Source organism: Geotrypetes seraphini, chromosome 11 (genome assembly GCF_902459505.1).
Source record: "Geotrypetes seraphini chromosome 11, aGeoSer1.1, whole genome shotgun sequence".
In the NCBI taxonomy this organism is placed as follows: Eukaryota; Metazoa; Chordata; class Amphibia; order Gymnophiona; family Dermophiidae; genus Geotrypetes; species Geotrypetes seraphini.
Window position 1 is genome coordinate 73,534,573 of NC_047094.1, and position 72,089 is coordinate 73,606,661.

General features: G+C 44.2%; 1 protein-coding gene across 4 annotated transcripts; it reads right to left on the minus strand.

Annotated features, from left to right (window-relative positions):
• Positions 1 to 3,777: 3,777 nt before the first annotated feature.
• On the minus strand, positions 3,778 to 60,109 carry LOC117368829 (phospholipase A2 inhibitor and Ly6/PLAUR domain-containing protein-like). Of its 4 annotated transcripts, none has more exons than XM_033962564.1 (5): positions 59,611 to 60,109; positions 21,665 to 21,784; positions 6,563 to 6,709; positions 5,247 to 5,381; positions 3,778 to 4,829 (listed from the first exon to the last, which is right to left on the minus strand). In XM_033962564.1, exons 1-5 carry the CDS (start codon positions 59,660 to 59,662, stop codon positions 4,648 to 4,650), a joined length of 636 nt encoding a protein of 211 aa, XP_033818455.1. In that variant the 5' UTR covers positions 59,663 to 60,109; the 3' UTR covers positions 3,778 to 4,647. The 4 variants fall into 4 exon arrangements, with proteins under 4 accessions (XP_033818455.1, XP_033818457.1, XP_033818454.1 ...); XM_033962566.1 differs by having other exon boundaries at positions 5,247 to 5,390; positions 21,731 to 21,784; positions 59,611 to 60,108; XM_033962563.1 differs by having other exon boundaries at positions 5,247 to 5,390; positions 59,611 to 60,105.
• Between the last annotated feature and the right edge of the window lie 11,980 nt (positions 60,110 to 72,089).

The following is a 72,089-nucleotide window of genomic DNA, read 5'->3' on the forward strand; positions in this document are numbered from 1 at the left end:
ATAAGTAGGGAAAATATGCAGAGTATGGCTCAGGAATTCTTTCTAACTTCCCTCAAAGTGTGTGTCTGTGATGTATCTGAAGAAATGCTCACAAAGTAAGGTCCCTTTTATCAAGCTGCACTACACGTTTCTAGCACAGGCTGGCGAGGTAAGTGCTCCAATGCTCATAGGAATTCTATGAGCATCAGAGCATTTACCGTGCCGCCTCATGGTATAAAACTCTAGCGCAGCTTGCTAAAAGGGGCGCTAAGGTAACAGAAAATTTTTGCTCATGTCAACTTGGCCCTAAGGATTATTTTTATGTGCGCAATGCAGAACCCAGGCCAGCATGCCTCACAAGTTTACTTTTGTCGATATTCTTTCAATCGATATAGAAGTTAGAAAAAACACACTTAACACACTTAGACCTAAATGTTTATTTGCATTACCTTAAACATTGCATTTGCATACAACCATCTTTCTGTTTTGAGTGGGGAGATGCTAGGAAGAAAATTAAGACTGTGGGAACAGTGAGGGGATGGGAATGAAAAATGCGGAAACGGTGAGGGGACGGGGTTACAGAGTGTGCTTCACTGTGGGGATGGGGTCAGAATGGGGGAAAAAAAATCTTTGGTTGCAGAGAGGGAATGGGAATGAATCCTTGTCCCCATATCACTCTCTATGAGAGTTTGTTGGGAATACATAGCTTCAAAGCATGATGACTGCTGGATATGAGCACTAGGTTGTGTTTATATGTTACTTGTGTTTTCCAAGTCCAAGCAATAGGCAAGTTACATTCAGGTACATAAATTATTTCCCTATCCAAGTGAACTCACAATCTAATTTGTACCTGAAGTAATGGAGGATGAAACTGGAGCAGAATTTGAATTCCAGCTTCCCTTGTTTGCAATCTGGTTCTCTAACTACCACTAAACTACTCCTCCGCTCCAGCTTGGCTCTCTTGGGTTCCACTTCCCATCATAATGTTTTACAGCAGTAGTCTCAAACTCGCGATCTGGGGCCACATGCGGCCCACCAGGTACTATTTTGAGGCCCTCGGTATATTTCTGTGTTATTGTTCTCTTTTTTTATTTTTTATTTAATTTAATTCTTATATACCGCTAATAATCATGAGGTTTCTAAGCGGTTTACAAAAATGATGCATTAAAAAGATACAATAGATAAAAATAAATAAGATAGGTACTTGGAAATTTCCCTAACTGTCCCAAAGGCTCACAATCTAACTAAAGTACCTGAAGAAACAATTAATGAAAAGTAAAGATAAAAATATAAAGAGAGAGGTAGAGATAGAGATAAATATGAATATTCCAACAAGTAATATATAAATAACTATTTTACATCTTACAATTGAAATTATTCTAACATCAGTGAAATATCATGATACAATTATGAAGAAGGAATTTTTAGCAGACAGGGAATGTGGATACCTAGTGTGAGGAAGAAATTCAGGATAAGGTGTTGAAGTTATGTTCGTGGGAGAGTGTCTGGCTAGGACAAGAATTTCTTAAACAAAGTGGTCTTTAGTTCTTTCCGGAAGATGCTGTAGGTCAACCTAGCGGTATCGATGAGATAGCCTAGCCATGATTGTTGTCTACCAGCTTGAAACTTGAAAGTTCTGTCTAGGAAGGTTCGATATCTGCAGCCAACGATTTTTAGGTATGCAAAATTCTAATAAAAATATTTGAAATCATAATCACAAAAGTAAAATAAAACAGTTTCTTGATCATATGTCTCTTTAGCTATAAATGTCATTATTATTATTAAGACTTAGCCAAAAGGAAAGATTTATAAACTATAAAGAGTTTTACCTCATGCAAAATTGTCATTTCTTTAATAAGACATTAACTATTTTGGCCCTCCAAGTACCTACTAATCCAAAATGTGGCCCTGCATGGGGTTTGAGTTTGAGACCACTGTTTTACAGTGTAGGATGACTAGCATATAGTATTTGGAAGTAAAGTTACCAGATTTTCAGGTACTGTCCCTAATTTCAGATCTTTGCCCCTTAATTCTATTTAACAACTGGCTGTATTCAGTTTCAAGACTGACAGAGGTGTAAGACTTATCTGCCCCACCACCAGGTGCAGTGCAATAGAATGTTGCTGGCCAGAAATCTAAGCTGACTTGACCATTGGACTAAGTGAGCATTGGCTCAGGGTGCCAGCAATTAAAGGGCATCAAAATCCTCATCCTTTGAAGTCACCACCAGTGCCTCCTCTGGTCCAATGTTGAGCATTCTCTTACCTCACTCTCAGAGGGCCAACAACTCTCCCTTCCTCCTTCCCTCAGAGTATCCCTCCCCTTCTCTCTGCTCCCCCCCAGCCCAGTCTCTCTTCTCACGCACCCTGTGGGTCAAGTCTTGCTTCCTCTTCTCTCTACCTCCCTTCCTCCACTCCCCCATGGTCTTGTACATTTTATATCAGTTGCCTGCAGCAGCAGCAAGAAGACAGACTGGGCCACACCTGGGCCTTTCTTCTGCTGTGTCCTGCCTAAAGGAAATTGCTCAGATGAGGCAAGATGCAGCAAATGGAAGACCAGGGGTTGGCCAAAGGCAGTCTGTCTTCAAGCGGCTGCTGCTGGCAATTCACATAAAGTTTACAGGATCATGGGTGGGGGAGAGGAGAGGTAGTGATGCCGAACTCAGGGGGATGGAGGAAAGGGAAGGGAGAGAGATATACTGAATTGTGAAAGGGAGGGAGCATGATGATGCAGGTGGAAGGGGGCTTGCCAATGCAGGGGATGGGATGGGGGGCTGAAGCAAATTGACTCAGGACTCCAAAATCCTTTGACCCATGCTAGTCATGTCCTATCATTTCTTTCCTCTCCTTATTCTGGCTGCTGTCCTGTCCTCTTAAGCATTGTTCCTACTACTTGCTTGGAGTAAGGATAAAGAGGACAGGAGGACAACATCCAGAACAAGGAGGGAAAAGATTGATAGGACATTACAGGTGGGGCTGGTTCAAGGGACTTTGGATCCCTTAGTCAACTTGCTTCGGTGCCCCTCACTCCCACCCAGTACATTAGCTCTTTGTATAATGAGTGACCAGTCTCACCAGACTGGTCCCACATGGCACAGGAAACTGACATGTCATTAAGAACTGTTTCTGCAGCCACTATGGAGGAAGGATGAGATTCTCTTGTGTTTATGCCAGGCTTAGCTGATAAAGAACAACTTCTTTCATTTCGCTATCCCCGCAAGCCATCCTGGCTGACAGAAGATCAGAACAGATGCTGAACCTGTTCCTCTTGTAACTGGCTCCTCTCCCTCCTTCATGGTTCAGATCAGCCATTGGACTTAGGAAGGGAGAAAATGAAGTAGGAGAAGCAAACTGAGGCACAGGTAGAGAATCAAGTAGGAGAAGCAAATTGAGGCACCTAACTTCTATCAGTGCTGGGGAGAGAGAGAGGTAAAAGGAAGAGGTCTGAAGGCCAAGCAGAAGGAGGAGGAACAGCAATAGCCACGAGAAATGAAAGATCCAAGGGGGGTAGGAGAGAGAGTGGGAACTTGTGGTGAAATCAGTTAGCTTGGTGAGGTTTAAAAAAAGGTTTGGATAAATTCCTAAAAGGGAAGTCCATAGGCCATTACTGAGATGACTTGGGAAAATCCTCTGCTTTTTAGGATAAGCAGTATAAAATCTGTTTAATTACTTGGGAACTAGCTAGGTACTTGAGATCTAGGTTAGCCACTGTTGGAAACAGGATACTGGGCTTGAAGAACCTTCAGTCTGTCCTAGTATGACAATTCTTATGTTCTATGAGAGACGGTGAATAGAAGGGTCTGGTAAAAGAGTGAGAGTTTATTTAAAGATTTGCTATACAACTCTTAATACTTCAAAGCAAAGAACTTTACAATCATTTAAAAAAGGAGGATACAAGTAAGCAAAAAAGAAAAAAGAAAAAGATAATGAACTCTTTCCTTCCTTGATAATACTACTGGTGTCCATGTCTCTCTATCTTCCCAGTTCCCCTGCTACTGACCCCCAGAGAATGAAGGGAACAAAGGGAATAATAAGGAAGAATTTGAAAGATGAGAAAAACAGAAAGGTGAAGAATGAAAGAACATTGGTTTCAGAAGAGGAAAGCAACATTTATCCATTAGGTAAAGAAAGAAGAAACAATTGGAAAATAGAAAGGAAGAATAGACAGCAATGAGACAGAAAAAAAGGGCAGGCATAAAGAAGGGAAAACAGGGCAGAATATAAAGCAAGAGACAGCAAAGGTTAGACAAATATTTCATTTACTGAACAAGAATATTAGCTAAAATAAAACATCTTGAAACCCGATTCAAAAATACTGCCTGCATGTATGGCTACCAACTACAAATGGACAGCATACTTCTGCCCATCTTATGGCACAGATTGCTATCCCTGACTGTTGCCCTGAAATTGGGCCTGGATAGATTTGATTGTCTGCAGTTCCAATGAGTCTGCCTGCTTACTCCATTCCTGCTCCCATCCAATACAATTCCTGGTTGGGAAAATCTTCAAGTGCCCCAGATTAGGCCATCAACATTCCGGTAACCTTAGCTTGAAGCAATAGACCACTAGGAGAAAAACCTTTGCCAGAAAAAGCTTACTAAGAGCTGGAAGAAAGTGATCTTTAAAATGCTTTTCAGTGGGAGATCCCAGAGACAACTGGAAGAGGCCATTAGAAGAAAAGCTTCAGTAGGAGGAACCCAATAGCTGGAAGGAAAAGACTGCATTGAAGTCTGATGCTGCTGTTGCTTTTTGAGAAATTGATCACATGAACTGATTTCTCAGGGAAAGCAGCTTTTCCCCTAGAATTGCTCATTTGTTCTGTAGCACAGCCACGCAGTTCAGTCAGAAATCCTGCACAAGAAATGATATGCATATTGTCAGTTTCACTGAGAAATAACTAACCATTTTGTTAGTTTCGCCACCAGCATATTATCAGTATCTCCATGAACAAGTTATTCACATTTCACATCTCTGCAATCTGAGCTTATGCTACCTACTTTCCAGTAAACGGTCAAATGGGAATTTGAAGTTCTGCTAATACTCAATAGGGTTTAATTTTTAGGGGCTTCATTTAGAAAAATTGACATCCCAGCTCATGAACAACACTGATTCATAGGATTGGGCACAAACTAGAAGTGAGGAGTAAACCTTTCGGCATTTTACTGCTACTATTTATCACTTACACTGAAAGGTTACTCCTGTGTTTTAAGTAAACTCCAATGCCCAATAAGCAATTGCATGGTTGGAAGTGCACTTGTGGCCTCGTACCTTTCTTTACGACAGCAAACTGGACACACTCGGTTTCCAACCCGCTGCAGCTTATTGTTTCCTCGTCGTCACATGGGTCAGAATTCACTGAATAAAAGCAGGATGGACAGGTTTGCCCATTCAAAGTACTATTTACTGAAAGCCCTAGAAAGGGTAAAACCAGAATCAGATTTCTGCCTCAGGGCTTTCAGACAACATTAGGTCATCAGGGACAAGCTGAACAAAACCTCTCCCCCCCCTTCCTCCCTCTGTTTCAATATAGTCATTTTGCTTAGGAAATCAGAGCTATAAATCCAGAAATGCAGTGAAGAAAGGACAACAAATACTGTTACTGCAACCTGCTGGACTAGTTAAAAAAATAGAAGAAGCCTGTGTTATCTGCTCTCTACAGCCCAGAGTCAGATGATCAATGTGATAAAACATGAGAAAACCTTGCTTTGGACTCCTGATATAGCAACTCAATAAGGAAATAACATGCAAAGAGTTAAACATAACATGCAAAGAGTTAAAAGCATAGTAATGTGAAGCTCCATTTTGGACAGACCATAGAAATGTCAGGGTACAGGAGATATGCAATTCTGAAAGTATTTTAGAACAAAATCTGCCAACCTATTGCCTAATCTACAATACGTTCAGGAATGGACATGTATGTGGTAGAATGGGTTCAGTACTCACAAGAGTTTAACCAGGCAGAAGCCAATTCTGGTTATTTAGACTAGAGACACTTCTATTAGTGCCACTGAACACAGTAACATTGTAACATAGTGGATATATGGTCCATTCAGCTTAAGGTACAATGGGATACCACATATGTGTACTTGACCTTGATTTGTCTATGCCATTTTCAGGGCACACACACACCATAGAAGCCTGTCCAGCAATGGCCTTGATTTTCTGGAAGAGTTGTGCCTATATAATTCTGCTTATTTAATGAGTGGAAAGTAACTTTCCTGTCCTGATAAGGTGTATCTACCAGAGCTTTTCTGAACTTTTTAGTCCAATGCTTTTCAGCCCAGTGGAGTGACTTTTGTGACTAGAGTAACTGTTTTGTTTTAATTTTTTAAATCAATTCCAGAAGCTACAGGAAAGATGTGTTCCTGTGAGGAAATATAGGCTGGAACATTTTAAGGAAAACAAAGAAAAGTATCCACATGGGGGGAAAAAAGGAAATGGGTAAATTCCATCCTACCAAAGTCATTAAATTAGAAACAATTTTGGCTTGACGCAAAGGTAACCTAAGGAAGCAAGAGCAATCCACCAAGATATTTTAAACTAACATATAAGCTGTCGCCCATTATACTGCTCCTGATACATACACTTTGGTTTCCCGTTGTTACAAAGATCAGAAGTACAGCAGAGGGTGTTCACGCTCACTCGGAACTTTCCAGCAGTCATACTCGAGTTGTTCCAGCAGTCCTCTGTTGTTCCACAAGCCTTCTCAAAGATCTGTCTTTTATGATTTTCTGTTGAGGTGTGGCATAGTGTTAGAGAGATAGAGAGATGGATGAACCTCCTGAAATACACTTCATATCGAAGTCCAATCCTATAAATATTTTGACTCAAATTGATTCAGAAAAGTACTTTTTACTCCCAGCATGAATCTGACTGGCCACTAATGTCATTCATGACATGTATGTTCTGCATCCTGGATTTGATTTGCTGGGAAGCAGGTGTTAATCCCTAAGAAATGTTTCCCTTTCTATGTAAGGAGACCTATGGGTCTCAGTCCAGTGTATTTTTGTGCCCTATATGTAGAAAAGGAGAACTTGCTACTCATGGGAGAATTCTAAGGGAGTGATTTAAATTTGAGGTAGGTGCTGTCCATTCTCAAAAGTGGAGAACAGTATTATGAAAGAGGGGTAGAGTCAGTTTAACCATTGGACCAGATAAGGCACTGGATCAGAGTGTCAGGTGATAAAGGACACCAAAATCACCAGCCTCTGACATCACCACAAATGCCTCACCTGGTCTAAAGGTTAAGCCTTCTCTTTGCCCCTCCCTGTGGATCTAGCATCCTTCCTCTCTCTCTTTCCCTTTCTTGATCCAGCATCTCTCCTCTTCTTTCCCCACACTGGCATTGCTCCCTCCTTCCTTTCCTCCTCCACTGTGGTCCTGTAAACTTTACCTTGATTTCCTCCAGCAGCATGAACAATAAGTGGTTTTCAGCCTGCTTTTGTGTCTTCACTCTTCTGAATCCCGCTGATAGAAAATGGCATCAGAGGAGGCAGAATATGATAGAGAGAAAGCACAGGGGCAGGCCGAAAGCCAACTGTTGTTCATGCTGCTGCTGGCAACTAGGATAAAGTATATAGGACTACAGTGGAGGAGAGAGCGAGACAGAGACTGGACCAGGGGGGTAGGGAGAGAAGGGGAGAGACACTATACTAGGCAAGTGAGGGAAGAAACCTGGACCTGTGTAGGGTGCCAGGGACAGAAGCAATGTGGAAAGTGGGGGTGATGGTGGTGGTGGGGGGGGGGGGTGATGACACTGGAGCAAGTTTGTTCAGGGCACCATAATCCTTTGAGCTGGCCCTGAAGAGGGGGGCTTGCTTTTATTTTTGCTTAATGGAGCAATTTTCTTAGTATTATAGTTATAACTTTTATGTTTTCACACTCAGCAATGACACATTGATAAAAAGACATTTTATGTTGTCTGTTTTATTGAAAAAGAACAATAAATCAGTACAGAAATAACACTACAGAGGCTGCGTGAGGCCTTGTTGCAAGGAATCGAACAGAACTGCAGGCTTTATCCTGACTATCTCAAGACAACATTGAATGCTTGAGTGGAACGCCATTGGTAGGTGACTACACCAAAGTGTACTTGTTTAGCTATTAGTGAAATAGGTGAAATTTCTTTTATTTTTCACAATAAGGTGCAGATATTAAGGCCCGGATTCTATAAACGGCGTCCCAATTGTAGGCGGCCAACTGCTGTCTAACCAGCCAATCTGAACGCATGTTTTCTACAAAAAACCTCCCGAGGCATGCCGCCTATATTGGAGGCAGCTCCAAGAGCATAGGGAGGTGCGCAAGCCCACCTAAGCTTACTTAAGGCTAGGCGTGGCTTGGACCAGAAGTAGCATTAGGCAGACCTAGGTGGACGTAAGCGTCTGTAACATGGATGTTAGTTAGAGAATTAGCATCTGTAACATGGACATTGGTTAGAGAATTGGGTTATTAGGCGGGCTTAGGCGCAATTATATATAGGACACCGAGATGTGTGATTCTCAAAATCCACTTAGGCGGCTTCTGAGACCACACATCCTATACAGAATCCGGGCCTAAAGGTTCATTTAATACAATACTGCTAGATTTTTTGCATTAAATTTTTTAAAAATCATTATTTATGACAGGAGACTGTTTTCCTACTCTTTTGTGGTTGTAACACTGTATTACAGTACTCCCCCAAAATTTGCAGGGGTTTTATTCCAGGAACTCCTGCGAATTTAAAAAAAAATGCAAATGTGGTTTTTCACCTGTCAAAAGGCAGGGGAGGAAGGAGAGGGCAGCTGGAGCACCGGCAGGTGAAGAAAATCACTTGCGGTCTGCTCCGACTACCTCTTCCTGTAGTAAAGTCTGGCTACATCAGTCAGGAGCTGCTTAGACATGCAGCTCCTGATTGGTGTAGCCCGACATTACAACAGGAACAGGCGGTTGGAGCAGACCACAAATGAGCAATTCTGCAATTCTCAAACTGCAAATTCGCGGGGATACACTGTAATGGGGTTCTAAGGAATCCGACCCTACTTGTTTAATAAACATATTGGAGACTCTAGTGTTATTTCTGAATTGACTTATTGTTCTTTTTCTATTAAACAGACTTGACATAAAATGTATTTTTATCAATGTAAAAACATAAAAGCTGAGTGTAAAAACATAAAAGTTATAGCTATAATGCCAAGAAATTTGCTTCTTTAAGCAAAAATAATAGCAAATTTTAAGAAAAACGGAGCTTTATGTAATCAGTGGCTTTGAGGGACTTCAGGATGGGCTATAAAATTTTAAAAAAATTATTTTCTGATCAAGCACAATCAAATTTATGGAAAACTTCAATTCACACAGTCTTTCCAACTTTAGGTTTTTCTGGACAGCCCTACTGGGCATCTTTTCTACTTCTGTAGATGTGAATCACTGAAGCCTCAAAATTTTGGACTCATATTCAGTTTTGTTTCTGTTTAGTCCTCACCTGTTTCTCTATGTGCTATTGTCTGCTTTTTGATTCATGAGTACACTTCCCTGACTTGGAACAATCACTGGATTGTGGACTAACTCCCCCTCCCCCTTTTTATCAAGCCACATGTCATCATGTGATCAGGCTAAGCAGTATTACCCGTTACATATCCACCCCCAGGCACCTTGGTTCTCTATTAAAACAACAACATAAACAGGGTTAGACAGGTACACCATACATTCTCTTAAAATTCTCAACCAAGTCTTCTCAACTCTTCCTGGTACTCTCTGAGTCCTCCCTGGACTCTGTCCTCCAGGTCTTCCCTGAGTCCTCTCTGATCCTTGATTGGCTTTCCTCATCTTTGACAGCTTCCAGTGCCATTTACCGGTCACTCTTCCAGTTGTCACCATCCCAACAGGTCCCTCCACCGGATGCTCCTTAGATCTTGGCCATGCTTCCTGAAGAGTATTTGAACAGTTTTCGGTTCCAGCACCGGTCTCTACTGGTTGCCACTGGCCCTGCCGGTCCTACTGCTGATCAGCTGTCTGACCCCCTCAGCCTTGGACTATGTCAGCTCTTCTAGCTGTCTCTTGTGGGGCTACTGCCAGTCCCTTACTCCCTGGCTTCTTGTGTCCCCACCACCTGGATCTGTCTTCACCAGTCTCATTGCTGGTCATCAAGCCTTAGCCTCCTCCTCAATTTAAGGCTCTACCAGGCCCTCTGGCTATTTTTCTCTGCCAGTGTATAGGTCCCCATTCTCTGCTGCACCAGTCCCCTCTATCAGGACTGTTCAGTCGGACCACTCCTCTTCACTGCATTAGACCCCCCCTATCAGTGCCAGTCAGCAACGGCCTTCTGGACTTACCTGGAGTTAGGCTAGAGGCCAGCATTCCTCCTCCCAAAGGAGCTTCTTCCCTTCTGAGCACTCTGTGCTGGGAGCTGTTTGTATGAGTGGATAGCTCCCAGCAACACTTGCAAATCGGCTCTCCTTTCAGGTTCAATGAGCTCCATTGCTTGGGCTCCCTCCATTGGCCAGTGACAGCTATCTCAACCCCATCACATCGCATTAGGTTTTTTAAATTGCTGGACGCTGTGGTAAAAATTCTAATGCCATAGAATTCCTATGAGCTTTGGAGCTTTTACTGCAGCAACTGGCGATAAAAAAAATCCCTAACACAGCTTGATAAAAGGGAGATAATTTTGTAGGCGTAAATAATCCCCTAGGTGTAAAGCTTCCCAGCTATTTCAGGTTCCATCTTAAAAACGTATTTATAGGCATTGTTTTCCTAGATTTTTGCTGCAATCCCCAATAAAAAGTAATTACAGCATTACTGAGATAAGACCATACTGGGTTAGACCAATGACTCATCTAGCCTAGTATCCTACTTCCAACAGTGTACAATCCAGGTTACCAAAGGCTGAATCCCAAGGAGTAGCAAGATTCCATGCTACCGATTCCAGTGATAAGTAGTGGCTTGGAAGGATTATTTTTTTTTTTGTAAATATAGCATTTGAAGAAACCCACATGACAGCCTGAGCCAGTTAAAGTTAGTGAAGTGAGCCAAGTAGTTAATCCAAGCCTAAGCAAAATTATAGGCTAGAGTTTTCCATATCGTGTGCCATGGGCACGATGGAGTTCCATAAATTGCTTTTGCTGTAGGTAATTAGGGAAGACAGATGGTCATAGTGTTTGCTTGCCAAAAATGGCAAAAAAACAGTGATTATAGATGATAGAGAGAGGTGGGGAGCAATAACTTGCAACCTCCTACAAAATTGTTTTATTTATGTGAATTTTATTTGATGGAAAGCATATAGTGAAACATTTTTTGAAGAATCATTTAAAAAAAGCTAATGTTTACTTCTAACAGACTATCAGATACATTCCTTCTCTTCCGTTGTGGTAATGCTTTTGGCAGTTCCTCCTTTAAAATTCCTTCAGTTTAAATACTAGGAATAGAACATTTTTGGCATGGCACCTCACATCTTATGCAATTTACTTCCTTTGGAACTAAAAATTATGTGAGAATTATTCTCAGTTCCACAGTAAACTGATGACATACGCTGACTTTTACAAAGCCATGGTAGCGGTTTCTACTGTGGGCCGGCGAGATATATGCTCTGACACTCATAGGAATTCTATGAGTGTTGGAGCACTTACCTTACTGGCCTGCGGTAGAAACCTCTACCACTGCTTTGTAAAAGGAGGTTTTTTTTTCTAGAATGATACAATTTGGTCTAGTACAGGGGTAGGTAATTCTGGTCCTCGAGAGCCGGAGCCAGGTCATGTTTTCAGGATATCCACAATGAATATGTATGAGATGGATTTGCATGCATTGCCTCCTTGAGATGCAAATCTATCTCATGCATATTTATTATGGATATCCTGAAAACCTGACCTAGCTCCGGCTCTCGAGGACCAGAATTGCCTACCCCTGGTCTAGTAGGATTCACTCAGAATTTCTAGCTTCTGGCTAATATTAGGGGTCTTTCACTAAGGTGTGCTAGCTGATTTAGAGCGTGCTAAATGCTAATGCATCCATAGAATATAATGGACGCGTTAGCATTTAGTGCCTTAGTAAAAGATATTAATAATAATAATAACAGTTTATATACCGCAATACCGTTAAGTTCTATGCGGTTTACAAAAGATTAGTGGAGTACAAGTTGAGTTGACGTACAAGTTGAATTAACTTAAGGTTTGTGGGGAACAATGGGGAGAAAGGGCAAGGGAGGGGAAAGAGGGAAGTGGGTCAACTGTCTAGGTATTTCAGGAATAGGTGGGTTTTGAGGCGTTTCCTGAATACCTCATAAGTGGTGGGCAATAGGAGTTGTTCTAGGTCTTTACCCCATAGAGCAGCCTGATGTTTTTTAATGGAAATTCTTGCTAGAAGAATAAGTATGATATTTGTACTGTGCTATGGACTGCATAATTATATCATATGATTTACTGATTTGTTTCTCTTTTTTCTAGGGGAATACAATGGAAAAGTATTATGTTGTTTCTGCTATTTCCCATTTGTTTTGTTTGGTTGTGAAATGTCTTTTGTGTTATCAACAGCACAGACTTTTTTTCAATAGAATAAAATCATGAATGCGGTGGAATATAAATGAGTAAATGTGAACCAGTCATTTACTCTTTCTAAAAGATCTAATTTTATTTTCCTATTCTAGCCCAGCTTTCTCTACTTATTTTCCCATGTTTGTCGCTCTTTTCCATGACATCAATGCAGCCCCAAGCTCGGAGAAGGAGATGTTTATGTAGGGCAGGGCCAGGTGTCCTCTTTTTTTTAAAGAGACAATCTGGTAACCCTAATCCCGCCCCTTCTAAACTTCCTGCTCAAGGCCCCATGCTGGCCACAATGAATATTATAACATATTCTGAATGCTGTATAAGTGCCACACCAGAAGAGGTGAGGAAATAAAGGACAAGCCACTAGCCACCTTGGGGAGGAGAGGAGGAAGGGAAGGGGAAATGCTGAACACCACAGGGTGGAGGGGGAATAGGAAAGAAGAGAGATTTTGGACATTTTTTTTGGGGGGGAGAGGTAAGGAAAGAGAGAGATAATGAATACTAAGGCAGGAGGTGGGGAGCAGTGGGGAAAGAGAGATGCTAAATACCACAGTAAAAAATAGGTAAGGAGAAGGATGCAAGATACCCGAGGTGGGGGGTGGGAATGGAGGGTAGGGAAAGGGAGATCCTGGAATACTAGGGATAAGGAAAAAAAAGGGATTTTGGATTAGAGTGCATGGTCGAGGAGACAGAGGCATGTAGCTGAAGGTTTGTTTATGGTGTTAGGTACAAAGGCCCAGCCTTGACTAATGAACAAGTATTGAAATTATAAGAAGCACATTTAAAATAAGTTAGAAAAAATATTTTTTCATGCAATGCATGACTAAGCACTGGAATGTATTGCCAGAGGATGTGGTAAAAGCAGGTAGCATAGCAGGGTTTAAAAAAGGTTTGGTTAAATTCCTAGAGGTAAAGTCCATAGACAATTATAAAGATAGACATGGAAAAAAGCACTGCTTACCCTGGGATCAGTAGCATGGAATCTTGTTACTGTTTGGATATCTATCAGGTACTTGTAACCTGGGTTGGCCACTGTTGGAAGTAGGATAGCTAGGTAAGGCGGACCATTGGTCTGAGCCAGTGTTAATGGATTTTATTCTCATACGTAATGCAGCCTACTTTTCAATAGCACATACCAATTTTCAGTGGTGAACACTATGAAAGGATAGCGTATACCAGGGGTGTCAAACTCAATCACATTAAGGGGCTGAAATCCAAAATACAGGCTAAGTCACGGGCTAGATCCCGCTCAATCTCCGCCCCAGACCCCCGCCCCCATAATAGTACTAATTATAACACAATTTTTTCCATTCATTTGTCATATATACACACACAATATAATCTTATTAACACATAATGGTTAACCACAAAATTAAACTACACAAAGCACACTGTATGCTTCTCAACATTCATTCCTACCAGAACACAGATAACCCCCTATGCAAATAAGGGACCAGAAAAGTTACTTACCGTAACAGGTGTTATCCATGGACAGCAGGCATATATTCTCACATGTGGGTGACGTCATCTACGGAGCCCCGATGCGGAAGCATTTTCAAGCAAACTTGATTGAAGATTTAAGTTTGCTCTGCTGCTCCACGCATGCGTGCCTTCCTGCTCCACTAGGGGGCGCATCCCCTCATGGTCTCCAGTTCACTTAACTAGCAAAGAAGCCAATCTCGGGGAGGTGGGCGGGTTGTGAGAATATATGCCTGCTGTCCATGGATAACACCTGTTACAGTAAGTAACTGTGCTTTATCCCAGGACAAGCAGGCATGATATTCTCACATGTGGGTGACCTCCAAGCTAACTGAAAAGGGATGGAGGGAAGTTGGCAATTTAAGCAAATAGATTTCGCAAAACCGATTGGCCGAACCGGCCATCGCTCCTGGACAGTGAGTCCAGACAGTAATGGGAGGTGAAAGTATGAACCGAAGACCACGTGGCAGCCTTGCAGATTTCCTCAATAGGTGTGGACCTGAGGAACGCTACGGAGGCTGCCATTGCTCAGACCTTGTGTCCCGTTACTCGACCATGCAGTGCGAGACCAGCCTGAGCGTAGCAGAAGGAGATGCAATCGGCCAACCAGTTGGACAAGGTGCGCTTGGAGACTGGGTGACCTAACCGGTTTGGGTCGAAGGACAAAAACAATTGTGGGACTTTTCGGCCAACGCTCTCTTACAGTCAAGAGTATGGAGCGCCACCTCTCCGGGATGAGAGTGGGGCTTGGGAAAAAACACAGGTAAGACAATGGACTGATTGAGATGAAAATCAGACACTATTTTAAGCAAGAACTTTGGATGAGTGCGGAGTACCACCTTGTCGTGATGGAATACCGTGAAGGGTGGGTCCGCCACTAGAGCTTGTAGCTCACTGACCCGCCGAGCGGAAGTGAGCGCAAGCAGGAAAATCACCTTCCAAGTGAGGAATTTTGGATGGCATTTGTCTAGGGGCTCAAATGGAGGTTTCATTAGTTGAGCCAGAACCACGTTAAGGTCCCAAACCACCGGAAGAGGTTTGAGAGGAGGGTGGACATTCAGAAGACCCTTCATGAAGCGAGAGACTAGGGGGTGGAGCGAGAGGGCTTTCCCTTCCAGGGGCTGATGGAAGGCTGCAATCGCACTGAGGTGTACTCGAATGGAGTTGGTCTTTAGGCCGGAGTGAGATAATTGAAGTAAATAGTCAAGGACCAGGGGGACGGGGACCGACACCGGGTCCTGGCTGTGAGAGGAGCACCAGGCTGAGAATCTGGTCCACTTTTGGGAGTAGCAGGTTCTCGTTGAGGTCTTTCTAGAGGCCTCCAATATCTCCTTGACTGATTGAGACACGGGGAGAGAAGTCAGGGGGAAAGAAACCAAGCATTCAGATGAAGAGATTGAAGATTGGGATGTAACAGCGAACCCTGACCCTGTGATAGTAGAGAGGGAAACCGAGGCAGAGGCAGTGGATCTCTGACACTGAGTTGAAGCAGAAGGGAAAACCAAGGCTGGCGTGGCCAGCGAGGAGCAATCAGGATCAGGGTGGCTTGTACTGTTTTCAGGTGGACAAGCGTCTGCAGGATCAGAGGAAACGGCGGGAACGCGTACAGGAACCTTCCCTCCCAGTCGAGGAGGAAGGCATCGGCCTCGAGCCGGTCCGGGGAGTACATCCGGGAGCAGAAGAGAGGCAGTTTGTGATTGTGGGGGGAGGCGAACAGATCTATTTGAGGTGTCCCCCACTGTTTGAACACCTGTCGTAGGGTTTGAGAGTGCAGTGACCACTCGTGTGGCTGGAGGAGGCGGCTGAGTCTGTCCGCTAGACAGTTTTGTTCTCCTTGTATGTACACCGCTCGAAGGAAGGTGTTGTTGGAGATTGCCCATTTCCAGAGGCGCAGGGCTTCCCGACAGAGGGACCAAGACCCTGTTCCTCCTTGTTTGTTTACATAGTACATTGCTACCTGGTTGTCGGTTCGGATGAGGACCACCCGGTCGTGGAGCAGATGTTGAAAGGCTACAGCTGCGAGATAGATGGCCCGGAGCTCTAGCACGTTGATGTGACAGTGGCGGTCTTCCACTGACCACATCCCCTGCGTGCGTAGGCCATCCAGATGGGCTCCCAAAGCGTACTCTGACGAGTCCGTGGTGAGTACCTTGCTGTGATGAGGGGCGAGGAAGAGTAAACCTTTGGAAAGATTTGAAGAGTCGGCCCACCAGCGGAGCGATTTTTGCAAGGAAGGAGTCACTGTCACGGGACGGTCGATCGGGTCCCGGTCTTGACGCCATTGAGAGGCCAGGGTCCATTGAGGGATTCTCAGATGGAGGCGGGTAAAGGGTGTGACATGGACGGTGGAGGCCATGTGGCCTAGAAGAGTCATCATCTGTCGAGCTGATACCGAGGTCAGCAGAGAGATCCTTCGACTCAGACTTACTAACGCCTCTAGGCGCGGAGGGGGGAGGAAGGAACGGAGGCGAACCGTATCCAGCGTGACCCCGATGAACTGTAGGGACTGCGAGGGGCGTAGTTGGGATTTTGGGAAGTTTATTTCGAACCCCAGACTTTGTAGGTAGGTAATAGTCTGTTGGGTCGCTGAGATAACCCCTTCCCTGGACGGGGCTTTGATCAGCCAGTCGTCCAGGTAGGGGAATACCTGGAGGCCCTTGGAGCGTAAGGTTGCTGCGACCACCACGAGGCACTTGGTGAAGACCCGAGGTGATGATGCTAGGCCGAAGGGGAGGACTCGGTATTGTAGGTGCCAGTCCCTTACCTGAAAACGCAAGAACTTGCGGTGAGTGGGGTGTACTGGGACATGTGTGTACGCCTCCTTCAGATCGAGGGAGCAGAGCCAGTCGCCCTCGTCAATCAGGGGGTAGAGGGTCGGTAGGGAAAGCATCAAAATTTTTCCCGTACTAGAAATTTGTTGAGGCGTCTCAAGTCTAGTATTGGGTGTAGGTCTCCCGTTTTTTTCGGTACCAGGAAGTAACAGGAGCAGAAGCCCTTCTCCCATTGGTCGGGGGGAACCTCCTCCACTGCCCTGAGGCGAAGCAGGTCTCGAGCCTCGGAGAGGAGTAGGGGTAGCTGCGTCCGGTTGGGAGGGCAATTCCTTGGGGGGGTTGTCTGGAGGAATGGCCCGAAAGTTGAGAGAGTATCCTGATGAGATCACGCCAAGGACCCATGCGTCCGACGTGACTTGTTCCCAGCGAGGGTAAAAGGCTTTGAGGCGACCCCCGATGGGAAGGAGGCCTGGGACTATGGCGGAGGGGGCCCGCCCCCTTCCGCAAATCCCGTCAAAAGGACAGGGATGGTTTGGAAGTCGCAGGCGGTTGGGACTTGGGCATGGCCCGGTGGTGGGCTTGCGGACGCCTGGGTGGAGGCCCCGAGAAGGGAGGGGTGGATTTTTGTGGGTTGCGGCATGAAGGGGCCCTGAACGGCCTGGGCGCGGGCGGTTTAGGTTTTTGCCGGACGAGGGAGGCAAACGAGCGTTCGTGTTTGGAGAGGCGTTTTGTGGCCGCCTCGATCGTGTCATCGAACAGTTCTTTTCCCACGCAGGGTAGATTAGCCAACCGGTCCTGTAAGTTGGGGTCCATGTCGACCAGGCGCAGCCTAACTAGTCGGCGCATGGCGATAGCAAAGGCTGCCTCTCTGGAGGAGAGTTCGAAGCCATCGTAGGCCGCGTGGAATAGATGGAGGCGCAGGTTGGAGAGGGACTCTAAAAGCAGGCCAAACGCTCCTTGGCGGGAGGCCTGTAGGTCAGTCTCAAAGGCTCTCAATAGTCCAATGAGGTGTTTGAGGTAGGATGTGAAGGTGAAAGTGTAGCTTTGCACCCTAGAGGCCATCATGGCATTCTGATATAGTCTCCTGCCGAACTTGTCTAGGGTTTGGCCTTCTCGGCCTGGGGGGACCGCGGCTGAGACCCGGGATGGGTGGGCCTTTTTCAAGGAGGATTCTACTAGCAGCGACTGGTGGGAGAGCTGAGGTTGTTCGAATCCCGTGTAGGGTACTGTGCGGTACTTGGCCTCCATTTTGGAGGGTACGGCTGTGACCATGTAGGGGGTCTCCAGGTTCCTGAAGAAGGCCTGTTGAAGTACCGGGTTAGGCGGTAGGCGGAGGGACTCTCTGGGCAGTGATGGCATATCCAGCTCTGCTAGGTATTCCTTAGAATATCTGGAGTCGGACTGGAGGTCTAAGTCCAAAGCGTGGCCCATGTCCTGGACAAAGCGAGTGAAGGATGGGCGAGATGTTCCCGAGGCCCCGTGCGGGGTCGATGAACGAGACCTCCGTCGGGTGGAGAAAGATGGGAAGGCTTCCCTCGAGTATCGAGGTTCCTGCTCCGATCCACGCTCCGAGACCGGGGAAGTACTGTGAAAGTGTTCTGGTGTCGTAGATCTCTGACGTCTTGAGGAGCCCCTCGGAGACGATGTCGGGGTTCGAGGTACCGATCGATGTCGAATCGGTGACCTCGACCCAGACTCCCTCGGTGACAACCTGCAACCTCGGGTCGGAGTCCCGGTCCGAGGGGGAGTTCGGAGGATGCGCGGGTTGGAGAGTGATAACTCAGCCACCCTTAGCGGTCCCATACGAGCTGTAGGTGAATGGCCTCGTAGAGTGGGGGAACCCCGGGCCTTCTTGGAGGTACGGCGGTTCGAGGTGTCTGTCATTTTAGCACTACGTTTTGCACCGCGGCGGTCTGTGGAGGGAGAGCGCCTCGGGTGCCTCGGTGAGGAGTCCGAGGAGGATGGAATGCGGCGAAGCTTGCGCGCTTTTCTTCGAGGTGGCTCGACGCGAGGCTCAGGTTGGTCTGGCACATGCGGGGTCGAGGTCGAGGCCGGTTGCAAATGGGCCATTGCAGCGGACAGCTCCGACGAGATCATCGCTCGGAGTAGGTCCTGGAAAACGGGCACGGACAGCATCGAGGGCATGTCCACTGCCTCGGTGCACTCCACCGGGGGCGACCTCGTATCAGAGTATTCCCGTGTGGTGGAGGCACGGCCCGAAGGCTTGGAGGGCTTAGCCGGGGCTGTAAGTATGGGACTTCCGCCATGCGTCGCCGGCGTCCCCGAGGCTGGTTTCTTTGCTGGTACAGAACCTGAAGAGGGAAGAGGGGACTTACCTGGAGCCGAAGTCTTCTGTTGTCCCGAGGACTTCGGGTTCGAGTCTCGAGGCGATGCCGAGGTATTCGGGGCCGAGGTCAAGGCCGGGGCCGAGGCCGGGGCCGACCTCGAGGCCGAGGTAGAGGGTTGGTCCGGGGCGAAAAGGTCCGCCATGCGGGCTTTCCTTCGACGGAGGGCCCGGTTCTGGAAAGTAGCACACTGGGGGCAGGAGTCGGTTGGATGAGCGGCCCCCAGGCAGAGGATGCACCGGCGATGCGGGTCTGTGATGGAAAGAAGCCGCTCGCACCGGGAGCACTTTTTAAAGCCGGTCAAAGGCTGGGACATAGAATCGAAACTGGCCGCGGCTCGAATAGCCACGCGGCCACGGAGACCCGGAAGCCTCCGGGTCGGTGAAAAACGAAGCAGGAACAGTTGAAACAAGAAAAAAACTCGCGCACAGCAACTAAATCGAGAAAAACAAGAAAAAATCGCGGTGCTAGAAGGCAGTTGGGGCAGAGCCTGAAAAAACACAACTTCTAGGCTCAGCGGAAAATTTTGAACTGGAGACCACGAGGGGATGCGCCCCCTAGTGGAGCAGGAAGGCACGCATGCGTGGAGCAGCAGAGCAAACTTAAATCTTCAATCAAGTTTGCTTGAAAATGCTTCCGCATCGGGGCTCCGTAGATGACGTCACCCACATGTGAGAATATCATGCCTGCTTGTCCTGGGATAACTAAAAGTACTAATATATACAAAGGAAACCCTAAGATTCAAGACTCTGCATGCAGTACAACCCCAGAGAAATAGAAACAAATACATTTCTTCCTGAACAGTGCAAAATATAGATAGCAGATTAAAATTCTCAAAATTGAAACAAGTCAAACACTAACTTGAAAATAAAATCATTCCCCCTATCTTTGTTGTCTCCCTCCCTCCATGCTATGCCTCCCTCCAGTGGGTGTCTTATTTTCTGGCCAGCTCCCACCTGGCCGTTTTATGCGGCCTGCGGTCTGATGTTCCCGGTGTTATCCTGTGGCCGGCTCCCTCCTCCTCACATTCGCAGTGTGCACGAAGCCGCATGCAGCAGCTCCTCGCAAATTCTGCGCCTGAATCAGAAGCCTTCTCTCTGATGTCACAACTTTAGAGGGAATGCTTTTGGCTGAGGTACGGGACGTGAGAGGAGCCACTATATGCGGCTTCGTGCACACTACGGCTGTGAGGAGGAGGGAGCCAGCCACAAGATAACACCATCGGACCGCGGGCTGCATAAAACAGCCAGGCGGGATGGATTTGGCCTGCGGGCCTTGAGTTTGACACCTGTGGTGTATACCATTGAAGAATAGTGTATGCTATTGATGACAAAAACAAGGAAACCAACATTTAGGAGTTTTTCTTTTATCTCATTTTTAAAATGAAATGACAGGCATTTTATAAAGAATCTCCTAGGGGCAAGAATGCATTTAAATGCTGGCATTCTAATAATTTGTGCATAAGTGTGGACACATACGTGTGTAAAAGACCATTTTCCATTTTCCATGTTCTGTAAGTGCATGCCAAAATTTAGTAGTGTGTACTTTGGAGGTGGGCTTTAACATGGGTGGAGTTTGGACAGAATATTTATGGGACACACATTTATTTGTGTAGATTATAGAATGCTATAATCTATGCACATTCTGTAGCAATCTAGGTGCAAGTATTTATGCCTGCTCTACGGCTTTCTGAAGAGTTCACACCTAAAATATAGGTACATATTTGACCTGTTACAGTACTATTCTATATAGAAAAGTAGGTGCCTACCTTTCTTTATAGATTAGGCTTAAAAAAAAGTGTGTTCTTGGTATTCTCCACATACCTCTAGTTCCCTCGGCTTTGCCTGAGGTCTTAGCTCCTCCAGTAGAAACATCAACTGCTAGTAACTATATTAGACTGACAAAATTGGATTTTATGCTTACATACCGTATATTGCTTTGAACAACTTAGCAGCTTACATTAGCAGTATAGAAAAATTAACCACCCACATTTCATGTCCTGGCAGACAAAAAATGTCAATATTGAGGAGGTTATTTCACGATGACACCAAAAGTCTTTAAAGGAAACTCTTTTGGCTATCTCCCATGCAGTGTCCAAAAGAACACTCTTACGGTGTTGCCATAATTTTGACATTCTTTAACAAGCTATCCTTTGCGATTTGGCTCACAATACATAAGGAATTCTTATCCTTCAAAGAGAAATAAGAACATAAGAATAGCCTTACTAGGTCAGACCAATGGTCCATCAAGCCCAGTAGTACGTTCTCACAGTGGCCAATCCAGGTCCCTAGTACCTGGCCAAACCCAAGGAATAGCAACATTCCATGCTACCGATCCAGGGCAAGCAGTGGCTTCCCCCATGTCTTTCTCAATAACAGACTATGGACCTTTCCTCCAGGAAATTGTCCAAACCCTTCTTAAAACCAGTTATGCTATCCACTCTTACCACAGCCTCTGGCAATACATTCCAGAGCTTAACTATTCTCTGAGTGAAAAAGAATTTCATCCTATTGGTTTTAAAAGTATTTTCCTGTAACTTCATCGAGTTATAACATGACAGGAGAGGGGTTTCACTTTACCCATAAAAGTTTCTTTCAGGGTTGCTATGCAGACACTTTTAGAGGCATCACAGGTTATTGACACACCCGTGCAGCTTGGTCCATGCAAGTTGGTGCATTTTTCACATATCAATGAATTCCCTGAGGACAGAAAAGAAAAGCAACATGCTATTAGAGCATCATTAATAACTCACAATTCCTGTCATTTCCTTTTAAATCCCCAGAAGCTTGTCCTTAGGGAACATACTAATTGCAGGATACCTTCTCATTGATGCTAACCTGCAACAGACAACCTTTATTTCATCATTGTAGGACTATCTCATTACATCAGTAACCTGTGTATCAGAAGAATTTCCCGATTAGTTACAGTGGGGTCAATATTCAAATACTATGGTCAACTTTATCCTATATGCTATCTGTACCATTTAAATATTTATTTATATACCACTTATATCCTAAGTGATTTTACATTCAGGTACTTTATCATATTTCCCTATCTGTCCGGATGGGCTCAAACTCTATCTAATGCACCTGGGGCAATGGGGGGATTAAGTGACTTGCCCAGGGTCACAAGGAGCAGCGAGGGATATGAACCCACAACTTTCTTCTTCTCCCTTCACAGATATTCAGCTCATGATGGTCAGTGGTTTTCACACACTAGCCACTGCAGTATTTTAAATCTCAAATATTCAGTACCAGGCTGTAGCTGGATATCAGTGTTGAATATCCACGTGAAAAGCAGCCGCCAACACTTATCCGGGAGCCACACTGATTATCACCATTAATCAAGTGACTCCAGGCTCTGTCCCCAGAAATCTTGAAAGCAAAAAAGGAATTTTATACCAAAAAGATTGAGAAGAGTAGCAGTAAAAATAAGAATGGGCAAATGTTCTCTTTACTGAAGACTCTTAGGAGATACTAGAAATAAAGGGAGCAGTACGGGGGTATAATACCAAAAGGCATGTGAATTTGCAGATTTTTTTCAGCTCAAAAACTAGCTTTTTACAAAGCAATTTACCTGTAACTAATGTTTTGAACATTTGTTCAGACAGGTCGAAATGAATAGCCAACACTTCACAATTGGATCGCTTTCAGCCTTGTTCCTTAATTAGCCTGGAAAAACTGATTAGGGGAATCAAACATCAATATATGGACTTTAAGTGCAATACAATTATTGATGGTTAATAAAAGATGGAATTATGCCCAAAAGTTGGAAACGTGTCAGTGTTAGGCCAATCTTAAAAGGACCTGGGATAAATAGTTTGGATGTCCACAGTTATAGATAGGTTTCAAATCAATGCCTACCATCAAAAATTGCTGAAAAGGTTGTGCTAAATCATCTAATTGATTTTATAGAGAAAACTAATGTGATTCATCCTCGGCAATCAGGCTATAGGAAAGGACATAGCACCGAGACCATTCTTACCTCAGTGTTCAGTGATATTTGGGAAACTATAGACAGTGGACAACTTGTGTTAGCTTTGCCACTGGACTTAATGGCAGCATTTGATCTTGTGGATCATGAGATGCTTCTGTCAAGACTTTCCTCTATAGGAATTGAAGGCATGACTTTAGACTGGCTTAAATCATTCCTGACACAGAATTTTCATTGTACATTTGGGAGGAGATACCTCAAAAGAGATGTCAATAAACTGTGGAGTCTCACAGGGCTCTGCCCTATTTCCAATCTTAACATCTTTTTGAGCAACGTCATTGGTTGCCATTTGAGGCTAGGATTCTGTTCAAATTTGCATGTATTTGCTTTAAAACACTGTTTGTTTTGGCTCCAGGTTATCTATCCTCACGTTTTGAACTGTATAGTACAAAAAAGTCTGCTCGAAGAATTAATTTCATTGCCTATCCGACATTAAAATATTGTTGTTATAAAAGATTTCTAGATAAAACACTTGCATTATGGGCTGGCAAATTGAGCAACTGGTTAAGTCAAATTGTCTCTTAGGCTCAGACTTATACTTTTTGAAAATCTGTGAAAACATATCTTTTTGAAAAATTTGTAAACTAATTTTCAATCATGCCTTGTATTTCCCTAAAAATGTACTATCACTGATTGTTTGGTCTCTTTTGATGTGAACCACCTAGAACTAAATGGTATGGTGGTATACAAGAATAAAATTGTTGTTATTGTTATTATTATTATTATTATTAATAGCTTTAATTCAAGAGCAGGCTTTAAATGTCTACTGCTATGCAGGTGGCATTCTAATCCTGGCAAAAATTGCCCCTAATAATACACATAATAGAATGTCAAAAAACTTTGGACAAAGTGGCAGGATGACTACAAGATCACAAACTAGACTAAATATTTCTAAGTCACTGCAGGTCCACACGAATGCCCAACTCTTATGCCAACACTAGCAGGAAAGCCAATTCAGCTGGTATCCAGCTTTAAATACCTAGGAGCATTTTTTGAGTCATCTCTTACTTTTGAAACTCAAGTAATGACAGTTATTAAGAAAGGGATTTTCATTCTTAGACAATTACAATCAGTGAAAAAGTTGTTCAAACTCTTCGCCCTTCAAACATTGTTACATGCCATATTTATCTCATGACTAGATTATGGGAACATTGTCTACTTGGGATTGTCACAATCTCTCTTAAAAAGACTGCAAACTACAAAATGCAGGTATTAGGTTATTAGGAAATGTCAGAATTTTGGGTCATGTTACAAGTTTCAAGTTTATTAAAAAAATTTGATAAAATCGCTTATCTTGGTTTGCAATATAAAAAAAGGGTACAATTAAAAACAATAATTTGACAATTCAGACAACACAAAAACATTGACTAACTGGTACAAAAGGTAAAGAAAGGGAGAAATACAATTTTTCTGAAGAAAAGAACAATAAAGGCAAATACGACAGGAATGGGGTAAAAAGCATCAGCTGAGAAATAGAGCTAAGGAAAAATTTAGCAGTTTACCTAGCTTTATAAGAAATTTCATTGGCTGACAATCTCTTTTAGATGCAAACTCAAATTTCTCTGCCTAGTCCATAAGGCACTATGGGAACAGGAACCCATATACCTAAATAGATGGAAAACTCTTTAACCCCAGCTCGATCACTACAAGACTATAGACTAGTAGTGCCCCACTTTAAATTAGGCACAACAAAGAAAAATGGGGAGATCCAATGATCCACAGTGAAAACAATCCACTGATGAAATCAAAAACAAAAAACCGTAGATATAGATGTTCTGGAGATAATTTATTATACACTGACATATAAAAACATGAAAATTCAATTAAAAAAGTACAATGATAAAAAATACAGTGATAAAAATCCAACCGGACCCTACACAGTCCGTGTTTCGGCGAACACGTCTTCCTCAGGGGTCCAATGGTTTGCAAACTCACATATAAAGAATTGGACTGAAAACAGTCTTTTGTGTTTAAACATGTGAACAAAGAACACCGCAGACAACCTGAAGTAGCAAAAAAACACTTTAAATTAGCACATTGGGCAGCTACTAGAGAAAGTGCATTCTACTGGCAGGTATCAAATCTTTGGAATAGTCTGCCAAGGGACATAAGGGCAGAAATAAATTTTAAGAGTACTAAAATTACGTTAAAAACACATTTTTCTAGTGCAATAGGGATGGTATGCTCAGTGGCGTACCTAGCATATATATAAGCAACTCTTCCAATGGGAGACAAATGTGGTCATAAGATGTTCTAAATGAAATTATTGCAGAAGCAAAAGAGAAGACAGTATCAGATCTTTGTTGCTCTAAAGGAAGGAAAACGCCTCAGAAAGGGCCCTCCCACCTCCACAATGGTGGATCTTAAAGGTGGTTAAGCGATAACCTCATAGGCAAAACCTTCTTGTTAAAGTGAGCAATTAAACCATATACCATAAACTGTGCTTCACTTAAATGCTGAAATAGATAGAGGCAAAACAACCACTTATCTTAGAGCTGATCGGCACACCGACGGAGGCCAGCGTTTCACCGACAGGCTACATCAGGGTGTGACCCGACCGATCAGTTTGTCAGCATAAGCAGCCTCGGGCCTTCTTTCCCAGGAGAAGCCAGCCGGTGGCCCTCACCGAGGAACCGAAAACAGCAGTTGGCTTCACAGTCAAGTTGACGCACATGCGTCAACTTGACTGTGAAGCCAACTGCTGTTTTCGGTTCCTCGGTGAGGGCCACCGGCTGGCTTCTCCTGGGAAAGAAGGCCCGAGGCTGCTTATGCTGACAAACTGATCGGTCGGGTCACACCCTGATGTAGCCTGTCGGTGAAACGCTGGCCTCCGTCGGTGTGCCGATCAGCTCTAAGATAAGTGGTTGTTTTGCCTCTATCTATTTCAGCATTTAAGTGAAGCACAGTTTATGGTATATGGTTTAATTGCTCACTTTAACAAGAAGGTTTTGCCTATGAGGTTATCGCTTAACCACCTTTAAGATCCACCATTGTGGAGGTGGGAGGGCCCTTTCTGAGGCGTTTTCCTTCCTTTAGAGCAACAAAGATCTGATACTGTCTTCTCTTTTGCTTCTGCAATAATTTCATTTAGAACATCTTATGACCACATTTGTCTCCCATTGGAAGAGTTGCTTATATATACATTGGTTTCCAATACATCTGAGTTGTTTATAGTACCTAGCATATATGACACCCGGGGCCCATCGTTTTTTGACCCCCCCCTTATCTGTACAGAAAACATGATTTTTAGTAACAAGCCACACGTCACACATGAGTACCTAGGAAAAGGCAGCATCTTACATATTGCAGTGAGCAGTACATCAATACACCCATTGTAAAACTAAATAAGCCAGACTAGTACAGATCAATCCTGCAGTCAAGCCTAACAAAAAAAACATGTCTTTCCAACACACAGAACACAGAAAACATCTTCGCCTAGTATGGAATATGTCATCACAAACTAACCCCTCCCTCTTTTACAAAACTGTAGTGTGGATTTTAGCCATAGTGGTAACAGCTCTGACGCTCATAGAATTCTGAGCATCAGAGCTGCTACCACCATGGCTGGCACTAAAAAACGCTCCACAGTTTTGTAAAAGGGGGGATAAAATAGAAATACATAGACAAAGGTTAAATTGAACCAGTAAGATGCTGGACTCTGCATACAATGCAACACCACAGAAACAGTGACACGTCTCCTAAAGCAATAAATAAATAGAAAATTTTTTTCTACCTTTGTCTTCTGTGGTTTCTGCTTTCCTCATCTTCTTGTAACTCTCTTCCTTCCATTCACTGTCTGCCGTCTCTCTTCCCCTATATGTCATCTTCTCTCCATCTATGCCCCTTCCATCTCTCCTTTCACCCCCATTGGTCTGGCATCTCTCTCCTCTCCTTCCCTCTCCCACACCTCTCCTCTGTAATCCCTTTCCCTTTTTTCCCTCATTTTCCTTTTCAATTTATTTTCTGCATCTGTCTAGATTATGTTCTTACTACCCTCTCATCAATGTCCTTTTTTACTGTCTACCTAAAGCTTGCCACCTCTTTTCCTCACCCCTTCCAATATCTAACTCTATCCTCGTCCCTCAATCCAGCATGTGCCCTTTTTTCTTTCTCCTCCCCACTTCCTTCCAGCGTCTGCTCCCCCTCCCCCTCACATTTCCATTCAGTGTCTTTCCCTCTCTCTATCCTTTCCATCTACTGTTCACCTTCTGTCTTGCCCCTTCCAGTCACTGCCCTCTCTGCCCTTTCCATCCAATGTCTGCCTTCTCTCTCTTCCATACAACATCTTCCTTCTTTCTATGCACCTTTCATAACTATCTATCCTGTGCCCCTTCTCTCCTTTGTACATGATTGATTTCAGCTCTGCCACCTCTCCATTTTTTTCTCTCTGTCACCAACCCATCCCCTATGCTCTGGCATCTCTCTCTTCCCCTTTCTTTCCTTCGCACCCTACAGTCTGGTATCTGCCCTTCCATGATTCTCTGGCATTTCTCTCCTTTCCTTCCATCTTTCCCTCCTCCTCCATGCTCTGAGATCTCCCCCTTCATTTTCCCTTAGTCTGGCATACCTTCCTCCTTCCCTCCAAGCCCTGGCATCTCCTTTCATTCCCTCCCTCATCTTCCTTCTCACTCCAGCTGGGTACAGCAACACTCTCCCCTGCAGCTCTGGACTTCCCCACACCTGCTCGCCCCAAATTGTCAATGCTTCAGTTAGTCTTCTTTCTTCCTCCCTCCCTCCCACGTGGGACCCTGCGGCACCATCAGCTCTTAGTCCTTCTAGCGCTGGCCCTGCAGCTCCAGACTTCCCCACACCTGCACCCTCCCCCCGATCGCTATTATTTTAAACTTTATGGCAGCCATGGCGCTGTATTAATCGAAGGAGACTTCTAACCTCGGCCTGCCCCGGAACTCTTCCTGCAACAGCAACTTCCTGTTCCTGCCTAGGCAGGAAGTTGCTGTTGCAGGAAGAGTTCCAGGGCAGGCCGAGGTTAGAAGTCTCCTTCGATTAATACAGCGCCGCGGCTGCCATAAAGTTTAAAATAATAGCGATCGGGGGGGGGGGGAGCAGGTATGGGGAAGTCCGGAGCTGCAGGGCCGGTGTTAGAGGCAGTGAGAACAGCCAGCTGTGCACCCCCCACAAGATGTACACCCGGGGCGGATCTCCCCCCCGCACCCCCATTGGTACGCTACTGGGTATGCTGAACCGTAGGGTTACCTATCCATGCTTGCGAGTATTCTGCAAAAAATGTCAACCACTGCTCTTTCTCACGGTCTGTGCTGCCCCCAGTGGCGTACCTAGAATATATGTGACACCCGAGGCCCATCATTTTTTGACACCCCCCATCTATATGAAAAACATGATTTTTAGTAACAATCCACACGTCATACAAGAGTGTACCTAGGAAAAGGCAGCATCTTACATACTGCAGTGAGCAGTACAACATCAATACACCCATTGTAAAACTATACAAGCCAGACTAGTACAGATCAATCCTAACAGAAAACCATGTCTTTCGAACACACAGAACATAGAAAACACCTTCACCTAGTATGGAATATGTAATCACAAACTAACCCCTCCTCCTTTTACAAAACTGTAATGTGGTTTTTAGCCATGGTGGTAACAGCTCAGACTCTCACAGAATTCTGAGCATCAGAGCTGTTACCACCACGGCTGGCGCTAAAAAACGCTCTACAGTTTTGTAAAAGGGGGGATAAAATAGAAATATGTAGACAAAGATTAAATTGAACCACCAAGAAGCTGGACTCTGCATTCAATGCAACACCACAGAAACAGCGATTCATCTCCCCTAAAGCAAAAAAATAAATAAATAGAATTTTTTTTTTCTACCTTGTCTTCTCTGGTTTCTGCTTTCCTCATCTTCTTGTCACTCTCTTCCTTTCATCCACTGTCTGCCACTTCTATTTGTCATCTTCTGTCCTTCTATGCCACTTCCAAAAAATGTATGCCTCCCCTTCCATCTTTTCCTTCACCCCTATTGGTCTGGTATCCATCTTCTTCGCTTCCTTCCTCAACTCTCTTCTCTCTCTTCCCCCCATTTCCATCAGCATCTGCCCCCTTTCTTTTTCTTCAACCCAATTTTATCCTGTATCCTTTCCTCACATACCAAATCCTTCCCCCTTATGACTTTCTCTACTTTCCCTGCACACCAATTCCATCAGCATCTGCCCCCCTTCTCTCCTTCCACCACCCTTCCATACCACCCTGTCCCTTTCTCTCTCTCCACCACCCTTCCATTTCACCTTGCCCTTTTCTCTCCCTCCACCACCCTTCCATACCACTCTGACCCCCTTTCTCTTCCTCCACCACCCTTCTATGCTCCTCTCTCCATCCAAACCAGCAAGGTCCCATGATGACTGCTTCTGCTGCCTCTGCCTCTGGAAAATGTAAGTGACGTCAGAGAGGGTAGGCCGGCAGACGCAGGGAGTTGTGGAAAGGTCTCGCGATGACTGCGGCTGCCAGTACACCCCCTCCGACAACACATACGTCTTCCAGAGGCAGAGGCGGCAGACGCAGTCATCGAGGAACCTTCCTGCACTTTAGCATGGCTGCCGACTCTGCTTCGGAATAAGTAGAGCAGCCGCACTGAGGTGCAGGTGCCATTTAGAGCAGCGCAATAGGTTCCGGATCTGGCCGGTTGTGCACCCCCCTATGGCTGGCAAACGGGGTGGTCCGCACTCCCTGCTCCGCCCTTGGTACGTCACTGGCTGCCCCCTTGAGCATGAAGGTGTCGTTCTGATCTGCTCCATTTATTTCTTTATTGTTTTGTATTTTTGTCAGTTTATTCACAGTTTTTATGCAGTTCATAGGACTGCTGTGCCTGCTTGGGGAGAAGCAGACTTGAGTCTGCAGATGGCAGGCATATTCTGTACCTTGTGTACAATAGAGTGCCGCTTCTGATGGCTTATTACCCCTAAGAAAAACATCTTTGGGTGGATAAAGTATCAGTTGTACTAAACCTCTATGAATGAGATTTATTGCAAAGAGATGTGATTGGTCTGATTTTGGATTTGAGTTAATTTTGGTTCCTAAATAAAGGGCATTACAATAGTCCAATTGTTGAATTATTATAGTTTGGACCATCAAACAAAAGTCATAACCCGATAACATAGGTTTTAGTCTGCTCAGTAGTCGCATTTGATAAAATGCAGACTTAACCACTGCTAACACCTGATCTCCCATACTTAATGTCAAATCCAACCAAACTCCCAAAATCTTCAGCTGCTTATATATTGTAAGGCTCATGTTATCATAGCATACCCCAGGGATCCAAGTCAAGTATGTCAACTTCCCAGTAATCCTGAGGAAGAGAAATGAGAAAAAGGCAGGAGTCCAGTATGGAACAGATGAAAGAAACTGAACAATACTGAGGCAATTTTCAAAAGTATAAGTCCACAGGTAGCTTATATCTGTGGATTTTACTCGTTTTTCAAAAAAACAAAAACATGCACAGCAAACCTATCAATGCACATTTACATCTGCTAAAATGTGTCAAATAACTTTGGAGGAAAAATTGATGTGCATACATGTTTTCTGTTCTTAGTTTTCAACTTTTGATCAATATGTTAAATGCCAGAGAAGCTGAATTGAAAGAACTCTGCATTTGCACTGGAAACGGCTCTCTCCAGGAAATTTAAGCACCAGCAGAAGAAGAAAGGACCTTTATCATCTCTAGCTCCCACTGTTTCTTTGGTCTATCTTGAACTCTAGGTCTAGAATCCTCACATGTTAAATAGTTCTCCTCCCATGATGTCATCAAATGGTTCACAAGCAGTTGTTCCTAAGCCTGCCTCTCCCTTTCTCCCCCCTCCCAAATTGGTCTGGCACCCATCTTCTTCCCTCCGCTCCCCCCATAGTCTGGCATCTCTGTCTTCTTCCCTACCAGTGTCTTCTCCCCACTCTCTTTTCCCCATTTCCTTTCAGCATCCTTCTCCCCCCTATCTTCCCCATGTCCTGTCAGCATCCTTCTCCCCCCTCTGTCTTCCACATTTGCTTTCAGTGTCCTTCTCCCCCTCTGTCTTCCCCATGTCCTTTCAGCGTTCTTCTCCCCTCTCTGTCTTCCCCATGTGCTTTCAGCATCCTTCTCCCCCCCTTTGTCTTCCCCATGTCCTTTCAGGGTCCTTCTCCCCCCTCTGTCTTCCCCATTTGCTTTCAGCGTCCTTCCCCCCCCCCATCTTCCTATGTCCTTTCAGCATCCTTCTCCACCCCTTTGTCTTCCCCATGTCCTTTCAGGGTCCTTCTCCCCCCTCTGTCTTCCCCATGTGCTTTCAGCGTCCTTCTCCCCCCCTCCTGTCTTCCCCATGCCCTTTCAACGTCCTTCTCCCCCCATCTTCCCATGTCCTTTCAGCATCCTCCACCCCTTTGTCTTCCCCATGTCCTTTCAGGGTTCAGCGTCCTTCTCCCCCCCTGTCTTCCCCATGCCCTTTCAGCGTCCTTCTCCCCCCATCTTCCCATGTCCTTTCAGCGTCCTTCTCCACCCCTTTGTCTTCCCCATGTCCTTTCAGGGTCCTTCTCCCCCCTCTGTCTTCACCATGTGCTTTCAGCATCCTTCTCCCCCCCTGTATTCCCCATGCCCTTTCAGCGTCCTTCTCCCCCCATCTTCCCATGTCCTTTCAGCGTCCTTCTCCCCCCCTGTCTTCCCCATGCCCTTTCAGCGTCCTTCTCCACCCCTTTGTCTTCCCCATGTCCTTTAAGCATCTTTCTCCACCCCTTTGTCTTCCCCAGTGCTTTCAGCGGCCTTCTCCCCCCTCAGTTTTACCCATTTCCCTTAAGCGTCTTTTCTTCTCCATTCCACCTTTCCTCCCTTTCTCCCTCCCTGCCCCTTACCTTTGTGGCGCTTCCCCACCCAACCGACAACAGAACAGGCCCGGCCGACAAACCTCCCTGCCCTGTAGCCGCGAATCTAAATTATCTTCTTACAGCAGCTGGAGTATTGAAGCTGCTGTAAGAAGGTAATTTAGATTCGCTGCTACAGGGCAGGGAGGTTTGTCAGCCGGGCCTGTTGTCGGTCGGTCGGGGGAAGCGCCACAAGGCTAAGAGGACCTGACCGGCTGTGCACACTCCCCCCCATGGCTGCACCCGCATGCACCAATATAAAGTTTACCAGGCAAATTACCTTATTCATCCAATATCAATTAGCAAAATACTGAACCAATTACCACTTACACTACGATCTTGTGACCACTATCTCAGGTTCAGAAAACTTTTAAAAGCATTTCTGTACCAAGACAGAGAGCCAACCCTGAAGCAACTGAAATGGTAATTGTAAAACTAAACTAAACTAAACCTTAATTTTATATACCGCATCCTCTCCATAAAGACAGTGCTCGGCACGGTTTACAAGCCAATTTCTAAACTGTTTAAAATGCAACTCCTGGGACATAACAATGAGCCAATGATGACCTACTTGAACTTATAACTATGTATTTGTAATTATGACTTAATTGTATTAATAACCTGTACTAGTGTAGGTAGGTTCAAAATAATTGAAATTTAATTTTTAAACCCACCTGGGGATAGTTGCTGCTGAAACCTGGTCCTGCCAGGGGGCTACAGTATTGATTTCAGTGCTTGCATCAGGCAGTGTGGGGCTTGGGACTTGGATTATGGTCCTGCAATGATCCTGGGCTTATGCTGGGGCAGCAGGCAAGGTCACGGTTCTGCTGCACAATTCCAGGGTGGCTGCAGAAGGAGTCACAGGCCTGACAGGAGGGGCCAAAGAGGAGCAAGCAGTCTGGTTTCCTTGGCAGCAGCAATCAGCTGTTTTGCTGGCTGCTCAAAAACATAGGAGAGTGGTGCGGTGCATGCATGGTTTTCTGTGCATGCACAGGAGGAGCCAGGCATAGGCAAGAGGCCTAAAAGGGCGCGGGAGCACACCGAAGAATCCCAGAGGGCCAGTAAGAGCAGAGTATGTCCAGGAGAGCTGTTGCGCCAAGGCTTAGGCCCAATAGAAGGTGTTCTGTCTGCAAGGGCTAGGAGGCACACTAGAGGGCAGAGCCTAGCCCTGGAGGCAAGAGGGGGGGGGGGTGTCTGTTTTAGGCCACTAGTGGTGGCAGGGGTAAGGTTGGACCCTAGCCAGGTGCAAGCCAGGGTCTGGTAGAGAGCAGACCACTAATTGGGTGGTGTGAATGTACGAGGGGGGAGCAGAGCAGGAGTAGGGAAAAAGAGTGCCCGGTCTGGGAGTCCCCAGATGTTGCTGGAGGTGTGAAAATTGAGCCTCCTGATTGGAGGGAAGCCCTGGAGATAACAAAGTAGGGGGGAGGGGGAAACAGCCCAAGAGTTCAGGAACTCTCATGCCTCCATTGCTCCAGGCATGAGAAAAGAGAGTGCAGGGAGGTAGGTTCAGCAGTAAGTTGGCTTTGGCAACGTTTTTGAGATCTCTGGACCTTTAAAATAGTTCAGGAGAAGTTCTTTTGCAGGGGACAGCTGGGGAAAAGTGCAGATACAGTTGTTGACTATGGGCTAGATGCACTAAAAACGGGTCGCTATGGGCTAATTTTTTGGCCAATTTCTAAACAGTGTTCAATGTTCAAATGTCAGCCCGTGCAAATGAATTTTACGGAGGGCAGTTGTAATCCTATCCGATCTCTCACTTAAAAGCCAGCTCTCACACATGCGCAGAGCCGGTTTGGGGAAGCCCAAACAGCTGAGCAGTATGGGAAGTCCCAAAGCAGCTTCCTGCTACTCAGCTGTTGGGCTTATTTTTTATGGCACAGATGTTACACACACACATCTACCCCGTTTAAAAAAAAAGGTGAGTTGAGCCTCTACCCTTCCCCCAATCCCCAGAACAAAAATAAAGGGATGCAGGAGGGATGCCCACTTCCTCCTGCCTCCATGACCCTTCCCCCCAATGAGCTGAGCCACCCCCCTCCCCCAACCATGACTCCCTCTCCATGGACTTAAATAAATATTAGCAGGAGGGATGCCCACTCCCTCCTGGCTCCACCCCCTACCCCCCAGCTAACCAAATGACCCCATCCCCTTGCAGGACCCGCCTTCCCCATTTTCCCTGCTTTAGAAAGAATTGGCAGGAGGCATGCCCACTACTTCCTGCTACTAGATGCCCCCCCCGAACCACCCCTATACCCTCCAAACCACCCCGTACTTGTACAGAAAGATGACAGCAAAAGGGATGCCCAGTCCCTCCTACTCGCAGACCCGCCACTCCAAAATGTCAGGCCTTCCCCTTCCCAGTGTATCCTGGGATGCATGGGGAGGGGCCTAACATCCTGATTGGCTCAGATGCCTAAGGCTCCTAGGGGAGGGGCCTTAGTCATCTGAGCCCACCTTTTGCCCCTCTCCTGAGAGGAGCCTTAGGCAATGGCCTTAGGCTCTTCCCTCTGTGTCCCAGGATACACAGGGAGGAGTCTAAGTTTCTGATTGACTCAGATATCTAAGGCCCCTCCCAGGGGAAGGAACTTAGGTAGGCTCAGATGCCTAAGGTCCCTCCCCTGGGAGGGGCCTTAGGCATCTGAGCCAATCAGGACCTTAGGCCCCTCCCCATGCATCCCAGGATGTACTGGGAAGGGGAAAGCCCAACATTTTGGAGTGGTGGGCCTGCGAGCAGGAAGGACTGGGTATCCCTCCTGCTGTTATCTTTCTGTACAAGTAAGGAGTGGTTTGGGAGGTATGGGGTGATATGAGAGGTGGGGTGGTGGGAGGGCCGGGGTGGCATCCAGTGTCAGGAAGGAGTGGGCATCCCTTCTGTTTCTTTCTAAAGTTGGGGGAGGGGATCTTGGAAGGGGAGGGGGTTGGTCAGTTTGGCAGGGATGAGGTACACGGAGGCAGGAGGGAGTGGATCTCCCTCCTGCTGATTTTTATTTAAGTCCATGGAGGGGTCCAGGGGGGGCAGTTCAGCTCAGCGGAGGGGGGATCACGGAGGCAGGAGGGAGTGGGCATCCCTCCTGCCTCTACTTTCTTCCAGGAATCATTAGGGAGGAGTGTCATTGGATGGGGCCGGCTTGACTTTTTTTGTAGGGCAGTTATGGTGTGTGTGTTACATACACACAACATGTGTGCCTATAGAAAAAAAAATGAAAAAACAGGCAGACCTGTCATTTTTTTCAGGTTGGCATTAACAGTCCAATTATGGCATGCTATGTTAGGCCATCGATCGGATGGCTCGTTTTAATATTAACAACCTCATTTTAATAGTAATAAAGTCGTTTGCATGCCAGAATCAGATAATGGTGAGCCATTTTCAACATCGGGTTGGCAAATTTTGTCAGTTGCTAAACCTGTCAAACTGGTTTAGTGACCATCTGTACATGATCAGAGAGTTTTGTGCATCCGGCCCTTTGTGTGGATGTATTTGTATGTGTATGCATGTCTGTGGAGAGTGTGTTCCAAGCTTAGAATGTGTGTGTGTGTTCTAAGGTGAGACGTTTTGGCAGTTGGGCTCAGAACTGATAGAGAAATGGTTGCTGCTGATTGAGTGAGCTTAAATAAAGTTATTTAAGTCAGGATTTTAATTAGATCTTGATCAATTGAGAAATACCTTGATCAGAGTGAACTATTAGTGTAATTTCTTGGTGTTATGAAGTAATTTAGGGTGTCTGTGAAAATGGATTGAAGAAGAAAAATAAGTTTTCTAGGTAACTTTTATTATTTAAAAGTGGTTTAAAGAATTGGCTTTGTGAGAAGTCTGTGTAAAATTAGTTTGAGTAAGATTTTAAAGTTCTTGAGAGGCTTTGTTAGCTTTTGATACTTCTGTGAAAGCCTGGGCCCTTAGCCTGTGTCTTACATTACATTTCTAGACTGCAAAACCTCACGGATCGATGCAGTTCACAAAAATAGAAAACTGGACATTTCCAGTGAACTACAAAGTAGACATCAATCAAATCAATTCTCTAAAAATTTTACAAACAAGACTGATTTCAGTAACTTTCTGTAATGTACAGTATATAAGAATAGGACCTGCCAAATAAAGAACATAACTCCCTATCCCAGCTGGCTGCCTGAAAAGCAATTAGATGTTGCTGGAACTTTTATATACAAATAATGCAGTGGACGGTTTGTTGTAAATAAAGTAAATAATTCTAACAGGTACTCAAGTGCATGATCATATAAGATTTTATAACAGAGTGCTCCCAGTTTGAACTTCACATGGGCCTCAAATGGGAGCCAATGAAGCTCCCTGTGATATGATGTGACTTTTTCAAGTCAAAAATTAAATGTACTGAGGCATTCTGCATTCTTCGTAATATAAATATATTTGTACGGTGTCCAGCAATATGAACTGAATTGCAGTAATCCAAAGTACTGAGTATGAACGATTGAACAAGTAATCTAAATGGCTTAGGTTCAAAATATGATTTGATGGTCTGCAGCTTTCACAAGATAAAGAAACATTTTTTCACCAATGCCAAGGTAAATGCTTTAATAGTTAGATTTCTATCTAAATGTACTCCCATGATTTTAATTTCAGATTCGATAGGGTAAGTAATCCCACCCAACGTTAACTCTCTATCTACTACCTTTTTAGAAGGGGATGCAAAGAAAAATTTACCCCCCCTCTTCTACTAAACCGTGCTAGCGGTTTTAGCACGGGGAGCCGCGCTGAATGGCCCACTCTGCTCCCGAAGCTCAAAGGAACTCATTTGTAATGTGAGAGGCAAACTTAAAAGAAATAAAAAGCATTTGCTCATAAGCATTTATTCATGTGTTCTTATATCTGCTGACCTCTCCATGAAATCCAGGCAAGTCTGCCACACCAGGCTGTCTGTTACACACAGATTCCCAAAGACACAGCAAGAAGAAAAAAGGAATGATTGACAAGAAGGATCCTATCCTAAAGAAATAAGATGTGTAAAACTACTGCTATTTTTGCATCCATCATGGGGAAAAGGACTGTAACCCAGTAGACATCAAAGTACATGCTGGAGAACTGAGTAATAGGAGGAGAGCAATAGGACCCAAGCCCTGGGTGTATGAAGTTTGACTAGTCCAGAGAGGTTAAACAGATAGAGAAAGGAGAATTCAGTTGCAGAGGAAAAGGGAAAAGGGACTTGCCTGGTGTTGACTGATTGTACATACCATGAGAGAAACGAGAAGGAGCAGGAGGGGATATATTGCAGACCCCATATTTTGGAGCACTGAGAAAGTAAGTCTGTAAAGGGAGCCTATTCTTTTTTCTTTTTTTTCTTTTTTTGTAGTTCAAAATTTTTATTGAAAACTTTTATAATACAAGCACAAAGTAGAATAAAATCAATACAGCAAGGCTGCCATTTGTAATTAGAACCAAATAACTGTTTCTCATACGATGGCTGCAACATAAGTTGAAGAGAGCCTATTCTACCAAGAAAAGTTAGGGCCAAATTCTATATACGGCATCCCGATTGTAGGCAGCCAACTGCTGCCTAACCAGCCAATCTGGATGCATGTTTAAAAAAAAAAAAAAAAAATCTCAAGGCAGGCCACCTACATCTGGGAGCCTAAGGAGGTGCATAGGCCCACCTAAGCTCCCCTAAGGCTAGGCTTGGGCGTGCCTTGGCAAGGAAGTAGTCTTAGGCGGGCCTACGTGCTTCCCTAGGCCCATGTTAGACACCTACAATGTAGGCCAGAAAAATGCTGCCGTACATTGTAAGCAGACGTGGCCACTGAGCTTATTGTGGCAAGGGATGTTAGGAGGAGGAGGGGCCCAGTAGACCTTGAGCATGAATGCATACATAAGGCTCCTCACCAGCCAAGATTAATCTTCTAGAAATGCCATGACTGCTGCATTTGTGCTGTCCCCCAAAATTGTGCTGCCCTAGGCAGACATTTAATCTACAAAGTGAATTGACCATCCTGCCAGAGACAAACTGCCACCAGTAGCAGACTGACTTTTGGCTCTGAGCCATTGATTTCCAAATCTGGTCCTGGCTAGGGTTACCACATGGCTCCAGAAAAAGGAGGATGGACGAGACATCCATGTTTTCTTTCCACTGAAAGCAATGGAAGTAAGGAGGACAGATTGAGACATCTGGGTTTTATTTCTATTGAAAGTAATAGAAACAAAACTCGGATGTCTCAATCTGTCCTTCTTCTGGAGCCATATGGTAACCCTAGACCTGGAGGCACCCCAGCCAGTCAGGTTTTCAGGATAGTCATAGAAACATAGAAAGATGACGGCAGATAAGGGCTATAGCCCATCAAGTCTGCCCACTCTCTTGACCCACCCCTTGGAGTCAACTGACCCCTTTAATTATACAGCCACTTTACTTTACCCTAGTGACCCTATTCCTGGACTTGACCCCCATAGGGATGCCACATAGGTATCCCATTTATTCTTAAAGTCCGGGATGCTGCTGGCCTTGATCACCTGCACTGGAAGCTTGTTCCACTGCTCAATCACTCTTTCTGTGAAGAAGTATTTCCTTGCGTCTCCACGAGGCAGTGCAAGCAAATCTCTCATGAATAATCATTATGGACGTAGAAAGAAGATAGACAGTGGATGGAAGGAATTAAATTGAAGGAATTAAATGAGAACATGAAGAAAGCAGAAACCAGGCAACAAAGGTAGGAAAAAAATTCTTTTTTTTTTTTTTTTGCTTCAGGATAAAGTAGTATATTAGTTGTGTTGATAAAAATTTATAAACATTAGAGGCTCTGGTAGAAGCCCGTTTACAAAGTATGTATTCTTCCTAATTAATATTTCCAAATTTTGCTTACTTTTAAATGGGTTTCTACCAGAGCCTTTAATTCAGTAGCATAATTAAATGAAATAACTATTTCTGTAGTTTATAGGGACGGGCGGGGACGGAGGGGATTCCTCGCGGGGACGGGTGGGGACGGGTGGGAGTCCTCACGGGGACGGATGGGACTTTGGCAGGGACGGGTGGGGACAGGTGGGATTTCTGTCCCCACGCAATTTAAACATGCACTTTTCTTCCTCCATCCCATGCACCTTTCTTCCTCCATCCCATAACACACACAGCCTGGTGGTGATGATTATCAGATTGATTCATGAATATATAATGATGTTATGAGTGTGCACCTCTTCCTTCCCATCCTCCTTAGCATGTCACATACAGCATGTTACATTACACAAAGTCTGTGTAATGAACATGCTGAGGAGGATGGGAAGGAAGAGGTGCACACTCATAACATCATTATATATTCATTCATAGCTGCATGTTAATGATGTGCTCATATGCACTTATTTATCATCATAACATATACATCATCATTAACATGCAGCTGTGGATGTGTAAGTACAGGCTGAGGAGGATGGATGGGAAGAAAGGAAGGTGCACATATCAACATATCGTACATTTTTAACATGCATGATGCAGCTATAGGCAAGCTGAGGAGGATGGGATCATACAGATGTGTATGTTCAGATATGCGCTCAGATGTGTAGTTTTTTCTGATATATTTATTAAGCTTACAGTATTTATAAAAACACATTTAATACTTGTTACAAAAAAATATTGTGCAATTGTGATCTACTTCTGGCCTACAAAGGTCAAAAGAAATCCTTAACTGAGATTTTACATTCAAAAGAGAATTATAGCTACTAGCACTATTATTTATTAGTTATTTATTATGCAGATGTTTGTTAGTTTGTTATTAGTTCAGTATTAGACATATGTTAGTTTAGAATAGATAGGTATAGATTAGTTTAGGTTAGGTTAGGGCCCTGCTGAAAGAGTCTACCTTGACTTACAAATCTTTTGGTCAAAGAGTGCAGCGACAGAGAAAAGTATGTGTGTATTTGGCCCATGGAAGAAGGGGGGGGTCGGGGGGGGGGGAAGGGGTGCGTGGGGGGCCCAATAGGATTGCTCAGTAAGGGGCACAGAAATTTCTGATGGCAGCCCTGATCCGCACAGCTGGCCACCCTCCACTGTTCTCCCTAGAGTGCGGCTCGTCTAGAGCAGTGGTGCCCAACCTGCTTCCCTTCCCTTCTCACCGCTGCCATAGGGGAACAGGCCGGCACCGTGCTCTTTGATCTCCCTGCTTTTCTCGCCGCCCGACGTCAGTTCTGACGTCGAGAGGACGTTCTGGCTAGCCAATCGCTGCCTGGCTGTCCGGAACGTCGTTTCCGACGTTAGAATTGACGTCGGGCGGCGAGAGTTGGTCGGCCCCGTGGAGAAGAGAAGCGTGGAGATCTCGGCCTGTTCCCGATGGCGGCAGCAGCAGCAGCAGCCTATTCCCTGGTGGCGGTGGCATGGGGGAGGGCAGGAAGGAAGAAAGAAAGAAGATGGGGGCAGGGAGCCAGAAACAAAGCAAAAAATGGGACAACGGAATCAGAGAAAGACAGACATAGAGAAAGAAAGAGGGAAGGGAGGGAATCAGGTCTGGAGGAGAGGAAGCATACAGGAGGCTGAAAGAAGGGAAGAAATATTGGATGCACAGTCAGAAGAATAAAGTGCAACCAGAGACTGATGAAATTACCAAACAAAGGTAGGAAAATGATTTTATTTTCAATTTAGTGATTGAAATGTGCCAGTTTTGAGAAAGAAAAGATATTAAACTTTAAATGTGAGTGCTGCAGAAAAAATAGAGTACTTGGAGGGCCGCAGAAAAAATAGTTAATGTCTTATTAAAGAAATGACAATTTTTGCATAAGGTAAAACTCTTTATAGTTTATATATCTTTCCTTTTAACTGTTAAAGGAAAGTTTTATAAATTATAAAGAGTTTAACCTCATGCAAAATTGTCATTTCTTTAATAAGTCATTAACTATTTTTTTTCTGTGGCCCTCCAAGTACCTACAAATCCAAAATGTGGCCCCGCAAAGGGTTTGAGTTTGAGACCACTGATCTATAGTATACCCTTCTAGCCACTGAAGCCCTCCCCAGCCCATCCTCCAAACGGCCATATACAGACACAGACCATGCAAGTCTGCGCAGTACTGGCCTTAGTTCTTCAATATTTACTATTATTTTCTGATTCTAGATCCTCTGTGTTCATCCCACGCTTTTTTAAACTCTGTCACCGTTTTCATCTCCACCACCTCTCTCAGGAGCGCATTCCAGGCATCTACCACCCTCTCCATAAAGAAGAATTTCCTTACATTGCTCTTGAGTCTACCACCCCTCAACCTCAAATTATGTCCTCTGGTTTTACCATTTTCCTTTCTCTGGAAAAGATTTTGTTCTACGTTAATACCTTTCAAGTATTTGAACGTCTGAATCATATCTCCCCTGTCACTCCTTTCCTCTAAGGTATACATATTCAGGGCTTCCAGTCTCTCCTCATAGGTCTTTTGGCACAAATCTCCTATCATTTTTGTCACCCTCCTCTGGACCGCTTCATGCCTTTTTATGTTCTTCTCCAGATACAGTCTCCAAAACTGAACACAATATTCCAAGTGGGGTCTCACCAATGACCTGTACAGGGGCATCAACACCTTTGTTCTTCTACTGGTTACGCCTCTCTTTATACAGCCCAACATCCTTCTGACAGCAGCCACTGCCTTGTCGCGCTGTTTTTTCACCTTTAGATCTTCGGACACTATCACCCCAAGGTCCCTCTCCCCATCTGTGTATAACAGCCTCTCATCTCACAGCATATACAGCTCCTTCCGATTATTAATCCCCAAATGCATTACTCTGCATTTCTTTGCATTGAATTTTAGTTGCCAGATATTAGACCATTCCTCTAACTTTTGTAGATCCTTTTTTATGTTTTCCACTCCCTCCTTGGTGTCCACTTTGTTACAAATCTTGGTATCATAAGCAAAAAGGCAAACCTTTCCTGCTAACCCTTCAGCAATGTCACTCATATACATATTGAACAGGATTGGGTCCACTACTCACCTTTCCTTCCTCCAAGCAATTTCCATTAACCACTACCCTCTGGCGTCTGTCCATCAATCAGTTTCTAATCCAGTTCTCCACTTTGGTTCCTAACTTCAGCCCTTCAAGTTTGTTCAAGAGACATGAGGAACCATGTTAAAAGCTTTGCTGAAATCTAAGTAAATTGCATCTAGAATATGTCCTCAATTCAACTCTCTGGTCACCCAATCAAAAAATTCAATCAGGTTCATTTGACAAGATTTACCTTTAGTAAAGCCATGTTGCCTCGGATTCTGTAACCCATTAGATTCTAGAAAGTTCACTATCCTTTCTTTAAGCAACACTTCCATTACTTTTCCAACAACCGAAGAGAGGCTTACCGGCCTTTAGTTTCCCGCTTCATCCTTGTGACCACTTTTGTGAAAAGGGACCACATCCTTTCTCATCCAATCCATAGGAATCACTCCCATTTCCAGAGATTTGTTGAACAAATGTTTAATAGGACCCGCCAGAACCTCTCTGAGCTCCCTCAGTATCCTGGGATGGATCCCGTCCGGTCCCATCGCTTTGTCTACATTCAGTTTTTCAAGTTGTTCATAAACACTTTCCTCCGTGAACGGCGCAGAATCTACTCAATTTTCCCAGGTAACTTTGCCAGACAATCTCGGTCCTTCTCCAGAATTTTCTTCCATGAACACAGAGCAGAAGTATTTGTTTAGCACATTTGCATCACTCTCCACATATCGGTTCCTAGCATTGTTTAGTTTAGCAATTACACTTTTCATCTTCCTCCTTTCACTGATATATCTGAAAAAAAATTTGTCTCCCTTTTTTACATTTTTAGCTATTTGCTCTTCCGCTTGCGCTTTCACCAGACGTATCTCCCTCTTGGCTTCCTTCAGTTTCACCCAGTAGTCCTTTCTTTACTCTTCTTGGGGTTTTTTATATTTCAGGAACGCCAACTCTTTTGCCTTTATTTTCCCCGCCACTAGTTTGGAGAACCATGTTGGTTTCCTTTTTCTCTTGTTTTTATTTATTTACTGTAATAAACACTTTTGAATTCAAATAGCGTTATAGGGCATTTGAGGACAACAGAAGAAATAAAACTATGTTTAAATAGTATCTCACCAAAATGTGTTTTAATAACAATGCTGCACTGAGTGATAACTAAGCAACAAATCGCTGACTCACCACCTGATTATTTGTTTTAGCACAAAAATAACCTAGCATAAAAATATGTTGAGGTGAGACTCCAGTTGGTCAGATTAGGGTTATACTGAATGCCATTATTCTGTAGGAAGGATCCAAAATAATCATGTTAATGCAAGGAGCATCCTGCTACATTAGTAGTAAAGCTAATATATTTTTGTATTTTTGAGTTGCATTATGTATTCTAATATGCTACAAGGAAGATCATTTTCAAAGGCTAATTATGCAGAATTATGCTGACTTACCTCATAAATCAACAGTCTGAGAATCTATCAGTCTCCCTTTTGGTAGATGTTTAATAACATTCAGTGGGGGTAGGAAAGGGCACATGTAATGAAGCATTTTCAAAAAAAACAAGCAAATTATCATGAAGGGAACAAATATTCAGAGAAACAGCAGATGCATAACGTTGGGGCTGAATTTCCCTTAGGCAATTCTCCAAACAAAAGTACACACATGCTTTCTCTGTGAGAACTGATATACCTATGTTGTTTTGAAAACTATCTCATTAATGGTTGTGAAATGTTATTACTGTAAACTGCCTTGAGTCCACCTTGAAGAAAGTAGGATACAGATACAAACACAGAACAGGACAGAAAGGCTGCCACAGTGATGCTGGTTAAGATCTCTGTCCTGACCTGTTTTTCGCATTCCATGTAAATGCAATTATGAAAAATACAGCAAGCAAACACAGCATGCCTTGACTCCCATGGGTCTCCAGGAGAGTTTTAGGAAAGAAAGAATTTCCTTACATGGATGAACATAAGAATAGCCTAACTGGGTTAGACCAATGGTCCATCAAGTCCAGTAGCCTGTTCTCCGGGTGGCCAATCCAGGTCCGTAGTACCTGACCAAAACCCAGCTGTGGCTTCCCCCATGTTTCTCTCAATAACAGATTATAGGCTTTTCCTCCAGGAAATTGTCCAAACCTTTCTTAAAACCAGCTATGCTATCCACTCTTATCACAACCTCTGGTAATGCATTCCAGAGCTTAAATATTCTCTGAGTGAAAATATATTTCCTCCTATTGGTTTCAAAAGTATTTCCCTGTAACTTCATGTCCCCTAGTCTTTGTAATTTTTGATGGAGTATAAAATTGATCCACTTGTACCCGTTGTAGTCCACTCAGGATTTTGTAGACTTCAATCATATCTCCCCTCAACCGTCTTGTGGGATCTCTCGGAGATAGAAAGAGATAATGGTTACTGCGGATGGTCAGACTAGATGAGCCATTTGGCCTTTATCTGCCATCATGTTTCTATGTTTCGATGGATAAACTGAGGAGCCCTAACCTTTTTAGTGTTTCCTCATACGAGAGAAGTTCCATCCCCTTTATCGTATTTGTCGCTCTTCTTTGAACCTTTTCTAGTACCGCTATATCTTTTATGAGGTAAGGAGATGAGAACAGAACACAATACTCCAGGTGAAGTTGCACCATGGAGTGATACAGGAGCATTATAACATTCTCAGTCTTGCTAACCATTCCTTTTTTAATAATTCCTAGCATTCTGTTTGCTTTTTTGGTTATCACTGCACATTGCGTGGAAGGTTTAATCGGATTGTCTACAATGACACCCAGATCCTTTTCTTGGGCGCTAACCCCCAAGGTAGACCCTAGAATCTGGTAACTGTGATTTTGGTCATTCTTCCCAATGCGCATTACTTTGCATTTGTCCACATTAAATTTCATCTGCCACTTGGACGCCCAGTCTTCCATTTTCCTAAGGTCTGACTGCAATTTTTAACAATCTGCATGCGTTTTGACAACTTTGAACTCTCTTCAACTCCCTCCTTCTATGATGTTTCTTTCCAGCCTTTCCTCCCTGGTATTTCTCCAGCCCCCTCCCTCCATGCTATTTCTTCAGCCCCTCTTCCTCCCTCTATGCTGTTTTCCAGCCTCTATCTCCTGACTCCCTCTCCTACCTCCTCCCCAGCCGTCCACTTTAATTTAATCTTCGGGCAGCCGGCAGCAGCAGCAGCAGCAGCAATGAAGTGAGCCTGCTATCGCCGGCCTGCCTCAGATGTGCCTCTCTGCAAGTTCTGCCTATGAAACAGCAGGAAATCACTGCAGAGAGGCAGCTTCTGGGGCAGGCCAGCAGTAGCAGGTTCACCTCGTTGCTGCTGTCACCGGCTGCCTGAAGATTAATTTACAGTGGGAAGGAGGTAGGAGAGAGGGTCGGGAGATAGATCGTGAGGGGAAGCAGCATCAGAGGTTGAAGGAGGAAAAAAACATTAAGAAGGGGATAAATCCTTCTTCAGATATATTAATGACAGAAAAAGAAACACAGATGGGATAGTACGCCTCAGAAAACCAGACGGGAATTATGTAAAATCAGACTCCGATAAAGCCGAATTACTCAATGAATACTTCTGCTCCGTCTTTACCTGCGAGGCGCCTGGATCCGGTCCACAATTGCAGACAAGGGAAAGCTCCGAAGGCCCATTTCGAAATTTCGAGTTTACGCCCAGCAGCGTCTACTATGAACTATCAAGACTCAAAGTGAACAAAGCCATGGGACCAGACAAACTACACCCCAGGGGGCTTAGAGTTGAGTGACGTCCTCGCGGAACCGCTATCCGCGCTCTTCAATCTTTCCCTAAGTACAGGAAGAGTCCCGTTGGACTGGAAAACAACTAACATCATTCCACTCCACAAAAAGGGACGGAGGCTACGAATTACAGACCGGTGAGTCTCACATCAATAGTGAGTAAACTTATGGAAACACTAATCAAACATAAATTAGATACGATCCTGAACGAGGAGAATCTATGTGATCCCCATCAACATGGATTTACAAAGGGAAGGTCCTGCCAATCCAATCTAACCAGCTTCTTTGACTGGGTAACAAGAAAGCTGGATATGGGGGAGTCCCTGGACGTCTTGTACTTGTACTTCAGTAAAGCTTTTGATAGCGTCCCACACCGCAGGTTATTGAGCAAGATGAGTTTGATGGGATTAGGTGAAACATTAACTGCATGGGTTAAAGACTGGCTTAGAGGTAGACTTCAGAGGGTGGTGGTTAACGGTACCCTCTCCGAAACGTCAGAGGTGATCAGTGAAGTGCCGCAGGGCTTGGTCTTGGGCCCAATTCTATTTAAATTTTTCGTAAGAGACCTGGCTCAGGGGCTTCAAGGTAAAATTACATTATTCGCTGATGATGCCAAACTATGCAACATAGTAGGCAAAAGCACATTGCCTGACAGTATGACGCAGGACCTACTCTTACTGGAACATTGGTCCTCGACTTGGCAACTAAGCTTCAATGCCAAAAAGTGTAAGGTCATGCACCTTGGCAGCAGAAATCCATGCAGAATTACACCCTAAATGGTGAGACCTTAGCTAGGACTGTAGCAGAACGAGACTTAGGAGTGATCATTAGTGAAGATAAGAAAACTGCCAATCAAGTGGAGAAAGCTTCATCCAAGGCTAGACAAATGATGGGCTTTATCCATAGAAGTTTCATCAGCCGAAAGCCCTTAGTCATATTGCCGTTGTACAGATCCATGGTGAGACCTCATCTGGAATATTGTGTACAATTCTGGAGGCCACATTACCAAAAAGATGTGCTGAGAGCTAAGTCGGTTCAGCGAATGGCCACCAGGATGGTCTCAGGACTCAAGGATCTCTCGTATGAGGAACGGCTGAGTAAATTGCAGCTATATTCACTCGAGGAATGCAGAGAGAGGGGAGACATGATTGAGACATTCAAATATATCGAGGTGGAAGATGATATCTTTTTTCTTAAAGGACCCATGGCCACAAGAGGGCATCCGCTGAAAATCAGGGGCAGGAAATTTCATGGCAACACTAGGAAGTATTTCTTCACCGAAAGGGTGGTTGATCATTGGAATGATCTTCCACTGCAGATAATTGAGGCCAGCAGCGTGCCAGATTTTAAGAAAAAATGGGATAGGCATGTGGGATCTCTTAGTGGAAGAAGTTAGGGGGGTGGGTCATTAGAGTGGGCAGACTTGATGGGCCATGGCCCTTTTCTGCCGTCATTTTCTTTGTTTCTTTGAAGGTAAGGGCCTGGAGAAACAGCAGGCAGGGATAGGGTTACCAGATTTCCTCTTTAAAAAAAGAGGACAATTGGACCTACCCCATTCTACCCCCAGCCCCACCCCATTCCATCCCTGGTCCTGCCCTGTTCTGCCCCATCTGCCCCATTCTGCCTCCAGCTCTCTCTCTCACATGAACCTCATGATTCCTTCCCTAAGCTTTGGGTCACATCTAGAGGACCTCCAAGCATGCGTGGACTCGATATGATGACATCACGCTCATGCGTGCATGCATGTAATGCCATCACGTCAACATCCGCACATGTGCAGAGGCCCTCCAGGCGTAGCCCCGAACTCGGAGCCTTCCAAAATCCTGACGAACTGCTGACAAATATCTTCCTACTTGTGGCCTAGACATCAATAGCACTTCATGATATTCATTTCTACCAGAACACCTGGCTTTGGTCACATGTGCAGATAAACCCTATGCAAATATAAGTCCATAGACTAAAAGTTCTAACATACACAAACAAAACCCTAAGATGCCAGGTTCTGCATGCAATACAACACCTGAGAAATAGAAATAAATATATTTCTTCCTGAACAGTGCAAAATATAGACAGCAGATATACATTCTCAAAACTGACACATTTCAATCACTAAATTTAAAATAAAATCACTCTTCTTACCTTTTGTTTGGTGAGTTGATTTTTCTATTCATCTTTTCCCAATCTTTGGTTGCATTTCCTTCTGTCTGTGCTCTTAACTGTGTTTCCAGGGCCTTCTTATCCAATTGCTGGTTTTCTCTCCTTTATTTTCTCACCTATATCCATCTTTAGCATTAACTTTTAACATTCAACTTTCTTCCATTTTTCTGCTTCCTCCTCAAATCTGTCTACTTTTCCACATCTTCCCTTCCCATCAAATTATACAGAACATGGCAGTAAAGATTATATTTAATGCAAAGAAGTTAGACCATGTCACTTCCCTCCTTTATAAAGCTCATTGGTTGCCAGTAGAGCACAGAATCACATACAAAATTATTTTACTAACCTTTAAAACTAGACAAAATAGTCAACCCGAATTTATTAATAATCTTCTTATTCTCTATAGTTCTTCTAAGACTTTAAGATCATCTTATAAAAATCTTTTATCTATCCCATCTTTGAAGTTTATCAGCACAGTGAGGTCTACCATTTTCTCTGTCAGCGCTCCATCTCTTCAACATTTTAAGATAAATTAAAAACATTTCTTTTTCTTGATGTTTTCGAGACCTAAATGTCCTTTTCAGGGCTACATAGTTTTATTCTACCTTTTCACACCCCTCTTTTTGTTTTTTCCCTATATGTTCTTTCTTTTTACTTGATAATTGTAGTTCTACCCTGTTTCCCTTTTTGTTTCTGTTTGTTTTTAAATTGTTTTTAATAACTATTATTGTTTTAAATGATGTATTGTTATCTGTTTGTTTTTAAATTGTTTTTAATAACTATTATTGTTTTAAATAATGTATTGTTATCTCATAGACAGTGTACACCGCCTAGAAGGCTGATTGGGCGGTATATGAAATTTTAAATAAACTTGAAACTATCCATGTGTACCATCTTCTCCCCTATTCCCATCTATCCATAAACAGCATTTCTTCCATTTTCTTACCTTCCCCACACCTCCCATCCCAATGACCATCTCCTCCCTTTCTCTCCCCTTCTTCTTCCCCCACTCCTCCCATCCCTGTGCACCATGTCCTCCCTCTCTCTCCCCTTCCCCTTCATCCCTGTGTACCATTTCCTTCCTCTCTTTCTCTCTCCTATGGTCTATCTGTCTTCACCCTTTCCCCCTCCTATGGTCTGAGATCTTTCTCCTCTCCTTCCCACAGTCTGGCATCTCTCTCCCTTCCTTCTTTTCCCTCCTCCCCCCCCTTTGTTTTCTGGCATCACTCTGTTTTCCCTTCTCTTCCCTCTTTGCAAGGTATACCTGAAAGTCTAAAACCAGCAGCCCAGTACATATTTTCAGCACAGGGCCTCCCCTAAAAACTCTCTCTCTATCTCCCTCTCCTATTCCACAGAACCTTACCTATATCCATATGCGCTCCTCCCCCCTCCCCATGCACCTTCAAAGATTATTTTTCAGTAAGGGCCTACATTGTCATCCCAAATACCACTAAGCTGGTCAACAGTTAGAATGACTCCCATACACAGACAGGTACCCAAAGGTCACATCACCTACCTTCAAACCACAACTCTGCCATCTTCGAGGAAGAGGTGGCTCTACAGTTGGGGCAATGCTCAGGAAGTAGCACAAGCTCCTCTTGTGGGCTTCAGACAGCATTGGAATATATATCCATTTGCACAGAATGTGCGTTGTAATAAGAGATTCTTTATTGATTGGAGCATTTGTGTTACAATGTGAGTATAATTCCAATCTCTTCTTGGTGCGAGTGTGAATATATTCCCAATATGTCTGCTCCCACAACCATGTATACACCCAATGGTCCCATCCGTGGATTATTGCTGAACCCCACCCTCTGTCATACAATGACAGGCCACTTGTCATGATTTTATACTATGTTATCTCAATAGTGCCACCCTTCAGACTTGACAGCCTGCTGCCAGAAGATAAACATATACCTGTGCTGTTCCCTGCCTCCTGACCCTCAGCAGGACTACTATGCAACCCATGTATGATGTGCTCACTCTAACTCAGTCTTTACCATACACAGGCTGAGAAGGAGGGCCATGAGGCTGAGGATGAGGGCTAGGAAGCTGAGGGCCAGGAAGCCGAGGGCCAGGAGGAGCAGGAGGTGGCTCAGGAACATCAGACGGTGGACCAGGGAGCTTGGAAGGTGCCACTCCAAGGCACAGAGATAGAGGAGGATCCTGTGCAGACATGTCATCCTAAAGGAGGAGGAGGAGGGGGGCAGAAGAGCCTCAGGGGCCACCTGCCCAGCCCTAGGCAGAGAACTTGCTGGAGGAGGTGCAGCACCAAGGTCAAATTGTGGGGCAAATTGTGGGGCTCCTGCAGCATCTGTTGGAGGCATGCCCAGGAAGAGTATAACAGTGGCCAGACCCTATTTCCAACTGTGGCAAATCCAGCTTACAAGTAACTGACAACATCCCAATGACTGAAAAGGAGGTCTATCTTTCCCATATCCTGTGGACTATACCAACTACATTTCATCAGAACATATGGGACATTATCAGCTTACTTGATGTTACTAGCTGGACATATGGGACATTATCAGCTTACTTGATGTTACTAGCTGCTATGCTAAAAGGTGTCACCATATTCTCTGCAAATAATTGCAAGAGTAGATGTATAATGTTGAAAAGCTAATTATGATATTTAAAGTGACTGCAATTTGCAATTGTTTTTTGAAAACATGTGTGTCCCAATCCTGTGACTCTAGTAGAAAGATATGGATTTGCTGGACCTATGTTCCCCGCAAAGGAGGGGTACCCTCCCCTGAGTTATGAAACAGTGCTACATAGTACTGTAGACTATCAGCAGGCTATCTGAAATCTCCCAGAATAGTAAAGCCTATTCAGTACTTCATAGAATAGAATGTGATTATGACCAAGTAATTAATAACACTTTGAGAAAATGCTCACAGAATAGTGCCAGGCTAAGAGAAATAAACCATTTAAGGGTGAGAAAGGAAATTCTTATTTGCAGAGGTCATACACTGCTAAACATATTGCTTTAGTTGGCCAGACCTGTGTTGCTCCACTTAGCCTAATTTGATATAATTTTGGCTTTAAGAAGCAATTTTTTTCTATGCCTATTGTATTACTCTTTTGTTAAGAAGCACATCTATAATAATGTGTATTTCTCAAAAATGTGAAAGCATTCTATCATATAGTATAAAGTGAGCAACATCTGACTGTGATCTTGAAAATGGCTCTAAAGATTTTGATGAAATGGGGTCAATCTACAGTTTTCAGTTCGAGAAAGTGATTTAGCTAGGACTGGAGTTCAGCAAAATTCATTTGGGGGTGGGCAAACGGGTGTTCTCACCTACCCCTACAGCCCATTGGTCAGACAAGGAAGCTTAGCCAGCCAGTCAATAGGCTGCATGGAAAAACAGAACTTGAGCTGAAGGTTGGTAAGCAAAGGATGATCTATTACTTTTGTCTCTTCTGCAGCTTATTAGCTGTCTAAGGAAGAAAACCTGCAGTGTAGCTAAGGGGTTCTGAGGGAAGCAGAGGCTGAGGGAAGACACATGGAATGTAAAAGGGAGAACACAGCTGAAGTTAATACAAGCTGGGAGAGGCACAGAAACTGATACAAACATAATTGCAGCACATTGGTCAGACATTCCTAAAGAAGCTTAGCCAGCCAATAGGTTGCAAGGAAAAACAGGACTGAAGGATGTATCATAACCTATTGCTCCTGCCTCTTCTGTAGCTTATTGACTGCCTAAAGAAGAAAACCTGAAAGGTAGCTAAGGGGTTCTGAGGGAAACAGAGGCTGAGGGAAGAGATATAAAATGTAAAAGGGAGAACACAGTTGAAGTTAATACAAGCAGGGGGAGGCATATAAACTGATACAAACATAACTGCAGCACATTGGTCAAACATTCCTAAAGAAGCTTAACCAGTCAATAGGCTGCAGGTAAAAACCAGAACTGAAGGTTGCTAAGCAAAGGATTGTTTGTGCAATCTTTGGTTTTATCAGTATTAGGCTACTGTAACATTGTTTATTTTACTGGTTATCAACAGCACTTTCAAAGATTGCAATTAATCCAGAATGCAGTGGTTTAATTAAGTTTTAAATTGGAAAAAAATGATCATGTCACACCTTATCTTTTAAAATTACACTGGCTTCCTATGAAAATCAGGACAATTTTTAAATATGGATGTTTTGTTTATGGTTTATTGCCTAGCTATCTGACTGAACAATTTTATTTTAATGTTTTAACATGTTCTTCTTGAAATCCCACTTTTTCTGTATTCTGTACAATAAGGGGCTGTCTGAAAACAAAATATGTGGAAAAGATGTTATGTTGGCAGGCAAAGTGGGAAGGAAAGCTTGGCCCCCTGGTATTGGCTTTCCAGTCTTATCAACATTATAGGAAACTTTTGAAAACCTATTTGTTTAGACAGATTTGGGGAATGATACTGATTGTATTACTTCACTGTAAATGTACAGTTTTCTCTTATGTGAACTGCATAGAATTATATGTTTGAGAGATAGAAATAAAGCATTGTGTTATGTACCATAACCTATTGCTCCTGTCTCCTCTGCAGTTTATTGGCTGCCTAAGGAAGAAAACATGCAGAGTACCGTAGCTAAGAGGTTCTAAGGGAAACAGGCTGAGGGAAGAGATAAAATGTAAAAGGGAGAACACAGCTGTAGTTAATACATGCTGAGGGAAGCATGGAAACTGATACAAACATAACTGCAGCACATTGGTCAGACATTCCTATTCCTAGGATAAGCAGCATAAAATCTGTTTTACTACTTGGGATCTTGCTAAATACTTGGGACCTGGGTTGGCCACTGTTGGAAACTGGATACTGGGCTTGATGGATCTTCAGTCTGTCCTAGTTTGGTAATTCTTATGTTCTTAAGCTTGGCCAGCCAATAGGCTGATGGGAAAAGCAGAACTGAAGGCTGCTAAGGCACTCTCTCTCAAGCTACTAGCTACTGCTCCCACCACTCCCTACAGCCCATTGGTCAGACATTCCTAAGGAAGCTTACTCAGCCAATAAACTGCAAGGAAAAACAAGACTGAAGGTTGCTAAGCAGGTTGCTAAGGCACTGTCTCTGTAGTTACTGCTCCCGTATCTCCCTACAGCCTATTGGTCAGACATGCCAAAGGTATTTTAGTCAGCCAATTGGCTGCAGGGAAAACCAGGACTAAAGGTTGCTAAAGCAATGTCTCTGTAGGTACTGCTTCTATCTCTCTCTGCAGCCCATTGGTCAGATTGCTAAGAAAGCTTAGTCAGCCAATAGGCTGCAGGGAAAACCAGGACTGAAGGTTGATGTCTGTTAACCTATTGGTCCCATCTCCTCTACAACTGATTGGCTGGCTAAGGAAGAAGAGCTACACTGTAGGTAAGAGGTTGTGAGGGAAAGAGAGGCTGAGGGAAGAGATATGGAATATAAAACAGAGAACATAGCTAAAGTTAATGCAAGCTGAGGGAGGCATGGACAGTGATACAAAGATAACTGCATCACATTGGTCAGACATTCCTAAAGAAGTTTAGCCAGCTAATAGGCTACAGAGAGTAAAGGTTGATGCCTCATAACCCAAACAACAACCCCATCATAATCACACATCCCACTTTCCCGACTGAAGCGTAGTCTTCCAGATAAACTAAATCTTAAGTTTGTATATTGCATCATCTCCATAAAGATAGAGCTCAGCACGGTTTACAGGTAAATTCAATAAATGAGGGAAGGACGTAATAAGAAATTAGAGGTTATGAAGAGGATATCTAGCTTTACATTTTAAATAGATAGCTTTACGTTTTGGAGAAAAGCCAGGTTTTCAGATGCTTTCAGAATAATTGGAATGAGCCTAGATTCAGCAGCGGGGCAGGGAGGTTATTCCAAATCTCAGTGAATTTGAAGAAAATGGATTTCCCTAATTTACCTGCATACATGACTTAGTGTCAGATACTGATACTTGGTGTCAGATACTTATTATGATATACTTAAAAGAGTAAAATAAAAATGACTATTATTACAAATAAAAACTGGGAGTTTCAAACTTCTTGACAGACCATTTTTCTCCACTCATGTCGTTTCACTAACCTGGACCTTAGACTACAGAGCAGGTCACTGAAACAGCATAGTGGTCAAAGATGAAGAGCAGTGCACTTTGTAGCCATCAGGGACCATGACTATGCATCCAACAGAATCATGCATGTGGCCTCAGAAAATGTGCAAACAGCTGTTCCCCAGATACATGTAACAATGAAGGACATGTGACAGAAGGGACCTGTTAAGACAGTTTATTAATCCAAACATGATATGAGGTGGTGTTGTGAAAAACAGGCTACCAACAGCAGCGAGAAGGTGCAACAAGATGACAATTGTCAGGAGATATACAATTGTTTCCAAGAAAACAGACAACTGTGACATCACATCTCAAAGGTAATACAAGTAGACACTACTTTCAATTAAACAATACAGACATGAAAAATTTTAGCTTATGGGTAACAGGGTATGCAAACAGATAGATCTCTAAATGGCAACATATATGCAGCTGAAGGGGGAAGGGAGTGAGAGAGGGTGGAGATAAATGGGCTTGGGAAACATGAGGGAGAGTGTAGGGAACACTATAGACATGTGATGGCCTACCATAGCAACCTCTTAATAACAATGTGGGGGAAGCCTATAGACGTCCATAGTTTTTGAAAATTACCTACTTGGATGTCTTGCCCGCCATGATGTCCAACTTTTTTAGGTATAACATCTAACTTTTTTAGGCATTTTTGACCACAAAAATGTACAAATATAAAATGTCCAAATGCACACTATTTAGATATGAGAAAGGACAGCATTGTAATGGAGTAACAACACAGACATACCAAAAGAGCAGTGGGACACCTTAGAAGGCACTGCTGTGAACTTCACATAAAGGGTGTCAGATGTACATCTCATCATAACCCCCTTATCATTTATGCTGAACCTTCCAAAACTCTCCCAAAACCTACTATACCCACCTACTATCCCAACAGCCCTTATGGCTACAGGTGACACTTATATGACAATATTTTTATTTTATTTTTATTTATTTATTCAATTTTCTATACCGTTCTCCCAGGGGAGCTCAGAACTGTTTATATTAATTTATTCAGGTACTCAAGCATTTTTCCCTGTCTGTCCCAGCGGGCTCACAATCTACCTAATGTACCTGGAGCAATGGGGGGATTAAGTGATTTGCCCAGGGTCACAAGGAGCAGCGTGGCTTTGAACCCACAACCCCAGGGTGCTGAGGCTGTAGCTTTAACCACTGCTCAAACTTTCCACCACAAATGGAGTGGTTAGAGTGACTTATAGACCTAGGTCCTCCTCTCTATGGTTCACTAGCCCGCTCACCAGGCTACTTAAGACACCTGTGTGCTGCTCTACTATGCTTTCCCATACCAGATGCTGTTCTAGAGACAGGTATGTACTGTTTCATTCAGAAATTTGGGGGTGGGAGGCAATGTTCCCTCTAAGGATTGATGAAGTGTGTGCGAAAAAAAATATGCATGAGCGACAAGTTACATACTCCACAAATTTATGAGCAAGCGCGGAGGACGAGTGCTCGTGAGATTGTGGGAGGGTTAAATACTCAAAACTTAGAAGAAAAACAATTTACTTAAAGTTTTTTTTAATTACGTAATATCATCAGTTCTTCAATCTTCACAAATATTCTCTTTGATTCTTTTCAGTTTTCCAAAAACCCGTTTCCGCCCCGTCTCCGCGAGCTCGGTCCTTGCAAACCATCTGATCCCATCCGCACAAGCCTCAGTTATGATTTCATACTGAATGTATTTTATTAAAGTATAAAAAGAAACAATATTCTGTACAATTGTCATTTTATAAATACAAATAATACAGAGTAAGGATCAACAAAACCCTTGTCTCCCCTCCCCTTCACATATATCCCCTCTACTATCAAGAAAACTGAATAAGCCAAATTATTACAGAATGCTACACAGAAATATCATGCTAACAGAATACCGCAGTCACACATAGCAGGAATAGGGTTAGGGGAGTGCAACTAGGGCAACTGCCCCCCTGGTCAGAGAGAGCCCTAAGCCACTGCCTGGACTTTGCAGTCCCCAGTTATGTCTAACACCAGCTCTAGCGGGATATATATTTCAAATCTGATATATTCAAATCACAAAATAGAAATAAAATTATTTGTTTCTACCTTTTGTTGTCTCTGGTTTCTGCTTTCATCTTCTTTTCACTCTCTTCCTTCCAGCGTCTGCCTTCTCTGTCTCTTCAATCCAGCATCTGCCCCTTCCATCTACTGTCTGACCTCTCCCCCTTCCATATGGTATTTGTCTTCTTTCTATGCCCCTCTCCCCTTTCCATCCAGCCTATGCCCCTCTCTCGTTTTTACATGATTCATTCCAGATTCACTGCTCTCTTAATTTTTATCTCTCCTACACCAGATCTAACATCTTTCTCCCTCTCAATTTCTCTGCTGACCCCCCTTCCCATCTCATTCCTGTCTCTCCCCATTTTTCCTGCGTTATAGTTCTGTTATTTTACAGATAAGTATTGACTTTTGTCTCGTATGGTGTAGTTTGATTTTTTTGTTGCATTTTTCGGGGGGTTTGGCTGGCAGGGTTCGTTTAGGGGTCGCTCGGGTCACATTGGTTTATTCACCTGTTGATTTATTGGTTTAAATTGGTGGAAATTTTCACTTTGATTTTCAGCACACTCAGGGTGCTCTATGATGGTGTGCAGGTGGGGGTTTATCACCTCTACCTAGAAGTGAAGTGTTGGAGCTGGACTCCTATCGCTGGTGGTTCACACTGAGAGCACCCTTTATTTTGATACCATTCACGTTATATTGTACGTAGTTTGTGTGGTCTGCACAGCCTGTGTTCCTGAGCATCCCCTTAATGAACCTTGAAGTGACTAGGTCCTGTGTGGACCGGCAGGAAATTGTTGATGTTGATCTCGCTGGTCCTGCGCGAGCAGGGCAGACCGCCGCCACCGCTTCCTCTCACCTCTGCCCGCGCTCGAATGAGCGACACAAGAAAAAGTAAGAGCGACGCCACTGAAAATAGTGAGCGATCGCTCATGCGCTCAGCTTAGAGGGAACATTGGGAGTCGGTTACCACTGGGGGAGTATAGTGAGGTCATGCTTACTTACCTCTAGTAGTCATCTGGTCAGTTTGGGTATCTTTGTGGCACATATACACTTCTAAAAGAGGTCTAGCTCCAAAAAGTTTCTTATTTAAAAACGCTTTCCAAGTATAAGGCCCCCTTATAGGATCTCTTTGCATCTTATCTTTACCCAATCGCTCGACTGATCTTAATCAAGATTCTTTTCTTGCCCCTATAAGGACATCCCCCTAGTGTTTTCACCTTTCATGTTCTTCTGACCTGTAACTACTGTAGTTCTTTCCCCTCCTTACCTTGATCTGTGTGTTTATCCAAGTCATGTTAGGGGTCCTTTTACAAAGGTGCAGTAGTGGTTTAACGCGTGGAATAGCGCGCATTAAAGCGCCTGCCGCACTAGTACCTAACGCCTCCATTGATGAGGTTTTAGGATTTTAGACTGCCGCGGGGGTTAGCGCGTGATGAAATGTCCCATGCGCTAACCCCCGTAGCACACCTTGATAAAAGGAGCCCTTAGTGTTGTGTTCAAATATGCTGTATGTATTATCCCCAATTTTAAGGCACTGTACATCGCTTAGAAATCTGATAAGCGATCAAATCAAATTTTTAATAAACTTGAACATCTAAGTTCCATCCAGGACATTGTACAAAAGGTTAGATTATTGTCACAAGATGTCCAAGTCTATGGCTGCCTGAGGCCTGCCAATAACACGCCCCCTTGTAACTTTGGATGCACAGTGAGCAGAATGCCTCACTAGACATCCAGGGAAATGGGTTTGAAAATTGGCACTGGGATGTCCTGTCAATTAAGACATCCAAGTGCCAACTTACGCGGGTTTATGGATGTTATAGATTTTTTTAAATGTAAACAATTTTTATTGACAAAACAAAAGAACGACAGAACCAGAGGACAACAGGTTACATAAGACAATGAACATAGGCGGGAGATCCGCTTAACAAAGCACTTCAATACAAAGACATGCGTCATTTACAGCCACCCACAAACCCCTTTTCCCCCCTCCCCAAGGCTCTCCCACCATCCCCCCTTTTTCCCCCACCCCCTACCCTATAGTTTTTTTTATTATGCCCCTGATAGGGGAGAGTGTGGCACAGTGGTTAAAGCTACAGCCTCAGCACCCTGAGGTTGTGCGTTCAATCCCACCCTGCTCCTTGTGACCCTGGGCATATCACTTAATTCCCCCATTGCCCCAGATACATTAGATAGATTGTGAGCCCACCGGGACAGACATGTAAACTGTTCTGAGCTCCCATGGGAGAACGGTATAGAAAATTGAATAAATAAATAAATAATATTCTATAAATTATGCATGTAACTGTGCACTCTGCTGATAAGCCATCCAGACCCTGCCCAAGCGTATGTGCCCACCTGTAAATTAAGCAACATTGCAGACATAGAATAACATATTAAGTGTGTATTTGGTATCCATGTATGTATATGCTAGTGTCCTAAACATTTACACCTTTATGCAGGAACTCAGTGGGTGGGTAGAGGAAAGAGAAGGAAATGCAGGACTGTAATGGGAACTAGAAATGTGATTCTAAATATTTGCCCTGGGCATAGAAAAAGCTGGTCCTGGCTCTGGCAGTTAAACTTTTAACTGAATAATGCTGATATTTACCATTCTCCAGTTATCTGATTAAGCTGAGCTGTATAAATAGCTGTTCTAATATTAATTGGATAAACTAACCAATTAATACATTTATCCAGTTAAATTAACTAGATTAGTTGATTGAATAGTTAATTAAAGTTAACTATATGAGGATATTGGAGCAGTGAATATCTCTTAATGGGAAATTTAAATTCCCTCATATTGTTATCAGGATTGGATATCACATTAGGTGGAGTAGAACTAGGGTGCCTGCTCTCTGGAGGGTACCCTTGTTCTTTAAGGATGGGTCTGAGGGAAGAGTGAGGTCTGCAAATGAGGAACCAGTTATGGGTTATGTCATATCTTTAAAAAGGGATTCCCTCTTCCCTGTTCATATCCTTTCTAAGATGTAGAGCTATAGCAAAGGCAAAGGGGTGGTCTTCTCTCCCTTCCCTTCCGTCTGTCAGCAGAAGGACAGCAATGATTCTTTATCTCTGTCTGGTCTCTCATTTACTGACTTTACTATGAACTTTGAATTGTGCTGGGCCCGCAGGTCCCATAAGACAGGGCCCTGTGAGGTTTTGATTTTAAAGCAGGGCTCCTGAAATCTAGTCCTCAAGGTCCATAACCCAGCCTGGTTTTCAGGATGGACACAATGAATAGTATATAATATCTATTTGCATGCAGTGGAGAAAGTTTATGCAAACAGATCTCAGACACTCATTTGGGGACATCCTGAAAACCAGGCTGGGTTGTTGACCCTAAGAACTAGATTTCAGGACCCCTCTTTTAAAAAAAGGCTAGCAGAGGAGAAGAGAAATTGTTTTCCTCCTGCTAGTGGAAGGGTGGAGACGACTGCACCTTACCCCCAGCAAGGGGGACATTTCCATGGGAAGGATTTGTCCTTTCTGTGGGGTGAGGAAGGTGATGAATAGGATTATATTGGGTAGAACCAGCCCTGCACAGGCAGATTTTCCTCAGGCTCCTCACCACTCATTGTATCAGCCCTGGGGGAGGAGGGATCCCTCCTATAGCTTTGGAGAAGCTGAAGAAGAGGTAAATCCAGTCCCACTGGCCATTATTTCCTGTATCACAACATTCTTTCATAGCCAGTGTCTTAGAAAATATCACTCTACAGTAAAGAAACCTGAAATCGATGTGAAGAATCCTTACCTGTAGCTACCAATGCAGAGAAGATGCAGACGCTGGTAAGAAAAACCTTCATGATGCTTAAAAGAAATGGATGTAATTTATCTCCAAAGCAGGATCCTCTCTTATACCTTGAAAAATGCAGAAGCCCAGGCTATGCTACTTATGAACAAGTTTCAAAAAACCATAGCGTGCATTTTCTGGGGTGTTGTACATCACTGCCTCCTTTTCCGGACACAACTGGCCTATGCTGAAGGTTTACACCCTCCCCGAAAGAAGCAGATGAGCTGAACAGTGACCTCCGAGGCAGGAGGCAGGAGGCAGGAGGCAGGCAGCAGGCACGGGACAGGTCTGTGCAAACACAAACCAGATTCAATGCCAGAAATTCCTTCCCTCTCTGTCTTAGCGATCTACTTGGAGTTTTTAGGGAAAAGCAGAATGTCTCTCCTAGGCTAGCATTCTAAGATTTTGTTGAGAATTGTCTGCCTTGTTTCTGTCCTACACGTTGCCATTATAAAAGCTGTTTTACAGTCTCTCAGTGCTAACTGCTCAATATATACCCACAAGGAACACGTTCGGTAACAATTCTAGTTTTGCAGAGAAACAAGACTGTCACTGCTGAATTTGGTGCTGGGCCAACACAGATCTGCTGCTGCCAAGAAGGAAAAGGAAAAGTAACCACATTTGAACTCTGTCACAGCAAGACGAAACTGTGGTTTTTCACCATTGCATCTTAGTGCTTAAAACAAATATATGTCTACAATTTTCCATATATGCAAATTTAGACACTTTATTCTATCTATGGAAGGAGACATAATACACTAAGTTAATTTCAATGTTTATTTTTTTCGGAATGGGGGCTCTCCCATTCTGAATTGGTTCTAGTAAAACTTCCACCACATTCACAGAACCATATCACCTTGGGGGAGGGGCTATCTTATCTTGGATTGTCAGAACATATGGAACTGGTCCTTTTTCACGTTTACAGACTTTAGTTTCAGTTTCTAGACTGAAAGGTCACTTCTGGAAGGTAAGACTAGAAGGATCAGTAGGTAGATACACTCCTTTCATATCCATTCCTGGTGAAAAGCAAACAAAAATAATATTATCCCAGGACAAGCAGGCAGCATATTCCCACACATGGGTGACGTCACCGACGGAGCCCCGCAGCGGACAGCCTCGAAAGCAGACTTGCTTGAAGATCTCGAACTTTCGAGCACTGCACCGCGCCTGCGCGCGTGCCTTCCCGCCCGAACTAGGGGGCGCATCTCCTGAGAGGATCCTCAGTTCGTTTATTTCCGCGGAGATAAGAAGACACGTTTTCTTTCTCTGCAGCATTGCCTTCTCATCACCGCGGCTGTTTCTTTATTAAAGTCGGTCGCTGTGCTTGTTTTTTATTTCCTTTCTTTTTCTTTTGATAAAAATATTTAAAAAAAATATATATATATATTGTTTTTCTTTTTTTGTTCGGCCGTCGAGCTTTGGGCCTAGGCCTAGGCTCCTTCGTTCGACACGGACTTTATTTTTTCCATGTCCCGGCCTCTTACCGGGTTTAAACGTTGTCGACAGTGTAATCGGGTGATTTCTGTCACCGATCCCCACTGCCGTTGTTTACAGTGCCTGGGTTCTTCTCATTCCCCAGAAGATTGTCATCGCTGCTTCACCCTTACTCCACGGGCCTTTCGGCGATGTTGTGCTCAATTTTTTCAAATTTTCGGCATGGAGCAATCTTCGGATCCGGCCTCGACCGTAGCGGCTGCTCCGGTCTCGAAGGCTTCGACTCCGACGACCTCGACACCTGTGGTCTCGAAGGCCTCGACCCAGACTCCGGCTGGAGTTTCGGTCTCGAAGGCCTCGACCTATTCTGCTTCGGTTGCCTCGAAGACAACGCCATCCACGAAGTCTTCTACGGGGGGTAAGTCTCCGAGTTCCCTTTCAGGTGCCGTATCCAAGAAGCCACCAGAGTCCTCGGCACGTCCACCTTCGAAGCGTACCTCCAAGGTAAGGGAATACTCACCTTCGAGGTCGCCCTCTTCGGAGCGTACTGCTGCACCTACGAGGTCAGAATCTTCTGTCTCGGTGCCGATGCTAGAGGACATGTTGAAATCTATACTCACCACTCAGATTTCCTCCTTAGTGGCTCAATTGGTCCCGTCCTCGACCTTGCCTCGGACTGATCAGCCTGTCACTCAACCAGAGCTTCCAGTCTCCCGAGGCCGATCCCGGACACCGAAGAACATTTCTTCATCAGAGTCTTCTCCGGGCTCACCTCCTCCGAAGCATCGATCGAAGCATTCAAGACCTGTTACTTCTAAGCTTCGGAGGGAGTCTTCGAATTTGGATACCGAGGCTTCTTTACCTCGTTCTTCGAAGTCGAAGCATGGATCTTGACATCATCGAGCCTCGACTCGAAGCCCTTCTCGATCCAGAACACCGTCGAAGCCAGTCCGTCGAGACAGTCCTCCACATACCTCGACTCATTCTGTAACACGTACACCTGGTACTTCTCCTTCCAGGAGTTTGAAAAGAAAGCATTCTCTTACTCCAACTCACAGTGCAGTTTCTTCGGTCACTCTGCGTCTGGAATCAGACCTTTCACCATATTCTAGAGAGGCTTCTCCATCCTACTCAGTTCAACATAAATCTCGCAGTGGTTCTCCTGAGGAAACATCTGATCCAAAATCAATTTCTTTTGCCAAATTTATCTTTGACATGGGCCAAGCTCTCAAGATAGACCTTCATAGACCTCAAAATATACTCCTGAATACTTAGCGGATATGGAGCTTCCCCATCCACCAAAAGAGTCACTCAGATTACCTATGACTCCTGTTCTGCAGCAGACCTTCACTCGCAATATGGAAACTCCTTATTCTATCACTGCTATCCCATCCAAATTAGAATCTCGTTATAGAACGGTCCCCTGTAAAGGATATGAAAAGTCTCAACTTTCTCATCAATCTCTGGTTGTAGAATCATCATTGAAGAAAGCACATCCCTCCAAAATCTATGCTTCGGTTCCTCCTGGTAGGGAAGGCCGTACCATGGATAAGTTTGGACGTCGTTTATACCAGAACTCTATGATGGCAAATAGAGTTCTTAATTATAATTACATATTTACGTCCTACTTCAACCATTTTTTAAAGATTTTATCTTCATTTTACCCAGACATCTCTACCAATCGCCTATCAGAATTAAAAAATATCCTTAAGACTCTTTTTCAGTTGAGACTCTTCATGCTACAAGCTTCCTATGATGCCTTTGAACTCTCGTCTAGAGTGTCGGCATTTGCTGTAGCCATGCGTAGGTTAGCATGGTTACGGATAGTGGACATGGATCCTAACCTTCAGGATAGATTGGCTAATCTTCCTTGTCAAGGAAATGAATTATTTGATGACTCTATTGAGGCGGCTACAAAGTGTCTTTCAGAACATGAGCGCTCTTTTGCTTCCCTCATTCGTCCAAAACCTAAACCTCTACCAACTAGAGGTTTCAAACAAACTCCACGTCGCTATCCGCAGAAAACAACTCCTGCTTTTTCTAGACCTCCTGCTCGTCGGCCTCCTCCACAACAAAGGCAACAAAAATCTCAGACTCCTGCTGCCACCAAGCCTGCTCAGTCTTTTTGACAATCTCGACCTGAGCATTCAAATTTCTCTGTTTCCAAATTCTCCCCTCCCCATAGGGGGTCGCCTGTCCACTTTTTATCACCAATGGGAGCTCATTACTTCAGACCTCTGGGTACTTACCATCATACGAGAGGGATACTCTCTTCGACTCCTTCAGGTACCTCCAGATCGCCATCCAAGAGAGTGTCTTTCAAATCAGTCGCATTTTCCCCTCCTTCTTCAAGAAGCTCGAGCTCTTCTTCTCCTGCGAGCAGTGGAGGAAGTTCCTCTTCCACAAAGGAACTTGGGATTTTATTCCCGTTATTTTCTAGTTCCCAAAAAGACGGGGGATTTGCGACCGATTTTGGATCTCAGAGCTCTCAACAAATATCTAGTCAAAGAGAAATTTCGAATGCTCACTCTGCCAACTCTATATTCCTTGATGGATCAAGGGGATTGGATGTGCTCTCTCGATCTCAAAGAGGCCTATACTCATATCCCTATTCATCCAGCCTTTCGCAAGTATCTCAGATTCCAGGTAGGAAATCTTCATCTTCAGTACAGAGTTCTCCCCTTCGGACTGGCTTCTTCCCCCAGAGTTTTCACCAAATGCCTAGTGGTTGTAGCTGCAGCTCTTCGCAACCAGGGTCTTCAAGTATTTCCATACCTAGACGACTGGCTCATCAAGGCTCCCTCTTTTTCAGAGGTTATTGCAGCGACCCAACAGACTATTCTTTTTCTGCAAAGTTTGGGATTTCACATCAATTTTCCCAAATCTCAGCTGACTCCTTCTCAGTCCCTTCAGTTCATAGGAGCTACTCTGGACACTATCAATCTGAGAGCATATCTTCCACAACCACGTCAGGATGCACTCCTTCAACTGTCTCAACAATTCTGCCAACTTTCCTCTGTTCCAGCAAGGAAAATGATGGTTCTGCTCGGTCACATGGCTTCTACAGTTCATGTGGTTCCTTTTGCCAGACTTCACCTTCGCATTCCTCAATGGACACTGGCATCTCAATGGCAACAATCAGTGGATCCACCAACTCGACTAATTTCCATCACGCCTTCATTAAAGAAGTCTCTCCGCTGGTGGATGCTCTCTTTGAATCTTTCAAGAGGTTTACTGTTTTATCCTCTTCCTCATCAGAAGGTCCTCACAACCGACTCGTCAATGTATGCATGGGGAGCTCATGTGGACGGTCTTTGCACTCAAGGGCTCTGGACCCAAGCGGACCGGCGGTGTCCTATAAATCTGTTGGAACTCAGAGCGATATTTTATGCTCTCAAAGCTTTTCAGCATCTACTTCACGACATGGTGATTCTAGTACGTACCGACAACCAAGTAGCCATGTATTATGTCAACAAACAGGGAGGGACGGGATCTCACTCCCTCTGTCAAGAAGCTCTGAAATTGTGGCATTGAGCGATTCTTCACAACATCTTCCTCAGAGCGGTTTATATTCAGGGTCAACAAAATTGTTTGGCGGACAAATTGAGTCGTCTTCTACAACCTCACGAATGGACAATCAATTCTCCTACTCTTCGCCAAATTTTTGCTCGGTGGGGGACTCCACAGATAGATCTGTTTGCGTCACCTCTCAACTTCAAACTGCCTCAATTTTGCTCCCGCATCTATACTCCTCAGCGTCTCGAAGCGGATGCGTTTCTACTGGACTGGAGGAATCAATTCCTTTATGCTTTTCCTCCGTTTCCTCTGATTCTCAAGACTCTAGTCAAGTTGAAATCAGACCGGGCCACCATGATTCGGATAGCTCCTCGGTGGCCCAGGCAACCTTGGTTCTCCCTTCTACTTCAACTCAGCACCAGGGAGCCTCTACTTCTTCCAATATTTCCTTCTCTACTCACGCAGAATCAAGGATCTTTGCTTCATCCCAATCTACAGTCTCTACATTTGACAGCTTGGTACCTTTCTATATAACAGACTTTTCTCAATTTTCTCCGTCTGTTCAAGATATTTTACTTGCTTCCAGAAAACCATCAACTAGACAATGTTATGGTCAAAAGTGGACAAGATTCTCTGCTTGGTGTTCTACACGTAATTTACTTCCCAGATCTGCTTCCTTGACATCAATTCTGGACTATTTACTTCATTTATCACAATCTGGACTTCAGACTACATCTATCCGAGTCCACCTTAGTGCTATAGCTGCTTTTCATCAGCCTTTGGATGGAAAATCCCTTTCTGCACATCCTATGATTTCTCGTTTTATGAAAGGACTTCTCAATCTCCATCCTCCTATTAAACCACCTCCTGTGGTTTGGGATCTCAATGTTGTTTTAGCTCAACTTATGAAATCTCCTTTTGAACCACTTGACAAAGCTCATCTCAAGTATCTCACTTGGAAAACTGTTTTCCTGATCGCCCTCACTTCTGCTCGACGTGTCAGTGAGTTACAAGCGCTAGTGGCTGATCCACCTTTCACAGTTTTTCACCATGACAAGGTTGTTCTACGTACTCATCCTAAATTCTTACCTAAAGTTGTTTCAGAATTTCATATCAATCAGTCTATTGTTCTACCTGTATTTTTTCCAAAGCCTCATTCTCATCCAGGAGAGGCGGCTCTTCATACATTGGACTGTAAACGTGCTTTGGCTTTCTACCTCCAACGCACTCAACTTCACAGAACATCTCCTCAACTTTTCATATCTTTTGATCCGAACAGGTTGGGACGTCCTATATCAAAACGCACAATATCCAACTGGATGGCTGCTTGCATTTCATTCTGCTATGCTCAGGCTGGTCTTTCCTTGCAAGGTCGAGTGACGGGCCACAAAGTTAGAGCTATGGCGGCGTCTGTAGCTTTCCTCTGATCAACTCCTATTGAGGAAATCTGCAAGGCTGCCACTTGGTCCTCGGTTCATACTTTCACCTCTCATTATTGTCTGGATACCTTATCCAGGAGGGATGGCCATTTTGGCCAATCTGTTTTGCAAAATCTTTTTTCGTAATATGCCAACTTCCCTCCATCCCTTTATATTTAGCTTGGAGGTCACCCATGTGTGGGAATATGCTGCCTGCTTGTCCTGGGATAAAGCACAGTTACTTACCGTAACAGTTGTTATCCAGGGACAGCAGGCAGATATTCCCACAACCCTCCCACCTCCCCTGGTTGGCTTCTTGGCTAGGTATCTGAACCGAGGATCCTCTCAGGAGATGCGCCCCTTAGTTCGGGCGGGAAGGCACGCGCGCAGGCGTGGTGCAGTGCTCGAAAGTTCGAGATCTTCAAGCAAGTCTGCTTTCGAGGCTGTCCGCTGTGGGGCTCCGTCGGTGACGTCACCCATGTGTGGGAATATCTGCCTGCTGTCCCTGGATAACAACTGTTACGGTAAGTAACTGTGCTTTTTGTGCTTTTAAATTATAAACACTAAGAATGGAGCATAGAGCTGGCAGGAATGGGACTATGTCACATGCTTGAACATGAAATCAGTGGTGTGATGCCAATTATTATCACAGGGCTTTCACAAGCTCATTGCCTCTTGATGGAACACTGTTTTCATAAAATTATCTAATGTGAAGTAGCTTTATTGCAATATTTATTTTGGCCAAATACAAGTTTGATATCTATTGGAGCTGGAGTGGATTTATAATGTACGTGCATACTTTATAAAATAAATGAACAATAAGAGGAAACTAGTTATAAACTCTGATAACTTTATCATGGAGACCTCAGAAGCCTCATAAGTGCCCAAAAACTGTTGTACAAGACCTATACCAAGGGTGTCAAACTCAATCACATAAGGGGCCGAAATCTAAAACACAGACTAAGTCATGGGCCAAATTTTTTATTAAGATACTTAGGGCTCCTTTTACAAAGCCGTGTTAGCGGCTTTAGTGCGTGTGACTTTTCATCACATGCTAACCCCCGCGCTAGCCCAAAAACTACCGCCTGCTCAAGAGGAGGCAGTAGCGGCTAGCATGGCCGGTGGTTTAGCGTGCACTATTATGTGCGTTAAACCGCTAACGTGCCTTCGTAAAAGGAGCCCATAGTCTTAGTAGAAGTATAGGGTTGCAATCTCTCCAACCCCACGCCAGCTCTGTGGTGTAAACAAAATAAATAAAGACGACTTTTCCTCTGTTTTAGGTCCTAGTTCACACTAGCTATCTAACACCACCTCTGACAGGATACACATTTCAGATCTGACATATTGTAATCACAAAATAGAAAATAAAATTATTTTTTCTACCTTTTGTTGTCTGATCATTTTTCAAATCATGTTGGCCCCAGGCTCTGGTTTCTCCTTGTCTTCTGATAATTCGCTTGCCAGGGTCTCCTGCCCATTTATCGTTTTCTTCTTTCTCGGTGCTAACCATCCATCTTCCATCTCTGTCTTCCCCTTCCATCTCCCTTCCCTCCCCCAGAGGTCTGGCATCTTTCCTTTTTTTTCATCTCCATCCCCGCAGCTGCAGTGATGGACCCCCACCATCCCTAGATCTACCATCTCTCCTTTTCTCAATTACCCTTTCATCCAGCATCTCTCCCTCCTTTCCCACCACCCCAGGGTCCACCATCTCCCCCTTTCTCTTCCCATATACTCTCCTATCCAGTCTTTATCCCCCACACCATTCCTTGTATCTAACTTCTCTCCCTTTCCGTTCCTTCCCTCCCTCCATCCCATTGTCCACATCTCTCTTCCTCTCTTCTGTTTTTAGATCCATTATTTCTTCTCCTACCTCCCACCCTCAGTCCAGCATATGCATGTCTCTTTGTACCCCCCCTTCCCTCCCTCCTTGTACTTCTACACCAGGGCCATTCCTCCCCCCTACCCCCTGAAGGCCTGCATGCTTTCCTCCTTCTTTCTAGCATCCTCCAGCTTCCCGGTCTCACCTTCAAAGCAGACTGCAGAGGATCGCCGGTTGGCTGTAGTGAGCCTAATAGGCTGACTTCGACCTCTGCAGCATGTACCCTCTGCTGCGGACCCGCCCCTCCTCTGACGTATGGGACCGCGGCAGAGGGAACATGCTGTGGAGGCCATTGACAGCCTACTAGGATCGCAACAGCCGAATGGTGATCCTCTGCAGGCTGCTTTGAAAGTGAGACTGGGAAGCTGGGAGAGAGATGGTGGACAATGGATGGAGGGAGGGAAGGAACAGAAAGGGTATTTTCTCGTGGGCCAAATCTGATTACACTGCTGGCCAGATTTGGCCCGTGGGCCTGAGTTTGACACCCCTGAGCTATACTAAACTTCAGTCATAAGTCTAAAAAAATCTCCGATGTTTGAATCATTATAAATAACTGATGTGACATAATAAAAAAAGTGAAGATTTTCTAGAACTGTGATTAAAGATCAATATAGTCCTTGTGCACCAGCATTTGGACACCATAAGGCTTGTGAGGTCTTTCTCTCCAGAGATATCCAATCCAAAATGTGGCCCTGCAAAGGGTTTGTGTTTGAGACCACTGCCATACAGTGAAAGATTACAGAAACTGGGCCTCTTCTCCCTTAAAAAGATGAGACAGAGAGGACATGATCAAAACATTTGAGATAATGAAGGGAATAGCCTTAGTAGATAAAGACAGGTTGTTCACCCTCTCCAAGGTAGAGAGAACGAGAGGGCACTCTCAGAAGTTAAAAGGGGATAGATTCTGTACAAATGTAAGGAAATTCTTCTGTACCCAGAGAGTGGTAGAAATCTGGAACACTCGTCCAGAGGCTGTTATAGGGGAAAACACCCTCCAGGGATTCTAGACAAAGTTATACAAGTTCCTGGTGAACCAGAAAATACACAGGTAAGGCTAGACTCAATTAGGGCACTGGTCTTTGACCTAAGGGCCGCCATGGGAGTGGACTGCTGGGCACAATGGACCACTGGTCTGACCCAGCAGTGGTAATTTTTATATTCACACTATTCTCCAGTTCTTGGGATATTGTGTGGTTGGTTTACTTTATACAATATGCACACCCATTACAAAATGCAAGCATAAATTTTCTCCTGCCTTGAGGCACATATATATTTGTGCAAGAGTCTTAGTGAGCCATTAGGGATAGTGCTGTTCATAAAAGCACATAGGTGTCTATATTGCCTTCATAAAATAAGCATAAAGGGGCTCTTTTACTAAGCTGTGACAGAATCTGAGCTTAGACTTTCAAATTGAAGCACCTCAAAGAGATGGGGGGAGTAAATTTTCCTGACTTTTTGCACTACCACCAAGCTTTCATCATGCGACATGGATCATTGTGGTTGGATTCTGATTCCAATCCTAATTCTCCCATCTGGTTACAACTGGAAAAATGTCTGTATGATCCAACTCGCCTAGCCTACACTCTAACTACCCTCTACGGACTAAGGATAAACAACCCATTTTCTATTCCACTCACAAAGTGCTTAAAGCCTACGACAACTTGTTTGAAATTAAATGGCATGAATCTCGTCGTATTTTGCTGTGGCATAACGATCATATCAAGATACAGGATAGATCACTTGATTGGAAGTTGTGGCAGAATTGTGGCATGTGGACTCTTCAAGATTTAATAAAGAATTTCCAATGGATGTCCTTTGAGGACCTACACACTCGTTACCACTTGCCCCCTCATCAACAATACCGTTGGATACAGCTGAGACACTGCTTGACCGCTCTTTATCCGGATTTGAGAAAATTGGGAACTACTCTGACATTGATCTCTCAAACATCGTTAATTAATAAAAATAAAAAAGGAGTCGCCTCAAGATGGTATATCCTATTGAGAAAGTCTTCGACTTATTCCCTGTCGAAGGTGATGAATGCATGGCATGGAGACTTGGGACTAGCATTAGAGGATGAAACTTGGCAGGCAGTCTGGAAAAATTTGTTTAAATCCTCTCGATCTGCCAGTATTCTTCAATCTATGTTCTTTCTGTTGCATAGAACTCACTGGACCCCAATTAAGGTAGCAAAAATCTCAACTGATCTGGTGAGGCCTCACTTAGAGTACTGTGTTCAGTTTTGGAGCCCACACTACCGAAAGGAAGTGCTGAGGATCGAGTCGATTCAGCGAACGGCCACCAGGATGGTCATGGGGCTCAAGGATCTCACGTATGAAGAAAGATTAAAGAAGTTGCGGCTGTACTCACTTGAGGAAAGAAGAGAACGGGGAGATATGATTGAAACGTATAAGTACATCACAGTACGCATCGAGTCAGAAGATGATATATTCTGGCTCATGGGACCCTCGACCACCAGAGGGCATCCGCTGAAAATCAGGGAAGGGAAGTTTCATGGCGATCCAAGGAAGTACTTCTTCACCGAAAGAGTGGTGGATCATTGGAACAGACTCCCACCCCAGGTGATAAAGGCCAGCAGCGTGACGGATTAAAAAAAAAATGGGATACTCATGTGGGATCTTTAAGGGAGTAAATTCAGGAGGGGGGGGGGATACTTGGAATGGGCAGACTTGGTGGGCTATATCCCTTTTCTTCCGCTTTTTTCTGTTTCTATGTTTCTATCTTTTTCCCATGTGTTGGTCTTGTAATTTGCAGGAGGGCACCTTAACGCATATGATCTACGATTGTGCACACTTAGTAGGTTATTGGAATAAAGTATGGGAAACTATTTCTAAAATCTTAAACATGTCAGAACCTTTAAGTTTGTGCATTATTGTACTAGGTCATCATGGCCTCCCACATGCACTGCCTGATCACAATGTGCAACTGCTCAACATATTGATATTTCTAGCCCTTAAAAACATATTACATTGCTGGAAAGACATGTCTAAAGTGAATTACAAGACATGGTGGAATACGCTATACCTTACCGCAAAATATGAAAGTGTTATAGCCGAAAAACATAAGGCCATGAGTTCCTATACTAAAATATGGAGTCCGGTTAACTCCTATTGCAACACAGGCTGACGACATTCAATTCATGTGCTAAAACATGGATATCATCATCTAAACCTGGTTCTTACTTTATGACTCACTCCCAGTGTTCCTATAGGTGTATGGCTCCTGTGTCTCTGCTCTGTGTTTTTGGATTTTTCATGTACTTTTGGCTGCATGTTGTGCTGCTACTTTCCTCCTTATAGATAGGCATAGGTCTGCCTGCTGTATTACATTATGTAGTGTGACCGGGCCTGTCCCAGAGTAGGTGGGAAACCGGGCTCAGATCACAGGTAGATTTATTAATGTGCCTTTTATATGGCTGGATGAACAAAAACCCGGAGGACGGATTTCTTAGGAACTGGAACCAGGTTTATTAAAGTTTTCCAAAAAGAAACAAAAAAAAAAAAAACATGTTGGAACATATAGTTTCTTCACACTTTCCTCCACCAAACATAACAGGGGCTTCAGTCCTTGTGCCCTGCCTGGAGCTTCCAAGTCCATAAAATAAAGCAGGTGCAAAGGTTCAGCTTTCAAATTCCCCCACACCAAATGTGTCCTAGGTTACTGAACTTTGCCAAGCCCAACCTGGGCTAACTTTCAGGAGCCTCTTACCCCTCCAAGTCCTCTAGAGGTAAGTTAATCAAACAGTTCACTCCATTACTTTTCAATTGGGCAGAATTGCCCTCCTTGCTTCAAACACTGCTAATGTCCAGGGCTTCAATTAGCCTAGACTGGATTATTGAGGAAAGGGGCAAGACCTCTCATACCTCACTCCCCCAAGTCCATGTCCTCCCCGAGCTCACTCTCCCCAGGAATGCTGTTCATTTCCCAGTCCATGGATCCATAACCCTGGCTGGTTCTCCACCCCGTGTCCTCGGGCTGCTTCTCCCAACCCCCGTCTTGCCTGGGTGTTAGCTCCTTGCCAACCGGTCCTTTCCACAGCCCTTCTCTGGGTGCCCCCTCCCAGGGTTTGTACGTCCAGGCAAAGTCACGACCAGGGCCTTAAATTTCCCACCTGCTGGGCTGTCTCCTGGATAGCAAACGTGGCTGGGGAACAGGAACCCCTTGGAAGCTGC

Excerpts from the sequence above, each read along its gene's own strand:
- LOC117368829 (XM_033962563.1), bottom strand. The coding sequence starts at position 59,662 with ATGAAGGTTTTTCTTACCAGCGTCTGCATCTTCTCTGCATTGGTAGCT. Across the intron at positions 21,785-59,610 it reads CTCTGCATTGGTAGCTACAG|GGAATTCATTGATATGTGAA; the intron begins GTAAGGATTCTT and ends TTCTGTCCTCAG. Across the intron at positions 4,830-5,246 it reads GTTTGCTGTCGTAAAGAAAG|GATTTCTGACTGAACTGCGT; the intron begins GTACGAGGCCAC and ends TTTCTTGTGCAG.